Consider the following 72,089-nt stretch of genomic DNA (forward strand, 5'->3'; position numbering starts at 1 on the left):
CTTGACTATAAATCAGTTGTTTCACCGTATATTTAAAATCCGTTTAATTAAATGTACAAACTTATTTTAAGCTTGATCATCTAATATTCAAAATATTACAGTTTTTTTAATATGAAAGCATTTTTATTTTTTAGTCACATGGATTAAAAGCCGTAATTTATTAGAACCTTTAAGCTTATTTTAACATTTTCTTGTAAAAAGGCTGTATATAATTTATTACAAAACAAATTATCTGATTAAACAATAAGAATATAACAAATAATAATTTAAACTTAAAGTCGGCAAAAAGGTGAGTAGTCTGATATTTTAATACTTTAGTCTTAACATAACGTTCGGTACTTAATAACTAAGTTAGACTAGTTTGCCAGCTTTTACCAAACTCAAGCTAAAACGAACATTAACTTAAATACTTATAAAATACAGTTTAAACTATATATAACGTTTTTAGTAGGTAATGTTTTTTATTGAACTTGTAAATATGATACATCAGGTTACCAAACAATAACTAGTATAAATTTTTTATACTAAGATAAATCCGTTCTTTAAACAGAAACTAAGGTTATAATAGTTTTGTTTTTAGTGAGTTTGTCATAATAATAAGTTAAGGAAATACATAAAATTATTTTCATTCAATCCATGGAAAGGACATAGTTTTATTGTTTTAAAGTATAGTTATTGATAGTTATAGACATGCACTTTTGTGCTTTAAAATAATGTAAACAGCTCTAACCCTTTTAAAACAAAATTACGAATTGTTATATTCATTAAAAACTATAAAATATTTGAAGGTTTTATATTCTTACGTCACTAGTTTGCTTGGTTGGTAGCAATATGTAAACAAAAATATTTTTTTACGTAACAACTAATATTTACAATGTTATCAAAAAGGTTAAAAATCAACTGATAGCAAACTTTAATTTTACAATTAAAAAAGTATTCAGCTCATTACAAAATAATTATAATGTCAACAGTATTGAAATATTGTGTGGATTACTTTTCATTTAAAACCGTTTATAAATTGTTAATTAATCGTTCTCAGTACGTATTTTTTATTATAAATAACAAAAGAATAAAATTTCAAGTATTATAAAATATTTTTGACTTTTTTTTTTGCAACAATTAAGCCTTAAAAAATTTTTAAATGACAAAAATTAGAAACTTTATATTAACTTTAATGATGGTTCGGTTATGTAAAATTTTATCAAAATGTATTAATTCAACTCATTTTTTGTTATCATTTATGTTTTGTTTTGCTATTTAGCTTGTTGAATTAAGTTTAGGTCTTAAAAGCTTAAGGTTTTTGTAAGTTTAACAAGCAAAAAAAATCGGTAAACTATTGGTAGAATACTCGTAATTCCAAAAACCACTTCATTTTACTGAAGTATAGCTAACTTATAATAGTATGTATATTAAAGTTTATGTTGTTTATGATATATTTGTTGTAAAAGTTTAAAAGCGTTAAAAAATAAAAACAGTTAATCATATTTTATTAAACAGTAAAATACATGTAATACTCGAAAACAAAGAAAGGTTTTCGTTTAAACTTCATAAAAAAACAAAATTTAAAAGTATAAAATGAGAACTAATTTAGATGTATAAAAGCTTTATATTTCTTTACAAGAGCTAAACTGATCTGTACATAAAGTCAATAGACTTGGGTCACAATTGTTTTTTTACATATAAACATAAAAACTAACTAACAAAAACACGTATGTTTATACAATTTCAAATGATATTACCACAATACATAAAGCTAATTACATTTAAGCAACGAGAACCGCATAGTTTAAATAAAATAGATACTATAGCTCGAAATTTTTAACACTACTTTGCTTTTAAATATATTCTAGTGAAAAAATACCAGTATATGAAATAATTGTTTTAGGTATAAGCTAAAAATTTGACAAAAATTATATTTACTACGACACTTCTTACAATACTTTATTACCTCAATTTTAAAATATATGAATTTCACTTACTTTAAACTGCTCAGTCTTAAAAATGCTTAACTATTTCTTTTAACACAGCCAATTAAAAACCACAACTGCAAGCTAGTTGTTAGTTTATAAACACAAGTCAATTTCTGATAAAATACTGCGAAATATGCGCCAGTTATTTTACAGTCATTTCCGTGTAAAAGAAAAGTCATTGCTCATTTTGATAGAACTAGGCTGTTAAGTTTTTTAATTGTAAGCTTAATTACAATGTTTAACCGGAAAAAAGTTGCGTTCAGTAAGAGAACACTTGTGCATATTTCAGATACCACACCCCAAAAGTTTTTCCAACTTCTTTTGAAGCCATTTATTAAATTTTAAATTCAACTGGGTGAAACTAAATTACTGTTGAACATTTCAATTTTAAATGTTAATACATCACCTTATTATAAGAATATAAATAGAGTAAGAAAATAGTGGCATATCCTTATTTTTTACATACTTACTGAATTATTTTGCAAATATCTTATTAACACCAAGATATTTTCACTTAATCGGACTTATTTTATAATTTTTTAACTTATTTTTTCGGTCAGCATGTAGATCGAAAATTGACAATGCTGTAACAGTATTTATTTATGCACTAAAAATTAAATATCTCTATTTAGTTCAATGTAATTTTAACTTTATCAATCTACTATTTGATTTCAAGTGTTGTCTTTCCTTAATTACGTCACACAAAATCTGTTTATATAGGTTTTAAAATGTGAAATTTTTAGAAAAAAAGTTTCACATAGACTTTAGTTTTAGTTATATCCAACTAACTTAGAAACTGAACAGTTTTTTGTTTATCAAAAATGTTAAGAAGTAATTTTTTTTTGAAATAAAAAGAATAGTATTTCCTTAACCATTTTGAAAACACATTCAAGACTAGTTAGAGTGGCAAAAGAACATATTTAATTTTTTTATGTTTTTGTTATCGCTTATTTATAGACTTTAAAAATTTATTTAGTATTTATTTCTTTTAAACTTAATCTATACCAGTTAAAATTTACTTTAAGTATAATGTTAATTTCTTATTGTCAAATGTAAAACCACAATTCTTTTATTGTTCTTCAAAGATAATTGTTTAACATAATTTAAAACTAAATAATAAGTATTAATGTTCAGAAAACACTTAGCTCATTTTTATCTTAACTACAATTCAAGATAACGTGTTTTGTATAAATTTAAATTTAAATAAATATAGTTGCAAAAATAATTTGGAAAAAATCATTTTTTAAATGATAAAAAACTTATGACTAGTTTAGTTTTTAGTATTTAATTCAATATTATAAAAGTATAGAGAAAATTTCTAAAACTATCTAAGTTGTTTAATGTTTACAACACTATATACTTGAAATACAAATTTATAAAATATCGGTTTATTTTTAGTATCATATCTAAAATTAAGAACTTTCTAAGCACAAAACCACAGTTTTAGTTCATTACAAACGAAATTTTACTTTTATTAGCTTAGTTATAATTTGCTGTGAAATTAAAATCATTTGTTAGTTTTGCAACTGCACAAATATTTTATAAAAAAAAACTAAACATGCTCATTGTTATAAAAAGTATATTATACAAAGGTAATGTTAGATTTACAAGCTGAGTTGCAATCAGCATTAAAAATAAAGTTGTTGTGACAGGTGGCGGGTTAAACTAGATATTAAAAAATAAATAAAAATCAAGGATCCTTGATGTTGTGTTTCTAAACTGGTGACGTCAGAGGTTGGTTAAAAATAAATTAACCACACCTTTAGTAAGTTATAATTTACTAATTTAGATTTAACTTTAGCTATAACATAAAGTGTACATCGATATGGTTTAAAATATTGTTTTTTTATTAAACTAAACACAAAAAATATTGTTTCACCGATTTTATACTTAGGACTGCATATTTTTTTATAATAATTTACTTAAAAATGTAAGTTTTAATAAAGAACACAAACACATTCTTAAAGTCATATTCACAGAATTTTTTTTAACTTAAAACCATTATACGTTTAATGTATTACTATTTTCATCATCATGTCCTCAACAACAAGTTTAATTATAACTAAGTGAATAACTCCATAACTCCATAACCGAAAGATACTAAGTCCTAGGGCAGACTATTTTTAGCATTTTTGTTGTCATTTAATAAAGTATCATTGTTAAATTTTGTTGAAACATTATAAAATACTGACTATTTATGGTTCGAACAAAACTGCAAACTACAATGTTAAAGTGATTGTTAGAATATTAAACATGTTTTTATGAGTGTACAAACAACTTTACTAGTTTCAAAAAAGTTTTTTTTTTTAATTTTAGTTTTTTTTTACTTGTTTTATTTTTTTAATAAACTTAATTACGAAAAAGTTGCATTGAGTAAGAGAAAACTAAGGCATAGTTAAAACTAAAACTTTAATGAATGATAAAAAACTTATAACTATTTTAGTTTTTAGTAATTAAGTCAAAATTATCAGAGTATAAATGCAATTTGTTTTTTACTAGCTTTATGTTTATAAAGTTTTATACTTTCAATGTAACTATATAAAATAAGAGTTTGTATTACCATACTTCAAAAGTTGAACTTTTGAAGAACAAAGCACAATTTTACTTCATTGTAAAAACGATTTGTTTGTTTTAATAGTTGAATTTTAATCAGCTGCAAAATTAAGATAACTAATTGATTTGAAAACTGCACAAAAATTATTTATTGAAATGAGGTTTCTTGATGTTATGTTTAGTATGCTACACAAAGTTAATGTTGGATTCATTAGCTGAGTTATAATCAGCTTTAAAACTAGAAGAAATGGATTAGGAAAATATTTAAAAAGTTATTTAGTATTATAAAATAAAATAATGCTTAAAATTATGAATTTTTTTAGTATCGTCAGTACTAGATAAAATAAACATTTTTATACGTATTTAAAAAGTTACAGCTTACTGATTTTAAAAACATATATAGTTTTAAAACAAGATCTATTTTAAAGCTTTTTCTTAAAACTTTAAATTATTGGCTACTTATGGCTCAATAAAAACTCTTAAATTCAATCGTAAAATACATATTAGAATCATTAAACATTCTTTTATGAATGTACAAACCATTATACTTGCTTTTTTGAAAACTTCATTGACAAACTATATTTTTTTTTTGATATGATTTAAAATATTGTTTTTTTTTTCTAACTAAAACACAAAAAAAAAATTGTTTTACTGATTTTATACTTAGGACTGCATATTGTTTTACAATAATTTTACTTAAAAATGTAAGTCTTAATAAAGAACACAATCACATTCTTCAAGTCATATTCACATATTTTTTTTCAACTTAAAATCATTACACGTTTAATGTAAAACTATTTTCACACCTTTCTCTAGAAAAAAACAAAATATACTCATAAGCAATTTATTTTTAGGTTTTGAAAATTTCTTTAATAGAAAGTAAGTTTTAGTAAATACTTTGTGATTAGATAAGCTGAGTTGAAATTCTAAATTGAAACAAAAACCTGTCTTTAATATTTTTTAAAGTTAAAGACTTAATTGCTTAAATGAAGTTAAAATACATAAAAAATTGGAAGTTCATAAAACTATTCAGTATTTTTTTACTTAGATCTAAAATTTGAACAACAAACCATGTGTATAGTGTTATATTATTAAAATCTAGGTTATACTTTTCCAGCTAAGTCTCATAAAAATATTAGATTTGTTTTCTTGGATGTTTAAAAAGCAGGTAATTGAATGTGCATTAAAAAAAATTGTTCAGTTAGTTGCCTGTTTGTTTAGACCCTACTAAAAGTTTTGTTAGGTGTACAAAAAAGAATCTAATAGTTTTTTTTGATAAAATACAATTTATCTGGTTATTATCTAGAAATATTCAATTTTATGGCGTAGTTAACTAAGGCGTACAACTTGTAAGCAAATTCTAAATTTATAAAAACAAAACAACTTTAATTACAACTTAGTGACGAAGCTCACTAATTTTTATACAGCAGAGTGATGGATAACTAGACTGTACACTAGCTATATGAAAGTATTGTCAATTTACTTAAAATTAAGTTTTAGTATAGTTTAGAAATTAAAAAAGGTTGCATTCGGTAAAAGAAGAATAATGCATAGTTATTATATTAAAACTTTTACTGTTTACTATACTTACTATTCAAACTGTAAAAGTATATAGAAGTATAGTTTGTATTTTTTTTGAAGTCATTTTGTTTTTATTGATATGATGTTTGTGTTTCTTTTTATCTCAACACAATTTCGTCACACTAAACTGATTCGTCACATTGTATTGATTTTTTGGAGGTAAATTTTTTCTTCCATACAAGATGCATATCCTTTTAACATAAAGAGCCCAATGTGTTAAGTTGTACTGCTAGGTTGTTAATAAAATATTTTTTTCAAAATGCCTTTGAAACTAAGTGTACCTCCTTCTTAAAAGTCCTGCATCCCTTAGCGTATCCTCTTTATTTACTTGCTACATATAAGCCTAGCCTTAATTATTTATGAAAATAAATAACAACAATCTGTTTCATACATGTTTATTTACATAAAGAAGAACAGGAAAAAGAAATAATTTCTTCTTAACAGTAGATGACTCTGCATCCTTTAGCGTATCTTCTTCTTGGGTAGCAAGTTCTCCTTCTTCTGTATCTTCTGGTTGGGAGACATCTGTTTTTAAAGTGTAAGTGTTTGATAACTGTTCTAATTTAATTATTATAATTTAATCGATAATAAACGCATGAAACACACTTACTGTAATCTGTTGTGCAACTACTTGACATAATAAACTGGTTTTAATTTTATATTTGTAAGTTATTTGTTAATAAACTTAATACACAAGATCTGTCTTGTGTTTATTTAATACATTATCCTAATAGACTTTTTACCTGTTGTATCTGCTGTACCCTTTACCGTAGTAACTTTTTCCACCGTAGTATTGTCCTATTAGAAATAGTTGTATTTAATTTTAAACATTGTTTTATATATTGTTTTATCAACTGCAAACATTAAATAAACGTTTTCACCGTAATATTGACCTATTCTTGTTTGACTTTTGAACATTTTTTTAAGCATTTATATTATGTCACTCTATCTGATGTAACCCTTTACCATTGTATTTTATATGTTTCACAAAAAACTAAAGTAGTTAAATGATTATTAAGAAGTTTAATTTATTTTTAAATAAATTTTTATTAAATGGCCGTCTGTTTCAATTAAAGTACTGTACCGATATTTTTGCAGTTTACCAGTAAAATTTTAAGTTATGCATTAATTATTAACTATATATTGCTTAAAACTTTGAAATGAGTAATACAAGACCCTGAAAGGAAAGTCTAAGTTTTTGAAAGCTTAAAATAACACAAACAAAATATTAAAAAAAACTTTTCAAAACGAGAATAGGGTTAATGTATAATAATAACCTGAAACTCTAAGACCGTTAGCTGGGCCATATTGTTGCTTGTTGTAGTAACCTTTGTTGTAGTATTGTCCTAAAAACAAAAAGTAAAAAAACAATTAAAATAATAATTTTATATTTTTTTTTATCCATTTTATAACATTTGTTTGTAATAAAGATCCTTTTAAAAATTAATTAGTTTTATTAATAATATGAAAATATAAAATTAAGATAGTATGTTTAAGTATCTAGTTAGTTTATAAGGTTTAAAAGTTATGTGTAAATTAAAACTTTTACATTTAAATTATTTCATTTTTACTTTTAATTAATCAATTTTCTTACCTGGGATTCTAAGACCGTTAGCTGGACCATATTGTTGTTTGTTGTAGTAACCCTTGTTGTAGTATTGTCCTAAAAATAATTTTGTTGATAATATTTTCAGTGTTTTTATTTATAAACTATTTGAAAAATATTTACACTAAGTATATTTTGAAAAATTAAGCTAAATTCACACTAAGTTTTTTATAAAAACTACATTAAACAGATTAAGGTTCGATTTTTTAATGATTTTATCTTTGTTTATTTACACTTAAAAATCATGTGTAACGTTAAAACTTGGAATGCAAATATATCACAATATTTTTTTTTAGTTTAGTTTACATATACCATCTGTTTATAATTTTGTTCAATCAAACCTGGAACTCTAAGACCGTTGGCTGGGCCATATTGTTCCTTGTTGTAGTATTGTCCTGTTTAAAAAATAATTATTTTAAAAATATTGTTAGTACTTTAAAGTTAGTAATTCGAAACTAAAAAACTTATAAGCCATTTTAAGTTTTAGTCATCACCGAAACCTCGTAAAATCAACAAAAACTAATCAAGGAGTAATTAAAATTTATATACAAAAATGTTCAGTCTTGAAAAAGTTTAGATATTTTTATTCAAAACAGCTGTTTCCTGTTCACTAAATTGTGAGTAGGTACTATAAAACAAAATAAAACAATTTTTAAAGGTTTTCTGTGTTATCAGAACCTTTTACGTTTTCGTTTATACACATGTTACAGTGCATATATATAGTTTTAATTATCAAAACAAGTTACCTGGAATTCTGAGTCCGTTGGCTGGGCCGTATTGTTGCTTTTCGTAAGGGTGGTAGTCTAAAAAAATATATTTTAGATAGTTTAAAATAAAGTATTTGTAAAAACCATATTTATTTAAGCAGTGAAAGTTTTATATCAACTCAGAAATAAAACCTTGTATAGTTTATTTTCACTGATTTAGAGAATATTGTAATATATAAATTATGTAACTAAAGTATGTTAACTTTATATGTTAACTTAAACTTAACTTTGTTTTTTAAACTTTTTCTAGTAACTTCAAACAATATTGAAACAATTATAACACTACAATAACACTTTATAATAATATATTAATAGTTAGTATTTTTTTAATCTAATAAATTTAAAGCTAATCAATTGTGAAAACTTTATTAAAAATGTTTACTTAGTATTTAATTGTCGCTATTAAAGCTTTATTGCTTTGATAAACTGCAAAAAACTATAATCACTTAAAGACTAAAAACATAATTAAAAACTTATTTCGTAACGAAAACTGTTTTAAAATTTTGAATTAGTAAAATTAAAGGCTTTACTGAAGTGTTATCTAAAGTTTTATAAAACTTTGTTAGAACTAGTAGAATTTAAGACATTATTATATCGTCCAAGTTAGTTAAAAATTAAAAAGTTTTTTTACTTTATAATTTTTATTATTAAGTTTTAATACTTTATCGAATAAAGCATTTTAAAGATTAAAAAGTTGATAACTCATTATATTTTTGGGATTTTTGTTTTTTCTTTTAACTAGTACCTGGGATTCTGACACCGTTTTCTGGTCCGTATGGTTGGTAAGGGATGGCAAGAGCGCATCCAACAAGAGCAATGAGAACAATCAATTTCATTTTGATATTTCACAACTGGTAATTGATACTGAATATTTAAACTTGAAGTTGTGGGCTTATATAGGGAGATTTTGAGTTAGGAAAAAGTTGAAAATTCTCTTAACAGTTAAAAATTTTTTAGTTTCACCACAAGTAAAAAAGATTAAACGAATTAAAATTAGATTAGTGAAAAATAAACAGATTAAAAACGTTACATGTCATCATATCAACCAATCAGCCTGAAGCAAGTGTGTAAAAATTTAAAGTACTTGAAGTGTAGTGTTTACTTAGCAGCTTTATCACTAATTATCTAAAATAACAAATTATGAGCTTAAGCGTGTTTTGTTGTTTTAGTGAAGCATGTATTTTCATACGATGTGTTGTTCGCTGTTAACTATTATTTTAAATAGTAGTACTGCATTTTCGCAAATTGTGAATTATATAATAAATTTAAATAACCTATTAAAAGTTTTGTAGTTTCAAATCTTTATTTATTATCTTTTAAATTTTAACGAAAAATATATTCAAAAACTTTTCTGTTAGACTTTAATTTTTTCATAAACTAACACCATAAGTTTGATTTAAATAAAAGTTATATACGTCAGTATGAAAAGCTAATCTATTATAACAATAAAATAAGAATAAAATTTGTTAAATAAATGAAATAAAATGTTTGTGGAAATATTGACTTGTTGATTATATACTCTTTATACTGCTTAAATATGCTCTCAAACTTTTAACTTTAAATTATCTGTCGTTATGGACCTTTAATAGTTTGACCATGAATATTGAGACTAAATTGAAACCTTCAAATTGTTTTTCGATTAAGCACTGTAAAGTGTAACTGTATGTTTTTCAATATAAAAAATAGAAATATAAAGTATCAAAATATAAAGTATTTTTAAAGCTTATTTGAAGGTTTATCAAATCTTCATTTTTTATTAAATTATAATCAATTTTTTTTACAAATTAATTTCTTATATATAGTTAAGATTTTTTTGTTATATATGAAGTAGAAAAATTTTAGAGCTATTAGTTTTTACTTCTTAAAACAAATTCTTTATTGAAATAGTAGTATTTTATATTTTTTAGACGATTAAACAATTCACCTTATTACCAATGAATGATTTCCTGCTGTTTCGTTGTATGACAGCAAATGTTTAAGTAGTAAACTATCTTATTAAAATAATGGTTTAAATGAAACAAAATTTTAGCTAATAAATATACTACTACTAATATAAAAAATAGTGATAAAATAAACCTGTAAAAAATTTACGTTGATGTTTTAAATTTGAGGTCAGAAGTTACAAACGTACTTTTAATAAACGCAATACAATACTATAAAGTTTATATATTTTTCATTAAAATCGAATTATTAATGTTCTATAAGTCTAAATATAGTCTTACGACGTTAGTTTACAACATAAAACAACAGTTATTATGCGTTTAGTTTATTTGATTAAAAAACATTGAAAATAAACAGATTGATTAGATTCATCGTTGTTTTCATGCTTATTCAAATGTTATCTGAAAAATAATAAGAATTTTGAAAACCAAGTAGATTAACTAATTGTAAAAGTAATACTACTTAATAAACTTATTTACAAGTATACAACTTTCAAATTCCTATATGACTGTCTATAAAATGATATATTATTATATAGTTCAAAAGTCTCACAATTTAATAAAAAAATTATAACAGAATTATTTATTAATACTCTGAATTAACGAAGTTTTTCCAGGATATGATTTTAGATATGTATCAAAAATTTATAATTTATGCTACTTGAGAATAAAAAACGTATGCCTGTATAGTTTTCTATCTTTTTACTTATATTATATATATGTAGCTAGTTGTTACCACCTTAACAGATGAAGTGGTGGATACCGCATCCCTTGGCGTATGATCTTCTTCCGTAACATCTTGGTCTGCGTCTTCTGATGCATCTTGATCTTCTTCTTGGGAGACATCTGTATCTTCTTCTTACTGGAACGCATCTAACTGGGTGGTAGTAACCCTTTGAGTATCCCTTTTGGTAGTATTGGTCTGTACAAAAATAATTGTATTAGTTATTTGTCTGACTTTTTGAACTTGGTGTTTTTTTTCATGATCTATTACACAGAATAAATTATTTAGCTTAGAACTTTTTTTTCTTAATAAAACTTGCTTGTTTAAAAATAGAGTGATTAGATTTTCAAAGTTTCAGTATAAAAAAGCAGACTCATTTGAATTTTTGTCTTCTAGCCTTAATTATTTAAAAATAACTGTAAAATTATATTAGCTTATAATATTATATTATTTTTTATTTTACCTGGGATTCTGAGTCCGTTAGTTGGTCCGTATTTTTCCTTTGGAGTGTATGGGTGGTAGTCTGTTAATTATAAAGTTAACAAGTTTTCATTAAAACAAAAAGTGTTTATTTTTAAAATTTTCTATTTCATAGAATTATAAAGTATTTTTTTGCAAAAAAAGTTGTTTTAGTTAGTGTTTATTAGAGTTTCATACAAATTATATTTCAAAACTTAAAATATTCAGTTTTTAATATCTTTAAAACATTTATACTCTGCATACATATAATAATACATAGTATAATGTACCTGGGATTCTGAGTCCGTTAGTTGGTCCGTATTTTTCTTTTGGAGTGTATGGGTGGTAGTCTGTATTGAAAATCTATAGTTTACAGAAAAAGCAACAACTTTATTTTGTATTCTAGTTTTCTATGCATTTTGACAATATAGTGTGTAATTTTTCAAAATTGCTTTTAAAATCAATACTGTACAATTAAATAGTTTAGTATACTTTCTAAAGCATTAGTTTTTAAAAGCGTTGTATGAAAAACTTAGTTAAGGTATAAACACGGATATTTCTTAGTTGTTTTTGTTATTCTTTTTGCGTTTACTTTAGTGACCAACTGAACATTTAACCTGGGATTTTAAGTCCATTGGCTGGTCCGTATTTTTCTGCTGGAGATGGAAGGTCTGAAAACAATGAAAATTATATAAAATATTTTCTTATTCATACAAGTTATACGACGTATAGTAGCTTACGTAAGAATCTTAAAAAAAAAAGATAATAAAACTTATATTTAGCTCCTTTTTTGAAATGTATAAGAAATTGATATATAAGTACAAAAAAGCTTTAATTTTTAGCTTTAAATATCTTCATGTACAAAACTAAAAAGTTAACTTCTAAAATAATATTAAATGCTTTATAACCTTTTTTTTAGTTTCAAATCAAAAACAGCTATTTCTCAATATGCTGTGAGTAATATAATTATGGAAATTTTTAGTTTTTTTTTTATCTTACCTGGAATGATGAGACCGTTAGCTGGTCCATATTCGTTTTCTGGGCATGGATTTGGGATGGCAAGAGCACATCCAACAAGAGCAACAAGAACAATCAATTTCATTTTGATACGATTGATACTGAATATTTTGAGTTGATTTGAAGAGATTTATATACTTATTTTTACCAATAAAAATCACAAACTCCAAGCCACGAAACGAACAAAAACCTCAAATGTTTAAACAAACTGAAGCTGTTTTACAGCGACCACAGTTAGTTTTGTTGCAGCGTTTTCATTTTTAGTTTTTATTTTAGACCACAATTAACACTCGGTTAAACCAATGAAAAAGCAAGTTTAATCGTGAATAGCCAATAAACAAGTTACAGTTGCAGTAATTAAATTTAATTTTTTCTTATTTTTTATACATATTTAAAACTGTTGTTTATAATTTTTTCAATATATACTTATTAAAGATATATTATTAAAACAAAGAAAAAAGTTTTGTGACAACTTTTTTTAACAATTCTTTTTTTTAATTGTAAGTGCTTCCTTTACATTAACCTTAACGAAGGTTAGCCTAAAAAAAAAACACTGTTTTAAGAATCTTTTTAGAAAACTGAATGTTTTGTTTACTTTGCTCTTATACTAATAACCACTGTTTAATATTTCAAGTAAACTACAAAAAGCTACTACAAAAAAATTTTACATTGTTTAAAATTATACAAGTTTACATTTCAAAAAATTTTGATATAAAATCATTTAAGCTAAGGAACCAATTTGTTAAAAAAAAGTTACAAAAGATAAAGACGTATTTTTGAAATATTCTTTTTAAGCTAGAGTCTTATTACGCTAGCTCTATTAAGTAGTTTTCTGCCAACCTCAAAAACGCTATTTTTATTTACTCTTACAATTTATAAAATTACTCGGGTCTCTTAAGTTCAGAGAAATGCTTAACGATTTTACATCAGTGTTAGATGTATTATGAGTTTTCACTACTTTCTAAAGTGCTACTGACTTTAGCTCGCAGAAAACTTATGTAGCTGTTTATTACTGTGATTTATTGTTGAAAACATTTTATCTTTAAACTAAAACAAAATAATTATCTAAAAGCATATTTTGTTGTTAAAATGTTGTTATTGCGTTTTAATTTCCAATGATTAAGTAAAGGAGTATTTATGTTATGTAATTTATTTTGCCACTAAATTTTTATAAATTTATTAAAAATTTTGTGAAACTAATATAAAGAAAAAGGTAAATTTAATTCAAAGTAGTATAAAACTTTGTAAATGAAATAGTTATTAAAACATCAGAATAATTTTAGACATATTAACTTAAACATGTTTTTTATGTGTTTCACCCATACTTTGCTATTTTCAACTTAAAGTTTTTTAAACTTTTTTTCATAAACAAACAAACGCAAGTTAACAAACTTAACTAATTAAACAGTTATAAAAAAAAATGTTTAGATACGGTTTAAAATGATTTTATTTAGATTAACATTTGATATCATTAAAACTTTTCTTACCAAAAATGTTGACATACTGTGAAGAATAAGATTAAAACTTTTATTATGATGTCAAACTTAATTAAACGACAGCTTATTTAAAAGAAAGTAAAAAATAGTTTAACAAAAATACATTTTTTTTTCAATTTGGTTTTCAAAGTAAATAATATTTCACGTCAGTTGTTTCATACTATAAAATGTTTAAATTTAAAACGCAATAAATTTCAAAATAAACTGTAAAACTAGCTAAGGCACTCGTTTTAAGCCAGTTATTAGAGTTATTATGTTTTTGAACTTAAAGTTACAGACTTTATTTTTATTTCCTTTAATATTTTTACAATAATTGTGTGTTTAAAACAACAACGATTTAAAAGATTAGTAAAGTATTTTTTTAGCGATTCAAAAACATTATACAAATTAAAAATATTTTTTAAACCAATAAATAATTGATCAGTATGTAGTATATAGGTATTTAAGCTAAATAAATCAAATTTGCCAAAAAAGAAAGTGTAAAAAATGTTAAGCTCATCATTTAAGCTTACCAATAGTTGATTCAGTACCTAGCGGAAAAGATCTTTTTTCTTTAAAAAAAAATTAAGTGCTTTATTTTTTTTAGTTATCCTAAACTTTCAAACTAAAGTAGTAGTTTCTTTTTAATTAAAATGAAAAGTTTCATACATTTCAGTTTAAATTTTGTTGTAGGCATATTGAAATTATTTTATAAGTTTGTAGGTACAGCTCATTAAACATGAATTATAGTAGTGGTCCATTTATATATAATTTTCAAAAACTTTAAAACAGTAGCGTACAATAGTATAAAACAAAGGTTAAAATTTTAAAAAATTCACAATAAAGCCGTTAAAACGATTTAAAAAACTATCATATCTATTTACATGAAATTTTTTAACATTACTTTTTTTATTAAAGAACTCTTGTACTTAAAACTGAATTTTTAAATGTAACTTAACGTACTCTACTCACTTATATCAGTTATAATTGCTGATTGTAGTATGATAATACAAAGTTTAAAAGCAACTATATTCTTACACAAGCTTCCTATTTACTTAAGCTTTAAAAAATCTTAGAAATTAGTTTTATATATCATCAGTACTAATTTCTCTATAAAATTTATCTTTGAATAAAGTTTGTGTCAAGCAAGTAATTATTTATAACACAACCGAAAATTATTAGAAAATTATGTACAAAAAACGCTGTTTATTAAACATTTTCAATCATTACTAGTCAGGACAACGAAATTAAGTTAAAAAAAAGTTTGACAACAATAAATAATTTGTGGTTAATTGAACGAATTAAAAGACAATGAAAATATTTTGTCCTTTCCTGGTGCACATAGAGTATTTTTGTTATCGAGTCGCTCACCTCTCTTGGATACAATTTAATATCTTGTCTAAGAAAAATTTAAATCATAATTCTGCATACTGAGCGATTTTTTTACAAGGGTACAAAAAATAAATTGGTCTTTAACAGTGGCGTAGCGTGGTATTTTGGTCAGGGGTTGCGCAATTTTTTTTTTTCAAAAAATCCTCTAACTTAAAACTTTTGTATTTAGCTGTAAAAAGATTTTTTTATAAGTAATATAATTGAAATAAATTCATTAAGTAAAATAAGTTCGAAGTAACAGGACTTTTAAAAAATACTTATATATTACAAATTAAACAATAAAAAAAAATTAATTAGAATTACTTATACTTGCACAAATGTAAACTTACTAAATAAAAATTGTTTTTACTACTTAGAGTAAACTTTATATCTTTAAAAACGAATATAATCAATAAACAAAAATATCAGTTCTATTTAAGAAGAAAATATGAATTTCTATAATATACAATACAACAGTGATAACAACATCTCAGTGCACATAATTTAAATAAAGTTACATAGAAGTTAAAACAGACCAACTTCATAACTGTTATTACAATTTATTACAACTTTGTAAAATACTTAAAAGTATATTTTTTAAGTTTAATTCATCTGATTGTAATTTTTTATAATAAAAATCACAAACAAAGTTTTTTTTCTCATAGGCCGACACGCTTTTTCTTGTATGTTTACAGAAATAAATATCAGAAAACTAGCAGTAGTCTTAACATTTATTGTAGCATAAATAAAACTTTTAAAATTAAGCATGATGTATTTTTGTAAACTTTTTGTAGAAAAATCTGTCATAAGGTTATACTACTGCGGTGCACTAATTAGTTGCGTTCTTTTTGAGTCTTTATTCCTATGAAGTTAATAAAGTTATAAAATTTTTCCTTATGGAGTTTTTCATCAACATCGATGCGCACTTTCGCTTGCGCACCGAATCAGTATATTGGTTAATTTCCCTAACTTGTCACTAATTGGTATTCAAAGTTTCGTTTAACTTTTCGAATACTATATAATCATAGTTGAACAAAGGCAAGTTAAGCAGAAAAAATAAATAATAAAGGATAAAGATATTATATTCTTTTTTTTTACTTCTTTTTTGGGTAGCACACATGCGCCAGTGTCCCTCCCCACGCTACGCCCCTGGTCATCAACTAAGAAGGGAATTCCAAAATAACTTAGGTTTAGGTTAACAAGTATAAATAAAAATCTACATAACTGTTACTATGCAAGATATTTAACGCAACAAATCGGGAATGAGAACTGACTTAATTTTTAAAATTCTAAATATTTTCTTAGCTTAATTAAATAAAATTTAGGTCTAAATATGATAAAAACTTACGGTTTGAAGATTGACGTTTACAAGCTAAAAGATTAAGATTGTCATTTAGGTTTGAATAGGCTGTTATGCTTTATAAATAATCATTTTGTGTCAAAGGTAACGTGATAATGGTTTAACTGTTCAATAGTGTATCTCCATGGAAAGTTGTACAACTTGTTATTAAAATAAAATTTTAAGATTAGTTTTTTCACAAAGCGAACTTTAAGTTTTTCAAAAAAGTTTATAAGAAAAAAAAACATTAGTGAAAACTCAAAGTTATATATCTAACTAAATACTTTCAAATCGAATTGTAATTGACTAAATATAACCCGTTAAACTTTTCTTTTATTTTCAAGAGTTAAAAGCCAATTTTATTTTATTTCCAATGTAAAAATGATTTTTAAGAAGCAAATAAAATTCAAATATTATGGAACTTGATTAAATTGTTAAACAAAAGTTAAGATAGCAGTAAAAAGAGAAGAAATAAAGATATAAAATACTTAATTATTGTTCATAAAAAAGTTTACACTGTCAAGTTTTTTCACTAAAACAAATTTAAGGTTTTCGAAGCTTTTTTTAAAGCTTCTTGTATAACTTATCTGTTAAATGTATTGTAATTTTTAAAAAGTATACTCGGTACTTGTTTTAAAACTAAAGTACTTTTATCATTAGTGTTATACAATAGGATTCTTGTTAATGCGGTAATAGTTAAAATATTACATATTTAAGAGAAGATTAAGCTATTTAGATACTTACTATAAAAGCATTTATAATTACATTTTATAATCGCTTTATACTAGCACACTAATTTCTAATAACAACCCTTGAAAGTATTGTTGCACTAATAAATCTAACTGTTATGTTGTTTCAACTGCTGCATGTTTGGTACAAGCTTCCGGCTTTAAACAAACAGTTCTTTTAAATCCTCCAGTAATATTCTTTCGAGTGTAACTTATCAAAACAATTCAAGCTGATTAGCGATTCTGAATAACAACAGACAGATTGAAAAATTAAAAATCAATTAGCAAGTTTGCTTAGCATTAGCAACAAGTGCTGTTCTTATATCCGGAGCAAACAAATGTTTTTAATCTGATCCTACTTGTTGTTCGATGTAATTATACTTGTTGTTTGACAAATTAATTGATGTGATCTCTATATAAGGAGATTTTTCGTGCACCGATTTACATCTATTGCTTGTTTTATCCGGACAAACAATACAAGATGAAATACATAGCCGTCTTTTTGGCATGCTTAGTTGTAAGTTTTTTTTTTTGTTTTTATGATTTTTGTTTTTTTTTTCAATATAGTTAAAGGTATAAGCAGTAAATTTATTTTTTGTTTTGTTATTGTTTTTTTTTTAATTTTAGCTCAAAAATTCTCTTAACTTCAAATAACATTAAGGTAAATAAGATTTATTTTATTTCATAATAATAAACTAAATTCCTGCATACTTGTATTGAGCCCTTAGTATAGCCAAAAAACAAATTCATTTTTATAAGTAATATGAGTTTAAGTATTAAAAGTTTTTCAAAAACAAATACAAAATGTTAGTTTGAGCTTGTAAATATAACTTATGTCAACTACTAAAAGTTTAGAAGCTACTGAGCTAGATATTTAAGTAGTTCTAAAAATGTTAAAGTTGTTTTAAAATACAAATTATTTTTTTAAAGCAGTTTAAATAAGTACTTTATCTACAAGCACTGTCGTAGAAAGCTTAAATAAATGCTAATATTTACCATGCAGTAAGCTTCTTTGATTTTGCCTATACTTCTAACTTTTATTTTTAACAATGAGTTGTATTTTTCTTTAGGTCAACGGCATTAAATATTTAGTTTTCAAACAGTTTCAAGTAAATCTTTTATAAAACTAGCAAATTACTTAGTCAATTTAAAAATCTTGCTGCCAAAATCACAAATGTTAGCTTTTCATCATACGAGTACTTTTAATATAAATGTTAAAATAAACAATAACATAATAAATGATTATAAACAAACAATTTATCAGCTCAACAGGCTGCAAAAGCCGCTACATTTAATCTCATATGAGTAGTTTTAACATAAACAAACTAAATCAACTCAACAGGCGGCCTAAGCTGCTACATTTAGTTGCCCCTCATACGGGTACTTTTAATATACATGTTACACAATAGTAATATAAACTATATATTGGTTCTACAGGCTGCCCAAGCCGCTACTTTTAATTACTTATCACACGACAACTTTTTAATATAAACAATATATCAACCGTACAGGCTGCCCAAGCCGCTACTTTTAGTTATCCATCATACGATTACTTTTTAATACAAACAATATATTGGTCATACAGGCTGCCCAAGCCGCTACATTTAGTTGCCCATCATACGAGTACTTTTAAATGTTAAATAAACAATACATTGGTTCTACAGGCTGCCCAAGCTGCTACTTTTAGTTGCCCATCGTACGAGTACTTTTTAATATAAACTATACATCAACTGTACAGGCTGCCCAAGCCGCTACTTTTAGTTGCCTACCATATGAATACTTTTTAATATATGTCACACAATAGTAATACAAACTATACATTGTTCATACAGGCTGCCCAAGCCGCTACTTTTAGTTGCCCCTCATACGAGTACTTTTTAATATAAACACTACATTGGTTCTACAGGCTGCCCAAGCCGCTACATTTAGTTGCCCATCGTACGAGTACTTTTAATATAAACAATATATCAACTGTACAGGCTGCCCAAGCCGCTACTTTTAGTTGCCCATCATACGAGTACTTTTTAATTAAAACACTACATTGGTTCTACAGGCTGCCCAAGCTGCTACTTTTAGTTGCCCATCATACGAGTACTTTTTAATATAAACACTACATTGGTTCTACAGGCTGCCCAAGCCGCTACTTTTAGTTGCCCATCGTACGAGTACTTTAAAATATAAACACTACATTGGTTCTACAGGCTGCCCAAGCCGCTACTTTTAGTTGCCCATCATACGAGTACAATTAATATATATATGTTACACAATAATAATTTAAACACTACATTGGTTCTACAGGCTGCCCAAGCCGCTACATTTAGTTGCCCCTCATACGAGTACTGGTGCGCCCACTCGTTTCACGTCCTCCCCGAGAGATCGTACTACTGCGTCACCGTTCCCTTCGACAAGTGCTGGTTGACCCCAGACTACTACAAGCACGAGATCATCAGCTACCCAAAGAAGCTCGTCGGTGGTTTCGAAGAAGGTTTGAAACTAATGATTTTTTTTTATAAATTTTGTTTCTTTATTTGAGCTTTGTAATTAGATGTAGGGTTTCGAAGAAGGTTCGTTGTAAATACATAACTGTTACGTTATTCAGTAAAAAAATATTTTGCTGAAGATTGTTGGTTGCTTGCTACTTAAATTTGGGGTTTAGGGGTAAATTGTTTTTGATTAAAGCTGTTAGTTAAACAGTACATTAAATAAAACTATAGATAATTTATTCAAAGTTAGCTGTTAACTTGTTTAACTTTTCTTTGATTTTTAGTTTCTTTGTAACAGTTTTAAATGCCTTCTTTAACTATGGTTATGACTTTATTACTGTGTTTCAAAAAGAGATAGCATAATTTTGTAAAACATTAAGTAGCACTCAAATTATGTCTTATAAAATTTTACAGAACTAAAGTTTTGCTTGAACTCATGATAATAACTGTAAATAAGTTGTAAAAACAACTGTAGCCCTTCTCAAAAAACATTTAAAAATTTATTACTACTACAACAGAAAAAGATGTCGAAGTTCTCGTCAAAGACCTCGAAAATAAATTGAAGGAAGCCAGAGAAAAGATCAAGGAGGAGCTGATGAAGGGACAAAAGGCTTACGGTGAAAACCTCTCACAAGTTCACCAATTCTACGTAAGTTTTACATATGTTTAACTAAACATATATATATATATATTAACAAACATCCGCATACGAAAACCTCAAAAAACTTTATAAATTCTACGTAAGTTTTTATAACTTTACGGTGAAAACCTCGAACAAGTTAACAAGTTCTGTGTTAGTTCATATATATATATATATTTACTGTACGGCGAAAACCTTGAACAAGTTCACCAGTATATGTTAGTTTATATTATGTAAAATAACAACTCCACAACGTTTATGTAAGTTTTAAATATGCATATGAACAACAAACCAAGTTCTGAGTTAGCTTTACATACATACATACATAAACCGTATTAACAACTTTAAATTTAAGAGTTTGTTTAATATGTATAAGTATTGTTCTACCATAGTTTTAAAAATATAAAAATACAACAAGTGTAATAAATAATGTTATTTAATACCTTCTAGGTCGCCCGCTTCAAGCAATACTACTCATACGTCGTCTCAGACGAAACCATCGTCGCCAAGAAGGTCGCCGAATACGAGGAGGAACTGAAACAGATGCACGAGAGAGCCATGGCCGACTACGAGAAGGCCGTCGACGCTCAAATCTTGAAGATCCAATACTTCCACGAGCAAATCATCTCACAGTAAGTTTGAAAATATGTTTGCTAAATAAATATTTTGTATTGAAGATCCAATATTTCCTCATACAAATCATCTCACAGTTAGTATAATAAATCTTTAAGTTTCAATTTAGTTTATATAAAAGTTATTTTTACACAAGTTTAAACACTTAATCTTGAAAATCCAATACTTCCACGAAAAAATCATCTCACAGTAAGTGTAGAAATTAATTTTATTAAAATTTGAATTAACAGAAAATTTTACTTATTTTTCTTAAAAGTATAGTAATTTCACAAACATATTGTCTCACAGTTAGTATTGGAAATGTATTAAATTTTATAAGTTTGCTAATTAAAAATTTAGTCCTGAAAATCCAATACTTCCACGAACAATTTATCTCAATGTTAGTTTGGGAGATAATTATGTTTTAATTTAATTAATCTTTTAAAAGACACTTTATGTTCAAACTAGTATAAAAAAAAATAATGTTCACCAGTTGTTATCCTATATAGAACAAATTCATCTACAGTTTGTTATTTAGTATATTCAAACCAAAAATTATTTTTTTCAACTCAAAGTAGAACATCAGCTACCTAACTAAAGAAAATCGTAAAATAAATTATTATGTTGTAAAGCTAATAGCTTTTATAAGGGTACAACTTGCAAGCACTACAGTCGTACCCCTATAAAAACTATTAGCTAAATAACGTTTATCTTCAGCTATGTAAATATAATAATATACAAAACTATAAGAAGTATTCTACAATTGTTACCCTACAGTACATCTGCTCTCTAGATCAAGTCAAACACTTTATATAATAACAACATTTACTTCCCTTCAGATTCAAACAAAACTTTATTAGGTTTTTATTAGAATCTTCTTTAATCAAAAACTCTCCACACATTCAATTAAATCTTTAAAAATACTTAAAGTTAGTCTACAAACAAGTATCTAGCATATTTATTCAATTTATTTTTTTATTTTGCCTTCAGATTCAGACAAACCGTTACCACCCGTGACAGCCGCGTAAAAGTCTAAACTAAATTTATCCTAGCAAACTTTTAATAACCATTATTTTAATACTCTTCTCAACTAACACTGTACAAACACCATACAGACACAAACATGTAGAAACACTTATTTTCATTTTACAACCAAGCTTCTTTTATTAATACTTTGATTTTTTATTTACAGATTTGACAAGCGTAGTATATAATAACTACAAATATTAACACTAATGCTCCCTACAGATTCAGACAAACCGTCACCACCCGTGACAGCCGCGTCAAGGCATACTGCACCGAATTGGAGTCAAAGGCCACCCAGTACGTCAACTCATACAAATTGAGGTTGGACCAAATCGTCCTCAAGAAGGTCGCTTTCGTCAAGAAGGTCTTCACTCTCCTCTACAGTTGGTTTTTGTAGCATTTAATTAACCGCAAGGTGTCGCAAATCCACAAGATTGCACTATATTGGTCTTTTGTAGCATTTTTTGTAGCTTTCATAAAACTTGTCTTTAAACGATAAACGTGAGACAGTTTATTACTTTATTTTCATTTTAACTTTTTCTCTTCAGTTTAGTTAGATTTTAAGAAAATGTTTAAATGATTTCAATTTATATTTTTATGTTAAAAATTAATTACTTCTTACCTTATTTGTTTAAAATTTTTAAACTTTCGTACAGCCAATCAATGATTTATTTTGACGTCAAGCTATCTAAAAAAAATTAAAAGCAATTTTTACAAGGCTATTTTCAATCAAATCTAGCATATTTAAAACATCAAAACAAAATAATACTTTTAACCAAAACTGATGAATGGAAAGCGTTAAAAAATTATAACAATAAATATATTAATAATATATGAAAATATTCTTAACAAAACCTTTATAGGCGATGTTCATTCGATGGCTTTTCATTCGATGATTCAAAGTATATTAAAATAATTTATTAAAACAATAAGATTAAACTTTTTAGGCAACATAATAAATTAAAATAAATAAACAAATGAAATAATTAACCAGGTGACAAGGTCAAGCACGAATCATTCGACGACTCAATGGCCGAGTACGAGAAGCTTTTGAAGGAAGAAGTCGCCAAACTCGTCGCTGAGTTCAAGGTTCTCGTCGAGCAAGTCACCCACAAGTACAAGGAAGCCTGGAGATGCTCCTTCATCGTCACATTCACCGACGGCTGTTACGTCATCGCAAAATCAATGATCCGTGTCAAGTTTGTTGCATTTTTTTAAGTGTTTGTTAATGTGAACTGCTACTCTAGAGTTGGTTGACTGTATACAGAAATGCACAACGTGATTAATGTTCTTGTAAATAAAGTTAAATTTTACGTCATCGCACAATTAATGATCAATTTGAATTTTGTTGAATATATGAATAATTGTAAATAGCTTTATGTTTATAACTTAAAATATGGTTTTAATTGCATAATTATTTAGCTTAAAACGTGCGTGAAAGTTTACCAAGTTAATAGTCATTTTAATGACACATAATTAAAACTACATACACATATAAACAAATAAACAATTTAAAGTTCTCGACTTTATTCTATTTGAATAAGATTTGTTTACAACAACTGAGCATCTCCTATATGCAAACATAGTAGTGAAACATTGTTTTGTTAAGTTAAATTTAATATAATTTAAATAATGTTATTTTTCTCCAGCGCCCAATTCCCAGCCGCCCCACACACCGCCTGCACTTTCTGCGGGGTCACCGGATACTACGCCGACTGGGCCGGATGCGCCTACAGGGACCTCAAGTCAAAGAAGGACCAAAAGGGTAACAAAAATCATAGTTTATATATATATAGATATATATTAAATAATAAATTGTTAATATAAAGTTGCGCCTACAGAGACCTCAAGTCAAAGAAGGACCAAAAGGGTTAACTAAGATTAAATAAAATAATAATGATAAATAATAACAATATAATAATTAATAAACTTAAATATAAAGTTGCGCCTACAGAGACCTCAAGTTAAAGAAGTACCAAAAGGGCAACAAAAACATAGTTCATATATAGATATATACATGATACTTAGTAGTTACAGAAAATATATTACAAATTTTATAATTTATGAGAAAAATTTTTATTAACACTTACATATACTTAAAACATATTACTTGAAACAATCTAAAACAATTTGTATATTTTTAAAACAATATTTTATAAGCATGAATTTGCGCCTACATAGACCTTAAATCAAAGAAGTACCAAAATTTTTAAATAAGATTACTTGTATATATATTGTTTTCTTCAATCGAATTGTAAGTAAAGATTTGCCCACAGAGATATAAAGTCATATAAAGATTAAAAAGTGTAAAATTAAAATAACGAAATATAGGATTATAGTTTTAAATAAAGTAAAACTATAAGTTTTTTTCTTTTAATTTTGAAAACTGAACTTTTAAATGTTTTTTTTTAAATAACTTACACATTTCTTACACACTAACATTTCTACTTAGCTAGTTTTTAAACTTTTTTTTCAAACCTATCTGAAACTAATGGTCCGGATAACTTTTTACAGACAATTTTGCATCATAATTTATTCATTCCACCTGACAAACGAATAGTTGTTTTAGCATGATATGAGTCCTAACACATATAAAAACACCTGAAGCTGCAAAAACAAATTATTTAATTTTTTTTCAACAAAACTCGCAGAAGACGAAGAAGACTGCAAGTTCGACGAGGAGAAGCACTTGGAAGAGATCAAGAGACTCTACGTCGTCTACGTTCAAGGTTTGGGAACCTACAAGCTCAAGTGGGAGCAACAGGTCAAGGACTGGGTCATCTCATCAAAGACCGGTTTGGAACAAATCCTCATCAAGAAGATGCCAGCCACTTACGATGGGTAAGATAATATCTGTATTTATCTTTTTTTTTCATACACTAAACAATGTTTGTAAGTATGATATATGTTAAATCCTCATCAAGAAGATGTCAGCTACTTAAGATGGGTATGAAAATTGTTTAAAAGATAAAGTATTTTTTCCACATATAACACTTGTTGTATGGTATATTTTATAGAACAAGATAATTTGAAAAACCCTAATTGTTTGTCGCCCAGTGCTCTATACAGTTTTTATTTGACGGATATAAAAAAGTATTTGTTTAGAACGAAATACAATAAAGTTACAGTCAAGTAAATTTAAATTTCGAGTTACACTAAAACTAAATTAATATTTAACTTTAGTTGTCCACCAAGCCAAGCTGACATCACTGCCCTCCACGAACGTCTCCGCAAGCAAGCTGAAACTTGGTTGAAGTCGCAAGAACACATCCAAATGTCACAAGTCACCAGTAAGTCACTTCTTATCTATATATCAAGTAGATGTATAAAAAACTTGTAAACAGTCTACTTAAAATATTTATGTTTTTCATTATTTTTGTTTATATAACAATATTTATTCTTTTTATTATTTTCCAGGCGTCTGCCACCAATACGAAGCCAGAATCAAGTCATGGGAGAGACAAGCCATCAACTTGGTCAAGAAGGTAGATAAAATATATTGAAGTGTTTATGTCTAAAACTCGTTTTTTTAATTAATTGTACAATTCCTAAAAGGCCATTGACATGGTCGAGAAGGTAAATAAAATAAATTGACATATGCATGTCTAAAACTTGCTTTTTTTAATTAATTCTACATTTCCTAAAAAGCTATTGACTTGGTAAAGAAGGTAAACAAGGTAGCTTATCAGCAAACACTTGAGTAAAAGTATTGTGTAATTGTGCAAGTTTTTTAAAAATTAAAACATTTTACTCAAATTATTCAAACCGCAAAGTCTTATAGCTTCACTCACCACGCAAAGACACATTACAAATTTTTTAAGTGCCAGCACTCGGAAGTTTTAGGTCTTATCAATAATTTATTGTTCTAGGTCGCTGAAAACATGAAATGCTGTACCGACGGTAAGGACAAGAAAATCGTCATCTACAAAAAGTGCTTGGCCGACAAGAAGGCCGAACAAAAAGAGTGCCTCAAGAAGATGCTTGAAACCGTGAGTAAATTTATTTTAAATTTTATTTTTATTTTTATACACTGAAATTATTTTATTTTTTTTTATACTTCGCTTTTTTTAGGCTTTAAAAATAGAATTTTTTAGTGTAAAACAGCAACTTTTAAGTTGCTACAATAAAATTACAAATATGCTTATATTTTCATTAAAACTTTAAAATAGTTTTCAGATCTCTGCCAAGCAGTTTTTTTTTTTTTTGTTTTCATTAAAAAATAAACTTCAAGCCTCAATTAAATATATAGTGCTTTTATTATTACTAATAATATTTTATTTTATTATTCAGACCTCAGCCAAGCACATGGTCCAATTCAACGCTTTCTTCGTCTCAGTCTTCGGTGCCAGTCCATCCAACCCAAAGATCGTCGCTTTGAAGACCCACTACAAGGAATGCATTGACAAGAAGGTTAGAATTTGTTACGATACACATATATATATATATAGATATGTGTGTGTATGATAACGATATTTAGCTAATAAATAGTGTAAGTCATACATTGCAATTATCAGAAGCTGTTTCAGTTCCGTGTAAACTTAAACAAGATGAACGTTTTGTAGTTTTTGCAACGAAACTATCTAACAAGCGCATAAAATTAAATACAAACTTGTACTGAACAGAGTATTAACACAGTTTTCTCACAAATTTCAATGGTATTTAAACTGTGATGAAGCAATTTAAACTAAATTGTAAGTATTAGCAGGTGGCTTGTACCTTGTTTCCCTTTTTACGGCGGACAAACAATAATCTTTATGTGATTTAATATTTCAAATTTAGCCCTTTTTATCACTATGATAACATACTACCCTCGAGATCTAGTATACTAACTATTATCTTTTTTCATTCCTCTCAGGTCGAAAAAGTAACGACTTAAAAGTTTTCAAAGGTCGAAGAAGTCTTAAAATTAATAATATATTTATAAAATTTGTTTTATGTATAATTTTTAAATGTAACCTTAATATTTTAATTGTAACCTTAATATTTAACAATCTTCCTTTTAGGCCGAAAAGTTTTGAAGAAGTAACACTTTAAAAATATTTTTATTTTTTACATTTATAACAGTATGTTTATATTTATATTATTTTAAAGGTCGAAAAAGTTATGGAGAAGTTCGAGGAATGGTGGAACTTGTGGGAACCAAAACTCATCGAGCACTACTGCTGTGGATTCAAGTGCAAAGTCAAGTTCGTCACCCCAGAGCTCCACCTCAACTACGAGTGGAGATTCTGCCCAGCCGATCTCAGATCATGCGTGTTCTACTGCTAGATATTTAATTGTGGTAGTTTTATTTCGCATTAATAAAAGATAAAACTGAAAAATTCAATTGTATTTATGTATAAATTTTAAATGCTTATTTACTAGCTAGAAGTTAAAGTTTAGAAAATTACTAAAGGTTCTGCCCAGCCGTATAAACAAAAGATAAAGATATCAGTGTTCTTGTATATAAATTTTAAGTAATAAGTATTTGATAGTTACAAGCTGAAAGTTCGAAATTTAATTAATGTCTAAAGATTATGTCTAACCGATCTCAGACCTTGCGTCTTCTACTGCTTGATATTACATAAAAACATTAATTTTGGTAACTTTTATCTCGCATTAATAAAAGGTAAAACTCAAAAAGTCAACTGTTATATACTATGCGTAGTTATTATATAGAAAAATTAAAATATAGCTGCTAACTAAAAATTCAGTGTTATATCAAGCTTAAGTAAAAATTTGTGGCATAAAAATATTAGATGCTTATTTAACAGTACTACTTAAGACAAAAACTAACTAAAGATAATGTCCAGCAGATCTCAGATCTTGCGTGATCTACTGCTAAATATTTGAATAAAATAAAAAATTTGTTAAAATTTGGAATTTTTATTTGCATGAATAAAAGGTAGAACTCAAAACGTCCTGTCATCTTATCCTACTGCTAGGTATCATATAAATTAAAATATTTAGATAATAATAAGGTGGAATTTTGATGTTTTATTTGCATAAATAAAAGACAACACTAAAAGTTTCAACTTTGTTGTATATAAATGTTAGATTATTCTTTAATAAGTAGTAGCTAAACATTTTAAATTAATTCTTATCTAAATATTCTACCATGCCGATCTCAAATCTTGCGTATTCTATTGCTAGATTATTTTATAAAACAATAATAAAACTTTGGTTGATTTTGGTAATTTTATTTTGCATAAATAAAATATAACAATCAAAGTGTTTTTGTGTGAAGGATTAAAAAATCTTAGATCATATGTATTTTACTGCTAAATTCTAACTGGATAAAAATAATTTTTTTAAGATGTAAATTTTAAGTGTTTGTTTTTAATCGTTTAAATATAAGACAAAACTTCAAGTACTTTTATTTTCAAAACTTCAAGTATTTTCAAGTGTGAATTATAGGTACTTATTTAATAACTAGTAGTTAAAACAAAATAAAAACAACTAAAGATTCTGTCCAGCTTATCTTAGGTCTTGCGTCTTCTACTGCTAAATTTTATGTAGAAATAATTTAAAAGTCTATGGTAAAATTTAGTACTTTTGTCGTACTCGTAAAAGGTAAAATTTGAAGCTTCATGTCTTCTTACGTATAATTATTAGAAGTTAACAGCAAGTAACCATATAAAAGTTAGTTATAGATTAAAGCCAGCATTCCGAACCGATCTAAGATCATGTGTATTTTACTGCTAGATTTTGTATAAATTAATAAAAAATAATTTAACTTAATATCTTATCTTTAAACAAAAGGTATTACTCAAAAAGTTATGTCTTTTGCTGCTATGTTTTATAAGGAATGAAAAAAAATTTACTTTCTTCAGGGCATAAAAAGTTTCAGTGTTTTTTCTACTAAAAAAGTATAGTATTTAAAACTTTAAGTGTTCTTTTACACAAATTTTGTATGCATATTTACAAAGTAGTAGCTAATAACATATAGTTTAATTATCTACTAAATTATTTCCAGCCAGTTTTAAATTACGTGCCTTCTTTGGTAAATTTAATGTAAATAGTATAAATTAATTTCAGTATTTTCTCCTAAAAATAAAAGGTAATACTCAAAACGTCTTTCATTCTACTGCTAAATATTATATGGATAAATATACTTATAAGTTTCTAAACTAAATTTGGCTTTTTCTTTTGCATAAATAAAATGTAAAGTAAGAAACGTCAAGTTCTATGGTGTATGAATCTAAATCAGGGTTTCCAAAATTTTTTTTGCAAATGGCCCCTTTAAAGAAATTAAAAAAGCCTTGGCCCCCTTCAACAAGATTACTCAAAGTCTACAATAAAAACACCTAAGACCTTTTTTTTGCTCTTCATCTGCAGCTTGAGAATATCTAGTGTAAGGTTCAAATTATGACCTCATGGCCCCTGAGTATCTGTCACTTGGCCCACTTTGGGAAACCCTGATCTAAACAGATAACAAGAAAATATAAATAATTTAATTATTGACCAAAAAACTCTCTTTAGCCGATTTTACATTGGCGCATTTCACTGTTAGGTTTAAATTAGTTAGAATGTCTTCAATTAAAGCTTTTAGGATCTTGTTTTGCAAAAGTAAAAAGTTGAACCGAATAAGTTTGTAAATCTATTAAAGTTCCTCAATAATAACTATTATGTAACCGTCATTTTTATATTGTTGTTTATTCTAAATGTGTTATCCGATTTTGATAGTGATTCTATATCCGATCTTCAAACAAGCGTGTATTACTGCAAACTTGTATAAAAAGAAGTTTGATATTTACAAAGAAAATTGTTATTTTTTTGTCTGAAGTAAAAAGTAAAACTCAAAACTGAAACTGTTTTTATTTATAAATATCGGAAAAACTTGATTTTTTTTTTGGGTTTATTAAACAATAAACTAAGGTTAATTAGTTAAATAGTCATAAAAGCCAAGTTCAGATTAAACTTAGTCTACTGCTAGACCTACAAATATTAAATATAGTAGTTGTTATATTTTATTACAATTTTAATTTCTTTAAGATATACTGTTAAACTATCTAACTTTTTTTTTGCTAAAGTTCTAATACAATATGTTCATGTAGTACAAAGTTGGAAATTTCGCACCTTTAAAAAGCACTTATTAGTAATGCGTTGAAAAATTAAATGGAAAATTAAGAAGTAACAGGCCAATAGTTTTTAAATTAAACTAATATTTTTAAAATGTTCCAATTATTATTTAAAACTCTGTCAGGGGTCGAAACTTAATTTGGGTTGTAGCTTTACTGACGTTATAATTTTACTAATTTAATCTAATTACAACAAATTAAAATGAATTGATTATTAATGCTTTGGGCTTTAAAATTAAAGTTTGAACTTTATTATAACGATATATTTTTGATCAGTCTATTTAAAACTTTTCTGTCTATTTCGCAAAAATAAAAACTTAAAAATTTTTCCGAAACTGTTTTAATTTTATTTTTAGTATAATATGACATTACTAAAACTATACTTTTTTTTGTCATCATATAAAAACTAAAAGATTTTTTTAGCTAAGACTTATTCTACTGCTAGGTTTCTAAAAATACTTTTTTATTTTTTATTAATTTGATTATTTTATGCATAAAAAAATAAACTAACTTAATTTGACTCTTTCATAGTATCTTAGGTACATTTACTTTTAGTTCATCGTATCAAAAAAATGATTTTATTACGCTTACTTGGATTTTAAATAAAAATTTTAAAAACTAGATTATTTATAAAACTCTTGTATAAATAGAACACATATCATCAGAATATCCTTAAGAGTAAGTTAATAAGAATTTTAATCTTCTTAACTTCAAAGAAAAATTTTGAAATTAATCGAAGATTACTTCGTTCTATTTATATTTTATACCATAATTTTATAGTTTACTTTGTTAAGATATATTGTATCTATCAATTAAATTACTGGATGATACTAAATATCCTAATGTATCTTTTTAGAAATCGTTCAAAAAGTTGGTGCTAAATTCACCTTTATTATTTTCAGTCATTGTTAGTATAGACTATTGGTAAGGTAAATAAATGCAAATTTCTTTTTTAAGTGTTAGCTTAATATAAATGTAAGTTTTTTGAATTTTACTTTGTTGCACAAATTAACACATAAATGTGTTTTTTTTTTGTTTTTGTTGTTGTTCTAAATTTCAAGTTTTTTGTGTATTTTTATTATCGTTATTAAGAAGCTAGTTGAAAGTTGAAGAAGTTTTTTTATTTAAAAACCAAAACAAGATTTTATATTTAAAATTAAACTAAGTGCATTTTAACTATACTTTAAGTAAAAAAGTAATAAAATTTAAAGAGATATAACGTCATTACTTAGTTTTATTGTATTACAATATTGTGCGCTATATTTTGAAATTTTGTAAAATTGTTTATAGAAAAATGTGCAAACTAAATATATTATTTACAACCGGGTTTCGGTGACGAAAAATTGTGACCTCTTTAAGTAAAACAAGTACTAGAATTAAAATAAAAGTTAAGTATTTTATTTAAATTGACAAGGTCACAATTTTTTGTCACCGAAACCCTGTTGTGAATAAAACATTTAATTCGCACACCTTTATTTAAATAAGCTCTTTAGATTTGAGTAAATTGAGCAATCTTTTTATTATTTAAGACAAATAACTATATAAAACTATTTATAAAAAAATCTAATGAAAGTTTGTACACGTTAGTTTTGTTATACAAGTTTGCTTCGTTATTTTTATACAGTTTCAATTTACATAAAAACGAATAAAAAACTAAATAGCAACTGTGAACTTTTGAAGTAAGTGATTTTTTTAGTCTAACTTTGAAACAAAAATTCATAACCTTTTAAGAAAACAGAACGTTTGAAAACTTTTTTAACCAGAGCATTTAAGCACAATTGTTAAAACAAAAAGTAGTTTGGAAGTTTATTAGTTAAAGCAAGATATTAGAATATAACTCAGAGTTTTAATATTTGACAAACACTATTTATTTGACTTTGGAAAGTTAAAGTTTGCTAATGGTTTTATTTGTTTAATTTTGATAACAAAATGTGTTTTGGTTGTGATTTGAATTAGATTAGTTAAACTAAAGATTAATAGCTTTTACAAAAACATTAAATTATTACCTTTACTCCACTAAAAAACTCAAACTTTATTCTATTTCTTTTTTATATAGTTTCCCTGTTAATTAAGAAATAACTTTAGCTTTTATAACTACTACATATAATTTGTATCAAGTGTTTATTCTAAATGCCCTGAAAATTAACAAACTTATTTAGAATACTTTTTAAGAATTCGCAGTAGCTCTCTCTAAATAGGTTTGTATCAGAAAATAAGTAAGATTAATAATTCAAAATAAAAATCATTAATTAAAACATTTTTTTTCTAGTTTTTCAGCATAACGTTAAAATTTTGTTCTAACAACTCAAATGTTAGTATGTCTAAAATTTTTGAGGCAATTTTGTTGTTACTTTGACCAGTTGTAGTAACATTGATACATCTAATGGAATTTATGCATTATTCAAAAATTCACAAAAGTTGTATAAGTACTAAGTTGACTAACTTTAATAACTATTATTGTTCAGGAAAGAAAACTTATTAAAAAAAATTAATTTAAACTGTTTGAATTTATACTAATAATCTTTAATAAACATTTGTACGATATATTTTAGAATATAAAAATGTTGAATAATTGCATAAAATCAATCTTTTTTAAAGCTTAAAATCTTTAAAAATTGATTTTTTATTATGTAATAACAAATGTTTATTTATTTTTCACTAAAACTGTATAAGTCTCATTATACTTGTGTAATATGAAATTACGCAATAAAGTATTTATATTAAGTAACATGAGATCCAAGCGATTACATTCAAGTTATTTTTATAACTTTACTCTAAATATATAATATTAAAATATAGAACTCTAAATATAAAAATTGAACATTTACATGTACAACAATTTAAAATATATATTTGCTATTGTATTAAGAAGGTTTACAAAAGTTGTTTTAAGTAACTTTTTCTTACTAAAAGTGTGATTTTCTTTAATAGATAATTTTTATATAAAAATTTACAATAAAATATCTGTGTACTAGTAACTAAATAGATTATCTAACATTTATAACATTTGCAGTGTAAAACTTTAACTGGCAGATATATAAATGTTTATTTTACTGCTAAGTGGTTATGAAAGTTTGGTTATTTTATACAAACAACAAACGAAAAATCGCGCTTAAATATATTTGAGGTTTGAATTAAGTGCTTAAGTTGAGCAGTGTCGCAATTTTATTGGCTTATTTTCAAAAAATCGGTTTCAAAACCAAACATGGACCAATTTTGTGGTTCGTAGACCAAAAATAGATTTACCTGTGGTAACGACTTTGTGATTTTTAATGTTAAAAATAAGTATATAAACCCTCACAAATCAACTCAAAGTATTCAGTATCAATTATTCAGTTGTGAAATATCAAAATGAAATTGATTGTTCTCATTGCTCTTGTTGGATGTGCTCTTGCCATCCCAAACCCATGCCCAGAAAACGAATATGGACCAGCTAACGGTCTCATCATTCCAGGTAATATACAAAGTTAACAAATTTCTTACTGAAAGCATAAGGTATAAAATACTATTTATGATTAAATATTGAAAAAAATTGTATGCACAGCGTTGTAGAACTATTCAAAAGTTTAAACTTTTAGTAAAGTACATTAAACAAGTTTAAAACTGTGTAAAGCTAAAAAGTTAAAGTCATTTTTAACACTTTTCGAATAAATTTCAAATGTTTAAATTTGTATAACAAGTTTTTTTCAGTTTTATTTCTTTTATATGATTCCAACGTTAACTATTTAATTGTTTATTATATATTTATATATATACACATGATACTTTATACAATTTTTTTATTATTTTACAGATCTTCCATCACCAGCAGAAAAATACGGGCCAGCCAACGGACTTAAAATCCCAGGTAAATTATTTGATGATAAAAAAATTGACTAAACTTCTTTGTATGACACACTTTTATACTACTATCTTTTAGTGTTGTAAGAACAAAATGTTGATTTAACTTTGAATTTAAATTATTATTTGTTATTAATGTATCTAATAATTAAATTTCTGTAAATTGATTTTTGTAACATAAAACTAACGATTTATTATTTTATATTTAACAGATTACCACCCATACACTCCAAAGGAAAAGTACGGACCAACTAATGGACTCAGAATCCCAGGTAAGAAGTTAAAATATTATTGTATACACTTGTTAACTCAGTAAAAAAACATAAAACAATATAAAAACTTAAAAATTTAAACGTCTAAAATGGCATTTTGTTTAGAAATCGACTTAAAATAACTAAAACTATTTTTATCGCTTTAAATTACTTTATAATTTCATCAAATAAAGAAACTTTAATACAATCAATTTTTTTTTTATCTAAAAACTCATTAAACTTATTGATTTAACAGACTACCACCCATACACTCCAAAAGAAAAGTACGGACCAACTAACGGACTCAGAATCCCAGGTGAAATTAAAAAAGAATAATAATATTATGTAAAAAAATACTAATAACTAAATATTCTTATAAGTTTATTTAACTTAAGTTTAACTTATTGAAGATTAAAATATTTTAAGTGACGTAAGAAAAATAAAAACAACTCAAGCTAAATAAATCAGAAATAATACAAAATACAAAAAAAAATACAAAAACTTTAAGGCTTAAAAATTTAACAAATTATCAGTTTAAAAATATTTATATATTGATTAGCTTGTATTCTACATGTTCTTATCTTCATTATAACAATACTGTATATACAAAATGTATCAATATATTCAACCAACTATTTTCTACTTAAAATTAAAACTATTAAAATGTAGCAATGTATTAAACAAACTATTATTCCACAGACCAATACTACCAAAAGGGATACTCAAAAGGTTACTACCATCCAGTTAGATGCGTTCCAGTGAGAAGAAGATACAGATGTCTCCCAAGAAGAAGATCAAGATGCATCAGAAGACGCAGACCAAGATGTTACGGAAGAAGATCATACGCCAAGGGATGCGGTATCCACCACTTCATCTGTTAAGCAGGTATGTGAAAAAATTATCTATACATTTTTGATATTTCGTTCATAATTTTTTATGCTTTTTTAATATTAAACAGTTTCATAAACCGTCAAATGCTATCATTAACGAGCTATAAGTAACAGTAGATTTTAATTAAATGCTGCGAAACAAAAAAAAACAACAATCTAAAAGATTTTAACTTTTTTTTTGACTATATATAATTGTTTTGTGCTTATAACTATGAAACAAGTTTAAACTTATATGTAAAACTAAGCACACTTTTTTTTCGATGTTGTTGTAATTAAGTCTTTTTATCTGTTTTAAATATGACTGAGTAATTTTTTTAACACTGTTATTTTTCAGATAACATTTGAAAAAGCAAGATTACCATGATGACGTTTGTTGTTCTGTAAATTTCATTGCTTTTTAATCAAATAAACTACATGCATAAAAAGCGTTGTATTTCTTTTAACAGAAATTCGTATAAATGTATAAAAACTCAATATTTATAATTGAGTTCGATAAAGTATTATAAACTTAATATTAATTATATAACTAAATTTAAAAAACTCTTATAATTTTAGAACTTTATATTAAAACAGTTAAAGTTGCCAAGTGTAAAAAATCACTTGTGAAATTATTAAATGACTACTGTTAGAAAATTATGCTTTTTAAGTATATATGAAGTAAACTTTCAAAAATAGCTGCTTCAAAATCTTAAGAAGTGTGGCTGTCTAGTATAAAAATTTTTCTTTAAATTTTTTAGTTTTCAATATAACCGAGTCCAACTAATTTTTGATTAAATAAAACTTAGATTTCAAATATTAGAAATTGCACACGTATACAATAATATAAGTTATTTCGTTCTAAAGATATGTGCTAAACATCGAAACTAAGTAAACGATTCGAAAATTAGTTTTTTTTTTTATATTACATATAATTTTTTTATATATAATAAATTTTAAACGAGGTTTAAATAAATCGTTTGAAAACATTAGTTTTGAAATATCGTCTATTATAAAAACCATTTACAACTACTTTTAAACTTTTTGTTTTATAAAAGTTATAACAACAAAACATCCAATTTATATAAGTTAAGAATTATAAGAAATTTATAGTTTTTATAAACTATAAAGTTATTAACTGTAAAAACTATAATAATTATATGTAATTTGACACAGAATAGTCATAGTTTGTCTATAGAAAAAAGGTTTAAGTTTAAATATAATACTTTAAAACAGAAACACTTACTAAACTCTATAAATTTTTTAAACTTACAATCAAATTTTTAAGTTGCTGGAAAGCTTTTTTTTATGGCTTTAGCTAATCTTTACATTCACAGTAAAACCTTACAAACTGATTAGCTTCAAATTTAAAAACTTCAGAAGCATATTAAGGCTGAAACGAAGCTCTCATGTTGTTGTATTAGTGATTTTATACAAAATAATAATTAAAAAGACAACTACGGTTTTAGTTTATCAGATTCTAAGTTTAACTGAGAAATTATTGTTTATTTCTTCAAATTAATAAAAACCATTTTAATTAATCAAATTTACAATGGATAATTTAACTTTGTTATAAAAACATATATTTAGTAAAATATAGTTTTAGTAGTGTTCAAAACAATCAAAAACGATCAACATATCAAATATAAATGCTTAAATAAAGCAACAAAGCACTCTTGCGCCTGTAATTTGTTATTTTAGATAACTACTTTTAAATAAACAAAAGTTTACAAGTACTTTAAATTGATGTACGTTTGTTGGAAAATCTAACACTGTTTTCCAATCATTTTCATACTTTAAAATAGTAAATTTGTCAGTAGCTAGTTTACAAACAGATTTTAAAATGCAGCCGTTTTAAGATGAACTTTAGTTTTAGAAATACATAATTTACACGGTTTGGGACGGTTTGGTTAACTTACTGTTTTGTATTACCACACATATACTCTAGTTTAAATTACATTTAAAATGTACCAAACTTTGTTTCTTTAGCTTTTTAACTTATTCAAAAAGATGGCTAAAGTCACATGCAAATGTGATTAAATCTAAAAATTTTTAAATTTTTAAAATTAAAATATCGTAGATCTAGGCATTAAAAAGAACAAAATAAGTGAAGGTTTTCTTTACATCAAAATCTCTTATAATTTATATATTCTTTGTATCTTTACAAACAATTTTAAAATTAAAATTCTGTTACAGCTGATTACGACGTAATTGTGCTATAAAACAAAAGTAATGTCTAATGATTACATATTTTTACTTATACAATCATCATTTAAAAACTTTATAAAAAAGTACAAGAAAATATATCATCGTAAGTAAAGTTTCCGATGGAATAATTTAATTACAACTAAAATTGATCTTTTTTTATTTTTTTTTCAGAGGTGGCACTGTAAAAGGCAACCAATCAAACTACCCCGTATTTACAACACTTTTGAGTTTGAAGTTAATTTTAAATTATTTACAAAAATATTCCTATCACAAAGCTCTCATAATCAATACTAAAAAAGTTTATGAAACTCAATATGCAGAAAATTTTCGAAAAATTTAAATAAACACGCTTTTATAAAAGTTTTAACAGCTGTGTGTTCGAACAGGCGCTGTAGTGTTGCATCTTAGAATTATGAAATAGAACAACTGTTCACAAAAAAGACGAGAAGAAAATAGTATCTAAGGGTGATTTGTTTTAAACTATGATAATTTACAATTAACTAAATCATAGATGGTGAATGACTAAACCAGTTTTTTAATAAACCAAGTTTGTCTATTTGGACACAATAAAAGCTTTATTCATGAATTGATTGATAATTAAAATTTGTTTGTATAAATCTGAATGATAAGAAAAATAATTCAACTACAGTATATTTTTTCCAAAAGTTTAAACGAAGTTTTACACAATTTTATTCACTCATATTTTTAGGTTTAAGCTAACGAGAATCATTTTAGAAGAAGTATAGCAATAACTAATGGTCCAAAAAAAATTAATTTTGTTTAGCTAAGAACTTAATTTACATAAAAAATAATTCAAAAGTTCTACACTTTTTCCTGTTTTCATGATCAAAATACTTTTTTTTTTTCAATAATAACCAATAGTCATTAAACAGAAACCTAATCATGTTTTTAAGGTGTTGTGTAATTAGTTTAAATAAAGTTTTTATTGACAATGCAAGTGTAAACTTTTTTGTATTGTTTTGTTAAACAGCTTTATTCTTCAAAGTTAGTAGAAAAGTATTTTGTTAGTGCCTATCTGATATCTAACTTACCTGGTAGCAGAAATTCCTAAATACTACGATTAGATAACAAACTGAACACTGATTAATTTTTTTCTTTTTTATTACTTTATTAGTAATTATAAATCGAAATGGCAAGTCTGAATGAAAGTTTGAAAAATAAAAAACTTAAAGCTTTCTTGAAAGTAATCTTGAAAAAACATACAAACTTGTACAGGAGATATTTTTATAAAAGTTCAATTAGTTTTAGTGATGTCAATAACTCAATTATAATTTGCTTTACAAACTACTTAAACCATTTTTAAGGCCTGATTCTGTATGTCAACTAACAAAATGGCTGTTTGCAAAAATTTTTATTTTTAAAACAATTTCTTTGTGGTCTAGTTTTTTATTTGTCATTTCAGCTCAACAATTTTAGTTAGTGGACAGAAAAGAAGACTACTTGTGTTTTAGACTAAAAAATTATTTATATTTTTATTTAAGATAAAATAAAACTTTATACAATAATCAGCATTTGATTTACAGTAAACTTTTGTTACTGCTCTCTTTTGTTATCCTAATCCAATTAAAATGAACATCTCAGACATAGCCCTATATAATAAAAATAAACCTGATGGTTTAGTTGAGAATTAATAATATAATATAAATTTTTATATAGAATTTAAAGGTTTTTCGACAACTCAGGTAAAACAAAGTTGTATAAGTTTTAGTAAATACAGGTTACTCTTAAGTTTCTTAATCATCATAAAAAGAAATTTGAAGGTTATAGTACATTGTTTTAACTTATTAAATTGAGTAACAAAAGTATATGGAAAATTTAGAAGGATATTCATCTTGGAAACCATATTTTTATTAAAACTGTTATTCCAAAAATTCGTAGTCTCTAAATCAGGGTTTCCTAAAGTGGGCCATGACGGATACTCAGGGGGCAATGAGCAGCAAAGAGGCCAAATGGGGGCCATGAGGTCATAATGAGGTCATAGTTTTAAACTTACACTAAACATTCTGAATTTACTGGTAAAGAGCAAAAAAAGCTTTTTAAATTATTCAATTATTTAATTAAAAATGTTTTTATTATGGTTTTTAAGTAATTTTGGTACAAGGGTACCCTGCTCTAAATAGTTCTGGTTTTGTAAAGAAAAAATTAACATAATTTTTTTTCAAACCCATTTTTATAGACTTTTGTTTTTTCTAAAAACTTTTATACAACATACTTTTGTTAGTATTATTCAAAATGTATTTTTTACTTAATAAGTAATATTTCGTAAGAAAAGCAATTTAAATAGTTTAATAAAAAATATTTTTTTAATTTAAAAGATATAAGATTTTTGTTAGCAAGGAAGTTTTAAACAAAAACATTTTAAAAAGTAGGTACAAAATTTAATAGATTTAAAATAGTTAAATTATTTGTAACAACTTTTTATATTTGTGTTTTATACTGTAACTAGATTTTATATAACTTATTTTAAAAAGACTATAAACATAAATTTATTTTAGCAACTACAATTGTTTACCTTAAAATTTATTTTTTTTTTTTTGCTTTTCTTATATTGTTTTAACTTTGAAAATTTTTAGTGTTACTGTCATTCAATTAGGCCTAGATATGATAATACAAAATAAAACTATTTTAAGTATTATAATTAGAATAAATTTATTGTTTTTAGTAGTTTAAATTGATACAGGCTACAAGGTATTATATATTAATCACATTTAAAATAATAGTTAAAATGTATGACACAGAAAACTTTGTAACAAAATGAAACTTAAAAAACTATTGGCAGGTAATATTTTATTTGACAGTCCGTCTGCTGCAGTATTTAGTTCAGCAACAGTTGCACTGAAACTGCAACTTTCAAAAGTGTTTGAATGTCGAGTCAGTCATCCGGAACGCATTCTGATGAACTGAGTTGTAAATCAAACCTTGCAAACTAATTATATATTTAATATCAGATAAAAACCCTAAAGCGTAAAAGAAAATACTTTAACTTTTAAAAACAAAATTTTACTTAAAGTAATTATTCTTATTATAACTATTTTAACAATTTTTTTTTTTTTGAATAATTATAATTTCAAAGCAATGAGTAAACTTAGTTTGAAAAGAAAAAAAGGCTTCCATGTCAATGATGATCAATATAGAACTATTGCAAAAAAGAAGAAACATGGAAATATCAATGAAAACGTACAGAATTGTGATGCAAACTTTCTAGACAATAGAGAAAATAACTTTGTCATATTGACTAAAAAGACAGCTATCAATGACGAAAGTGTTTTGCAGTTGTATAATGATGTTGCTTTCACAGGTTTTTTTGATTTTATAACCATTTAAAATATTGAAAAAAATACATTTTAAAAACTACTTGAATTAATTAGCAGAATGTTTAAACAGTTAATTGAAGTTTTCCTAAACAGTTTTAAGTAGTTTAATTAGGTAAATATAAAAACTAATTTAGTTCTTGTTAAGGCGAAAGAGTGTAAGCTTTGTGACCAATTGTTGAATAAATTTATACTAAGTTGTTTAATCAATGGTTTTGCAAGCACTGCTAAAACGGGAATAAGTTTAGTATAATAAAATTTTTGATAGTTATCAATATCCTTTTAACATTATAATTCGAAATTTATTCGGTATTTAAAAGGATTGTATAAAATATCTGTAAAATTAGTTAAATAAATTAAACATATAAAGATATAAATCAGTTTTATTTTCTTCAAGTCGTTTAGGTTCATAAAAATTAATCGAGCATAAAATTTTACATTAAAACATAACGTTAATCGAGTGTTCAATTTTCAAAAAAATTCTTACAACCCTGCCTGCACATATATATCTACATTCAATGACTTTAAAAAATAACTAAACAAACTACGCATTATTTTGTTTCAATTATTTGAAGTATAATTGTTAAAAAAGGTATATATTCTTTTAACTAATTACTTTATAATTTTAATGCTTTAAGTTAAAAACACTAATTAAAAAATAAATTGTTAATACATAAAAAACTCTTAATAACAATTTATTTTTAAGTCAAAATCTATTGACTTTTTAATTATTCAAAAGATCCTTGTATATAAACAAAATATTTTGTAAGCTGTATACTACAAAAACAATACAATGTTTTACTTTACAGCAAAAAGACAGCTGGACCAAAACAACTTTATTGCCTTCATGAAAGTGAATAATGTTTTGTTGAATGAAGAACAACAAAATACGAACAACCTGCACAACATTGAGAACGAATTCGATGTTCAAAATGTGGCTACGTTTTACCAAGTGGCAAGTTATTTTAGCTTTAACAAACTCGCCAAACTAGCATTGTGTCACATTCAACGTTGTTTCGTGATGGTGAGCGAAAGTATTAATTTTCTAGAGTTGGATTACAATATCATAAGAAATATCATTTCAAGTTCCGAAGTTAACATCGATTCCGAATTGGAGATGTTTCATGCGGTTAAAAACTGGGTAATATATGATAATAAAAAGAGAAGCAAATCTTTTAAGAGTCTTTTCATGAAGGTCCGTTTGAATTTGTTATCCGATCATGCTTTAAACAGTATTTTTAACAAAAACCTTATATTTACAAACAACAACGACTGCACAGCCATATTGAAAAGTGTTATACATAACAGAAGAGCTTCGTGCAAAAATAACTCCAGCATAACTCATAAAAGTAGGTATTGTAGTAACGGCATGTTTAGTGTGTTGGTTAATGGAGGATGTACTGTTAGTTTCGAAGAATCAGTTGATAATGCTAAACAAGTTAAATTCAAGTGCAGAAACTCTACTTTGGTAGACTATTTTGACACGTTGAAGATTGCTCGTAAAAATTCAAAAACGGTTTTTTGCAGAGGAGCAATTTATGTTTTTGGAGGACCGACAAACAACGTTCAGAATCTGAAGTGTGTTGAGAAATACTCTGTAAAAACTAAAAGTTGGGAGCGCGTCGCTACCATGTTTGATTTTCAAGAAGGCTGCTGTGCCTGTGCGTTCATGGGTTCAGTGTATTTAGTTGGAGGTCGAACGTTGAGGAAAGGAAGATTGCAATATACAGATTTTTGCAGGAAGTTTGACGCAAGCGACAACAAATGGAAAAGAGTTGCCAGAATGAACGGTGCAAGAGCAGAGGCAGATTGCACAACTTTCGAAGGTAGAGTCGTAGTCACAGGTGGAGTGAATATTCCAAACTTATACGGTTTGAAAACAGTTGAATCTTACGATCACGTGTCTAATTCATGGTCCCCAATGCCTGACATGATTGAAAGAAGATGCTTTCACAGTTCGGTTTCTGTGAGAAACAAACTGTTTGTCTTGGGAAGTGCTGTGACTAAAGTATCGTGTGAAGTATTTGATTCTAACTTCAATAAGTTCGTTTCCCTCAAACCGAAACCAAACTCGATTGCGTTTAATTTAAACAACGTTTCTTGCGGTTTTTCAGTTGGAAGCAAGCTTGTTATGATCGCACATGAATCTAGAACAGCTTTGTGTTACGATGTCGAAACTGGAGGATGGTCAGAAGAAAACTTTGCGGCAACAAGCGGAAAACGAGCATTCACTTGTATACCCATACCTGAACTGAAGTTTTAACTGTATTCTTCATACCTGAACTGAAGTTTTAACTGTTTTTTCCATACCTGAACTGAATTTTTAGCTGTTTTCTTCATACCTGAACTAAAGTTTTAACTGTCCTCTCCATACCTGAACAGAAGTTTTAGCTGTTTTCTCCATACCTGAACTGAAGTTTTAACTGTCCTCTCCATTCCTGAACTGAAGTTTTAGCTGTTTTTTCCATACCTGAACTGAAGTTTTAGCTGTCCTCTCCATACCTGAACTGAAGTTTTAACTGTTTTCTCCATACCTGAACTGAAGTTTTAGCTGCTTTCTCCATACCTGAACTGAAGTTTTAACTGTCTTATCCAAACCTGAACTGAAGTATTAGCTGTTTTCTCCATACCTGAACTGAAGTTTTAACTGTCTTCGCCATACCTGAACTGAAGTTTTAGCTGTTATCTCCATACCTGAACTGAAGTTTTAGCTGTCCTCTCCATACCTGAACTAAAGTTTTAGCTGTCCTCTCCATACCTGAACTGAAGTTTTAGCTGTCCTCTCCATACCTGAATTGAAGTTTTAGCTGTTTTCTCCATACCTGAACTGAAGTTTTAGCTGTTTTTTCCATACCTGAACTGAAGTTTTAGCTGTCTTCGCCATACCTGAACTGAAGTTTTAGCTGTTTTCTCCATACCTGAACTGAAGTTTTAGCTGTTTTTTCCATACCTGAACTGAAGTTTTAGCTGTCTTCTCCATACCTGAACTGAAGTTTTAACTGTCTTCTCCATACCTGAACTGAATTTTTAACTGTTTTCTCCATACCTGAACTGAAGTTTTAAATGTTTTCTTCATACCTGAACTGAAGTTTTAACTGTTTTCTCCATACCTGAACTGAAGTTTTAGCTGTTTTTTCCATACCTGAACTGAAGTTTTAGCTGTCTTCTCCATACCTGAACTGAAGTTTTACTGTCTTCTCCATACCTGAACTGAAGTTTTAACTGTTTTCTCCATACCTGAACTGAAGTTTTAGCTGTTTTCTCCATACCTGAACTGAAGTTTTAACTGTTTTCTCCATACCTGAACTGAAGTTTTAATTGTTTTCTCCATACCATAACTGAAGTTTTAACTGTCCTCTCCATACCTGAACTGAAGTTCTAACTGTATTCTTCATACCTGAACTGGAGTTTTAACTGTCTTCTCTATACCTGAACTGAAGTTTTAACTGTCCTCTCCATACCTGAACTGAAGTTTTAGCTGTCCTCTCCATACCTGAACTGAATATTTTTCTCCATACCTGAACTGAAGTTTTAGCTGTCCTCCCCATACCTGAACTGAAGTTTTAGCTGTCTTCTCCATACCTGAACTGAAGTTTTAGCTGTCCTCTCCATACCTGAACTGAAGTTTTAATTGTCCTCTCCATACCTGAACTGGAGTTTTAGTTGTTTTCTACATACCTGAACTGAAGTTTTAACTGTCCTCTCCATACCTGAACTGAAGTTTTAGCTGTTTTCTCCATACCTGAACTGAATTTTAAACCGTATTCTTCATACCTGAACTGAAGTTTTAGCTGTCCTCTCCATACCTGAACTGAAGTTTTAACTGTCCTCTCCATACCTGAACTGAAGTTTTAGCTGTCTTCGCCATACCTGAACTGAAGTTTTATCTGTCTTCTCGTTACCTGAACTGAAGTTTTAGCTGTATTCTTCATACCTGAACTGAAGTTTTAGCTGTCCTCTCCATACCTGAACTGAAGTTTTAGCTGTCCTCTCCATACCTGAACTGAAGTTTTAGCTGTTTTCTCCACACCTGAACTGAATTTTTAACTGTCTTCGCCATACCTGAACTGAAGTTTTAGCTGTCCTCTCCATACCTGAACTGAAGTTTTAGCTGTTTTCTCCACACCTGAACTGAAATTTTAACTGTCTTCGCCATACCTGAACTGAATTTTTAGCTGTCCTCTCCATACCTGAACTGAATTTTTAACTGTATTCTTCATACCTGAACTGAAGTTTTAACTGTTTTCTCCATACCTGAACTGAAGTTTTAGCTGTTTTCTCCATACCTGAACTGAAGTTTTAACTGTTTTCTCCATACCTGAACTGAAGTTTTAACTGTTTTCTCCATACCTGAACTGAAGTTTTAGCTGTTTTCTCCGTACCTGAACTGAAGTTTTAACTGTCCTCCCAATAACTGAACTGAAGTTTTAACTGTTTTCTCCATACCTGAACTGAAGTTTTAACTGTCCTCTCCATACTTGAACTGAAGTTTTAACTGTCCTCTCCATACCTGAACTGAAGTTTTAACTGTCTCCTCTACACCTGAACTGAATTTAACTGTTTTCTCCATACCTGAACTGAAGTTTTAGCTGTCTTCTCTATACCTGAACTGAAGTTTTAGCTGTCCTCTTCATACCTGAACTGAAGTTTTAGCTGTCTACACTAAGCTATTGTTCCATGACATTTCTTTTTTCTCAATTCAGTAGCTTATGTAGAAAAATATAACGTACTTTTGTCATACTTTGCACTGTACAACATACTATATCTCAAAGTTCAAGTTTTATTTTTGTTATGATTAAATTTAAAAAATTATAACTAATACTTTACGTAACATTAGAGCAGTTCAATTTTATTTTTACTGATCCAAAATTTATTAATTTTTCCTACTAATAAGTTTTTGCTTTTTCATGTTCTAGAAGTAAAAATAAATAAATTAATTAACTCTTCTTTAAACCCGTACTAGACTAACGTTACAACTTGTAAGGCTTACGTTTACAATAATAAAATAATATGTAGATTTTATATTTATGAGGTAGTTTAAATATGTATGTAAAAGAAATTTTAGTTCTGAATTGAATCGAACTTTGTTTTGCGACCGAAAAAAAATATCCATTTTATTATTTTTTTTACCTTCTAAATACAAACCAAAAAACATGAATGCTTTTTTCAAACTCTTGTTGTACTTCGAATAATTGATAGTTTTGAAAGTTTAGTTTTAAGCATTTTAAATTATTCTCACGAGAGAGTTGGAAAGAAAATTCAATACTAGTAAACAGTAATTTTCAAAGTTATTTAACATTTATTATTTTAACTCCCGCTTTTTATAAATTTTTCGATTTAAATCTATTATTTTGATACCAAGGCACGCAAGTTGACCTATTTAGTAAATACTTGTTATTTGAGAATTAAAGACAAATACACAAGTAAATAAGAAAGACATCTAAAAATTAATTCACATGAAAATTAGATCATCAATTGTTCTAAAGCTCCAACATACATGTTAATGAAATGTTTAGAAAATAACAAATCAGATAAATAGCTGCTGTTTGAAGTTTACTATTGTGAGAAAAGAAAAAATAATAACAAAATTCAGTTTTATTTGAACATACAACGGTTTATTGTTAACTAATGCAATAACAAAAAAAAAATAGTGACTGTTACAAATAGTTATGTATATAATATAAAAACAGCAATAGATAAACATAAATAGCCTGGAATCTGGATCCACCGTAAAATAAGTGTAATTATAAGATAATTGTTTAATAACTAAGTTGCCGGACTTGTATATTATACACTAAATTTAAGATTTATTTTTTAAACTATCAATTTTTTTATTTTAAAATTTTGATCTTGATTACTAAAATAAGATGCCTACGACATCGGTATTTGTAATTAGTGTAAGTTTTAGTTTCTATGTGTGCTTTGGCTATCAACAGCAAACTCACAATTTCAAGCAAAATGTTTGTAGTTCGAGCCTTGACTAAACTAATTTTTAGTAAACTTTTTTAAAACTTAAGTACGTTTTATGCACCTTGTTTAACTTAAAACCACCTTTTAAGTTTTATTAATTTTCTATGTCGGCAATGAATTTCTAAAATAAAAATTAATTTTTAACCAAACTCTATGATGAGACTGAACTTCAATTTTATCATATAAAAAAAAATATTTTAGTTAATTCCATGTTGCCTCTAGGTGTAAAATTTTAAAAAATCCAAACATTTTTTTTAAAACAAATTTTAAAAGTTGAGGTTCAGATTTTAAAGTAAAATTTGCTTGTTTGAGAAACTTATTAAAAACTGATCTAAATAAAAATTCGTTGCAACCGAGACGTTTAGATTCTTAAAATGCAAAATTTACTCACTTAAATTAGTCAGCGACAGCGTTGTGCTAAAAAGCAAAATAAATTAGCAAGGTTGCTCATAACTTTGTTTATGCCTAAAAATTTCCATTTTTAAAGCTATATAAGTTTAAAGTAATATACGTATTTTTATTAAAAGTTGGTTGTTAGTTTAAACTTTTAACATGTCGCAAGTCACAACTTTGCAATCCAACAATGAGAAAACCTAAAAACAATTAAATTTTAAGCTAACGTTGTTAATGAGCAATTAAAATATTTTTCCAGTTAAACTAATTTTCTTGTTGGAAATAAAAAAAGCAAACAAAACTTTTTCTTCAACGAAAATCTATGACTTTATATATATGCACAATATGTTAATATTTAACAGTTATAATACTAGCTTGCACAAGAAAAACATTATATAGTTTAAAATTTTAAGTTTTATATCATTAATAATAACCCTTTCTTCAACTAAACAGTTATTAATAATTACATAATGTAATTTTACTGTTGTTTTTGATTTAAAACTATAAGTTAATTTGTTTTTATTTTTTTCTTTTCCATAAAAACCTTGTTCGACTCAAAATTATTTGCAATTAAGGCGTCTAATCCTTATGGGTTTGTAAAAGTTTTAGTTTTATTCAATGCCATTATAATACCATGAAAACAGGGCATGCCAGTTGTTTGTTTTGATAGTTCAATTGTAATGCAATGAATACAAATAGGATTAATTAATAATAGGATTTGGCAAACTCTGAATATGTAAAACATATTATATTTTCTAATTTATTGAACAACATAAAACAAAAGCTCAAAATGTTTGGTCCTAGGACCTGGTGCACAAAGAATATTTTGGTTATCGAGTTGCACACCATGGATACCTTTTAATATCTTTTCCAGGACAATAAAATTATTTTTAAATTATAAAAAAAACAATCTAAGTCTTCCCTTTACAACTTTAAACATTTTTATTTTTCATTAGTCAAGCAAGTTACATCATGAGTTCTACCTACCCCTTTAATATTTACATTGAAATAAACAAAAAAAAACTATTTAAGTGAAAAATATAATCCTTTGGAGACAATTTTAGTTTACTTTACTCATATATTTGACTAATTTTCTTAAAAGGTATTTGGTATGCACATATCTGTACTTAAAAAAACAAATGAAGTTACAAATTAGCATTTTGTATAGCAAAAGACCAATTTTTGTTATTGTAAAATAAAAACAGGATAAAAAAGAGCTTAAATTGAATTTTAACTATGGATTAATTAATACAGTATATCATTAAGTAAAAATCAACTTAAATTTTTGCTATAATTATTAATTGAGGGATTGAGTTTTACTTTGTGGTATCATTAATTTATGCCCACTATGATACTACACATAATTGATAGATGTAGATGTGCTTAGATAGCTAATCAGGGTTGCCAAAAACCTGGAATCCTGGACAAACCTAGAATTTGGTAATTTAGGCTAAAAAGTGTAGGAAAAAACCAGGAATTTTGAACAGAAATCACTAGAAATCCTGGAAAAATCTGAAATTTTAAACAAAATTTACATGTTATGTAGTAAAATTTAATTTCACACAATAATCTACCAAAGTGATAAAATTTTATTGTCATCATCAAAAAAATTTTGAAAAAAACATTTAAAGTAGCTTTCAGTATCTTTCAATGATGTTATACTTCTTAGCACAGTTTTTATACTTAAACTTAGCTTTAAACTAAACATAGACACAAAGATGTAACTTTAAAAAACCTGGAAAAAATTAAAAAAAAAATGCAACCCTAACTAATAAGTTATGGGCTGTATAAAACTTTGAAAATTTCACAACTTGTTAAGGGCATAGGGGGGAGGTAAACACCCTTTTTTGGTTTTTGATCTTATTTTATATAGTTTTTACTAAGCTACAAGATCCTGTTTACAGACTTTAAAAAATCAAAATAATTTTTGAGATACAGCCGGTCAAAGTCAGGGGCAACAATAGGTTCCTTATGGGAGGCTTAAACTAAAACGGCAAAAATAGACTATTTCACTAAAAATCTATCTTCTCCTACATTTTTTTCGATAACTACCTCAAATTTTCAGGAAATGTTCTTTGATATTTTTAGAAAATTCTGTTGGAAGGAATTTAAAAAAATATTAAAAATGAAAATTTTATATAAAAAATAAACAAAAAAATAACTTAACTCTATAATATTCTAAACTAAAATTTGTTTTATTATCAAAAAACTACCCTAGTGATACTTATATTATTTTGAAAATAAATACAAGATGTGTGGTCTGATACTGTAGGAGTCCTAATGTAGAGCTTTGGAAATTCTTTGAGTTGAATGTTGCGAGATCAAATCTAAAAGGACAACACATTTACAAAAATAAAGATTAAAACCTGAATATTGTAAACCACAATGTATGAGAAATTCATAGAATTCAGAACCCATGCAGTTATCTGCTTATGGTGTTACATGAAAATACATCAGTCTAAATTTGAAGTGTAAAAACAAATGTAACTGCTTGAAAAGTAAACTTGAAATCATAAAATTTATATCAATATTTAGAAAACAAGCTACTAAAAACCAATAAGCCAAACATTTGCTAGTAAATTCCGTTTTAAAATATTATCATGTTAGATACTTGTATTTAGAAGGTCAAAATTAACCTAAAAAATAATTTACCCAAATCAACTGTAATATTTAATTTTATTTATTAGACTTGATTTATTTTCAACATTAAAAGGCTTTGGAAGTAATTAGTTTTTATATACTATTTAAAAATGATTGTCTTGAACTTTTATGAGACATCTTGAAAAGTAAAATTTTAAATTAAGTGTTTCAAATTAAAGTTTATCCATTTTAACATAAAAGCACATGCTACAAAATTATGTGAAGAATTAAATAAATTTGCTCTAAAGTAGATTATAATGTGTGTACTGTAAGATTTTAAGATGGTAAAATAATAAACTAGAGTTTTTATAATGATTGCTTAAAAATTGTATTTTCCCTTTTAACTCATTTCAATAAATAGTAAAATAAATTGTTTTCATAACAACTATTGGATAAATATATTGCATAAAATTGTTCTAAAATATAATCAAATTGTTCTGTGTTAAATGTTATCTACATGTGATTAATTTTGATACAAAGTTATTTTTTGTTAACTATGTTAATCTATGTTGACTATTTTTATTTATTTTTTCTAATTAGCTGTTTTAGTTTATAAAAGTTTAAAAAAAGATTAAGTTATTTAAATGGCACTAAAATTAGTTTTATTAAGATTCTTTTATGCTTTTTTCTAAACCACTAGAAATATATGTTTTTTTGGTAGGCTGAATGTTTTTGCACTGTTGCTATTAGCATGTATGTACTTAAATAGTTTAAACTACTAAAATTTTAATTTAAAATACAAGGTTTCAATTTAAGTGATATTTGCTATAAATCTGGAACTATTTAAGTTTGTATTTTATTAGACTTACTATACATAAACAGTGTTGTGATTAAGTAGTGTTTAATACCAATTTTAATATTAATGAAATGTTTAGAATTGTTTATGTAAAGAGTCTTATTTTTAAAAATGATATATTGCAAGCGTACTTTTTCTCTTTAAAGTTTTAACAAAACTGATTCTTTAAAGAGTCTGAAGTAGTTAAATTTTTAAATGTGAGTCTTATATCAAGGTATTATAAAAGTTTTCTAAAAATATAAAACTTATACTATGCTTAGTAAGTTGAAAAGCTTAAAGAAAAAGTTATCAAAAATATTTAAACTGATTTTTTCAATGATAATTATTTTTAAGCACTTAACTTGTTTTTATTACTAGAAACGTTTTAGATAAAGTTGTTGTTTTTTCAGTTTATATTTTTAGTTTGAGATTAAAATTGATAGCTTAGTTATTGTGTAACCAAAAAATTAACTTTTCAAATGCAAAAACTTTGTTTTACTATTTTATTTTGTCTTACTTCAATTAGGATTGGTACCATTGATTTCCATCAAAACTAGACTAGTAGTTCCAAAGATTGTAGCGCCATCTAATTATGTTGAACTTCACTGGTCTGAATATGGTCAAACTTTGTCCAAATCAATGATACCAATTCAAGCTGAAGGTGATCCAATAATCAATTATGCATGAACAAATTCTCATACAAAAAGTAGTTTCCCAAAAGAAATACCACATTTTTATTTTGCTACTGATCTAGATGAATTTGAAATATTTAAACTTAATTTATTACTTATTGTATTAAATACTTTTCACAAATTAATTGTTATAGATCGGTAGAAGCAAGTTATAAGCGGACTGCATGCAAAGCAAAACAATAAAAAATGTAATCAATGATTTAAAATTAAACAAAAGGCTTTTTGTTCATACTTTTTAGTAAGTACAATCCAATCATTACATATTGATAAAAGCTAGTATATAAAGTAAACTGCATAAAGCACAACAATTTAAAATGAAATAATTAATTTAAAATTAAGTAAAAAGTGTTTTGTTTATACTTTTTTGAAAGTTACAGTCCAATTATTAAGAATTTTAAAATTTAAATGAAAAATACTGTTTGTTTTGAAGAGTTAATAATCATATTTCATTTACAACAGATTGATAATTTTTTTGTAAAACTAACTCCATAAAAAACTAACAAAATTTTTTAAAATGTAAAAAATTACTTGAAATTAATTAATAAATTATTTGTACTGACTAGTTAATAATTATATTCCATTTTTACAGGTTGATATTTTTTAGTAAAGTTAAGTGCATGCAAAACAAACAAAATGGAAAACGACAAAATTGAAGACCCTGAAGTCCAACGTGAGCTGGACAGATTGAACAATGCGAGCGAGAAAATAAATGAACTTGAGAATATGCTGAGGTAAGTAGTAGTATATAGTTTTAGTAATCAAAAATTTAAGAACTGTGGTTCTCTAAACGTACACAGTATTTGAAAGCAAGCTCGTTATATATAAGACTTTTCACATGTAAGATAAATGAAATAGAGAATATGCTAAGGTGGTAAAATAATATGTATGAGATTTTATTTTTATAATGTGCGTAAATGTACTTGTTATACACTGCAATTTTAATGATTAGTAAAATTATTTTAAATTTTGAATATTTTTTCTTGTTTCATTTTCAAAAGATGATTTTTTTGTTATTTTTTCAAAGTTATATCTACTTCTTGATAAGAAAGGGCAAAATAATACTATGATATTCTATATATCATATATATTGTAGAAGTCTAAACTTAATTACCTAGTGTTCAAACTTTATATTTAAGTAATTTATTTTATTTAAAAAACATTTATTACTAGTGTGTAAAACTAAATTACTACTTTAAGCTAGTCATTAAATTTTTTAAGCAATTTTTATCAGTAAATATTTAATGGTGACTAGATTTACATCCTTACCTATGTTTTGAGGTTATAATATTCATTCTAATAAACTTTTCTAATAAACTTTCTTAGTAAGAAAAGAGGACAGTACAGGCAAACACTTACCGAATCAACACAAAAATTGAATGTACTGACCAAGAAATTTGGGGGGAGTATTGAAAAGGCTAGGCCTTATTTTGAAGCTGTAAAGAGAGCAAAAGAAGCCCATGGTAACATACAGGTTGGTATTTTGCATTTATAGTTTTTTTAGTTTAAAAATTACACACAGGTTAGTTGTTATGTGTTTTTTTTCATAGCATGTAAATCATTTCTTTTTATTAACAAGTTAAAAAAGTAAAAATTCATACAGTTATATGTACTACAAATCTTTATTGCTTTATACATTTAATTTATCTTATTTTTTAAACTAAGTTTTTATTGCTTTGTGTATTGTTTAGTTAGTTTCTTGAGTAGTGGAGTAAAACTCTGTAGACTAAATGTAAATTAAAATACTTACTTAATTAAAAAGAAAAAAAAATAAATGTGATTTTTTAATACTTTTTTATTTGTTTATAATATATACATTTTTTAAATTTTTTATGTATGTGCTACCAGGCTGCAGCTTTGAAAGATAAGTCAGTATGCACAAAGTTTAAGTTAAATACATCTGTTAATAATTAATAAACATTTATCAGGCAGCAACACTGAATTTTGAAAGAGCGGCAAGCATGCACGAGGCAGCTAAAGAAATGGTCATTGTTGCAGAACAAGGAATGAGTAAAGATAAATCATCAATAGGTTATTTGTATTTATATTTAACCTTTAGTTATGTAACATACAAGAGGTTTTTGCATTAATAAGAATTAAATGGCCAAATTTTTTATAGTTTTACATACTATTTTTCTTTCTTATAATTTTTATATTAGATTTAAAATATAAGAAATGATTGTTGTTACGATACAAGAAATTTTTAAAGATAAAACATCAGTGGCTATTAAATACATAGGTATTTAAAAATATATGTTAATAAGAGTTTTTTTTAAATTTTAACATTTTCGAATGTAAATGTTTTTTGTCATTTGTATATATATTTTATGTTAAAGATAAAAATGGTTAAGAATAGTTTTTAAGCTGGATATTTTTTGTTTTATTGCGATTAATAATATTAATTTTTGATACAGAAATTTACATTGTATTATCAGTTTGAAACTCAATGTTTATGTTTTTAGCAATGTTAGTATAATATTTGAAATAAAAATCATATTTATTATTTACAAATTTAAATGTAGTTTATTATGCAGTTAAATTTTCGTTTTTCTAAAGTGATTACATCAAATTTAAGTTTAAACCATATTTAATAATTTTTTTAGTTTAATAGGTTCTTATCATTAGTTATGTTATTAATATCTATAGTTACAGGGTTACCACTTTACCTGGAAACCTGGAAAAACCTAGAATTTTTATCAAAAACCTGGAAAAATCTGGAATTTTTAATATTTTTAACATTTTCAGTTGTAAAATTTTGATTTGACACAAAAAATCTTTCATATAATTAAGATTTTTTGTCATTATCAAAAATTTTTTTTATTAAAAAACACATTTAAAGTAACTTTACAGTATCTTTTCAATATTTTTATACTATTTAGTACAGTTTCTTAAATAAAATTTAACTTAAAACTAAAAATAGACCCAAAATTGTGTATTTTTAAAAATCCTGGAAGAAATTTGGAAAACCTGGAAAAAATTTGTAAAAACGAATGGCAACCCTGATAGTTATGCAATATTTTCAATACAAATCACTAAGAATAAAGCAAACATTATATGAAACCTGAAAAAAACAACAGTTTTAAAAATAATGAAAGTCAAACATAAAGCACAACATGATTCATTATAAATTGATAAATAGCTCTAATCATATACTAAATCTGTTTACAATAATTTCTATTACAACTAATTTTAATTCAAGCAAATATAAAATCTTTAAAACTTAAAAATAATTATTGTGATTAACATGCAGTCATTTCCCTACAGAAAACACAGCATGGCAGGAAATGTTGAATCACGCCACCATCAAAGTCAACCATGCGGAACGGGAGCGCATGTGCAGCGAGGCGGAACACCAAAAGTGCGCGGAAAACTTCAAAATTGCCGAACTGGAACGGGTCAGGCTCGAGAAAAAACTGAAGGGGGCCATCGGCAAGTCGAAAGGATACTTTCAAATGAAGGAACAACTTTCAAAGTGTGTTTGTTCTAATATTTTTTGTTTCATTTAGAATAGTTTTGTAATCTCCTTTCAAATTTTTGTTGTTGATCTCTTTCGAGCGAAACCTGGCAATACAATAAATTATGAAATCATAGATCTCTTACAACGTTCCCTTTTTGTTTTAAATAGATAACTCAAAATTCTTTGGTCACTTTGATGATCTTTTTGGGTGAAACCAATTTGTTACACCTTGGAGCTTTTAAATTGTTCAAACCAATATATCCAACTGTATATTAATATGCTCCAACAATTATTATACAATATTATTTTCTGTTTAATAAGAACTGTTCTGTAACTTATGATCTTTTTGGGTAACCTGTTCAAGCTGTTAATTAATTAATATAACTATACTAATATATTACAACAATATTTTAGACGTTTAAAAAGTTCAAAACTCAACCGAACAGGCAACTCGAAGAACTGAGCAAGAGCGTGCAGGAAACTGAATCCAACCTGCACAAGTCCAAGGATCAGTACTCACTAGCACTTAAAAACCTCGAGCGGATCAGCAACGACATACACCGGGAGCGGGGCACGCTGGAGAAGGATCTCGGGGACAGGGAGCAGGGCGTGGGGGCCGAGAGCACGCCCCAGCTGTCGCCAAGCATGGAGAGGGGCCGCGTTGCCATGGAGAAGGGAACCCAGATCGGTGGGGACAAAGAAATCAGCAGTGAAGCTCCAAAGACACAACCCACAACAAAGACACCAGAAAACGAGTCTCAGGAGACTTTCTCTCCTTCAAAGGACCTCCCGGGAACTTTCTCCCCATCCCACCACCACATGGAAGGTAGGGTGACGGGAAAGGGGATGCAGCCCGGGTCTTCGGACACGATCAGCTCCTTGAGATCGAACGGATCGGGAAGGAGTTCATCCTCGTTGCAGGAAGTGACGAGGAGCCTGCAGAAGAACTGCAGCTTGTCGAGGAACAGCAACAGTAACAGTAGTGTGAAGAGGAACGAGATTTTGCTGAACGTGGCGGCTCTGCAGGACCTCAAGCCCAAACAATTGACTTAATAAACATTGAACTGTAGTTTTATTATTTACTTGTATAAGAGTAGCAGATGGTAGGCTCTTTTTTATTTTACAAAGTGTGTTTAACACCTGATCAATTGACTTAAATTTGTGTATTGTAAAAAAATTGAACTTTAGTTTTATTGATTATATTATGTACTTGTGTAAGAGTAGCAGAAAGTAGGTTTTATCATTTTTCGAAAATTGGTTCCAGACTTTGGCCCAAGCTATTAGATGTTTATACAATTTCCTTTTTTTTTTGAATTAGTTTTGTTGAATAAAAAGTTGATAGTAAAAGTCTTCACCTACACCAGGCAAATTTGAAATTTCTTAAGTATAGATAGTGTTTCAAGCTTTGTTAATTAACTTTTTTTTCAGTACTTCAAGTTAAAAAGAAAACTATTAGTGTTTAATCACGTAATAGTTATCTAATATCTTGGGTCAAACCTGTTGACAAATATCGTTTAATAAAAATAAATTTAAATTTTACAAGTTCATAAGCACCTCTAAAACTGAGATTCATCATTCTTTCTATGACGTTTTAGTTCGGTATTAATACATTATATACATAAGAAGACAATCATAAATAAAAACTTTTTGTTACACTCACTTAAATTCTTTCACATCTTTACTATAAATATTTGTCAAAGTCATAAATAATTTTTCTAGCCAATGATATATAATATTACAGTTTTTTTTAAATATTTTTTTGAAAGCCTTTCAAGAGCTTATATTAAAGAAAAGTGTGTTGTACAATCATTAGAAATTAATGAATAAATACTTTTATTTTGTATATTTTTTAAAAATTGTACTTAAGTTTGCCAAAATTTGTTCTTAACCTTGTATAGAAAAAGAACAATCATAAATAAGTTTTTTGTTGGATTAAAGTTTTTTTTACAAAATACTAAAATATTAATATGTAAATGACCATGACAATAGTTTATTTTATAGTTTTTACGACTAAATTTACACTAAAGTATTGTCGATTAGTTGTACAAATTTGTAGTTTTAAACTTAACTCTCCTAAATAGAACTATTGAAAATGTATATATAAATAAGTATTTATCTATATTTGTTACTGTACTTGTTTCGTCTCGAAATTTTTACCTGAAACTTGTTTTAATTCTTACATTGAACTATTTTGTTTTTAATTTAAGAATAGCTGTTTCTGTAAAAATAAATAACAAAAACTTTTAGATGTTTTTTGTACAAATAACGTTATAGAAAGCAAATAGTTATCTTTGTTATAGATAAAAAGTTTTTAAAGTAATATAAGAAATAATAACTGTCTAATTCAATGAAAAATTGTATAAGTGTAAACATGATCAGAAATTTTTTTGTTAATATTTTGAGTAGTATGTATTTTTTATGAAAGAATTTGCATAAGAGATATATTACTTTTTGAGATAATAAGTTGCTTAATTAGTAGTAATTTTTTCTTTACTGACAATATTTTGTCCATTAAAATATACTTGTATATAGAAAGAAAAAACACTAATTTGATTATATTTTGATTTTAATAATATTTGTACAAATAAAAATAGTTTTGAAAAAGTGTTTTCGTAATTACATAGGCATTTTGAACAACGTTAAATAAAAATAGCAGTTCCATAAAAGTATGTTTAAACTGTTTTATTATATTAAGATTATTATTGTCTTTTTTGTAACATTAAAAAAATAATTTTGCTTAGAAATTAGTTCTTACTATAATAAACTTTTTTTTTCTAAAATTCTTTTTGACTTAAAACTAAACTACCTGTAGTTTTTGTTGAAAACTATGTGATAAGTTCACTGTGTATAACTTGTTTAGTATTTGTACAAATTTAAAATTTTATTTTTTTAATTACAAAGCTTGGTGAATTGCTTTTCTTTATTACGTTGATGTTGTAAATAACAAAAACATTTTCATTTTTTTCAGATTTTTATAATTAAAAATGATTTAAAGATATAAAATTTGAGTTAATTTTTTTATGGAATAACTTTCAGAAAATTGGACTTAAAAGATGGGTTGAATAAAAAATGGAAATATAGGCTGTTTTCATGGTAGGTATGTTATTACATAATTTACATAAATTAGAAATTTTGCTTGAAAACTCGCATATATAAAAAAATGTACACAACAAAAAAATCAAATAATAATAATGTTTACCAGATCAAAAATAGTTTAAATAAATGAGTTTTGCAAATAACTTTGTAAAATGTTTTTTTGTTAGATTAAAAATAACATATTTATGCTAAAATTTGTCAATTTTGTTTTCTAATCAGTTGTTGGTAATAACACAATAAAAATGTTTATAAATTGCAACTTACTATGATTTACACTTTGCAAAAGTTGTTTTTCTAGATTTAACCTATAACAAAAATATTAAAATTGTTAAACTTTTAATAATTGTGCTATATCATAACTGTGTTCACAAAAAAAAAGTTTTAAACATTATACTAATTATTATTTTATGAAGCTTATCTTAATTGTTTATTAACTAAGAATTTAAATAAAAATTACCAATAGATTAATGTAAATTATTTTTAATCAGCTTATTTTTTGCACAGCATGTGCCTTTGTGAGTTTAAAAAATCAATAAAGTTAATTTAAAATTAATCAATATAAAATTGCGATTTGAACTTTTGTGACCTTCACTATATTAAAGTTTTCTAAAAAAGTTCAAACAGGTTTTATATGTTATTGCTTGGTAAACTTTATAAACTTTGTAAACAAACACAAGATTTTCAACAAGTCTTTATAGTTTGAATTTTATTTGTTTTTCAATGTGCTCTTTTATGCACAATAAAAGTTCGATTTATTGTTAAGATTTTCATGAATATAAACTAAATTTTGCTGATTTTATAGTGCTTGGAAACGCATTATATAGCAAACTTTTTGAAATGTTTAATATTTTAAGTTTTTACTTCTAAACGAAGTATGTATAACAGTTTTGTTATTTGTAAATTTGTTTATTCAGCATAATTATCACATTGTTAAGTTTTGTTGCTCCCAAATAATGTTTCTATTAAATTATTGCTTTACCATCTAGAATATTTATTTTTGAACCTAAAAAGTTGTTTCAACACCACTTTTAATTCAAATTCAAATAATAAATATTGTTGATGAGTTAGTTTAAAGAAGTATAAAAATTAGAATTTAAGTATACTTAGATACTACATTTCATTAAATCTGAATTTATTAAATTTTATTAATTTAAAGTAACGTACATCAATGATTACATTTTACTCAGAATAAAAAATTGCAAGAATATTTAATTTTCATGCAATTTCGCATAAGTTTTATAAACTTAAGAAGCATACCAGTTTTATTTATCTGATATTTACAAAGTTTATATTATTTCTACACAAATCACGTTCAACTACGTAATAATAAAAAGTGTAAAGTTTCCCCTTGTGTATTAGAAAATGTTTCTCTCAGTAGTAGTAAAATGACATTGATTTAATTATCATATCGTTCTCATACAAAGTCTGTTGTTTTAATGTTATATGCGTCAGTCTTTTTTATCACACTTTTTTCAATTTCACAATTGATTTAGTTGTTTGAAGAATTTTGCAGTAATATTTTTTGTATTGCCAAAAAGTATTTAACAGTAAATAAAAAATTAGACCTAGTATTAAATAGTAGTCAAGAAAAATTTTGTTTTAAATAAGCTGAAATATTTTTGCAATAATTTATGTATCATATAGAAGTCATCGATTTTCATTAATAAGAAAAAATTTGTAACATATACATAAAGTTTGCAACTAGACACAACTACAATAGTTTTCAAATTGTAGAAACTTGCTTAATTAATGTGTTTATTTATTATTTTAGCTAGAATTCAGATTTTAAGTCTCTATTATTATTAGTAATTGTTAACAAGAACGATTATGACTATATTAATAATTAATTAATCTAGTTAAGTATAAAATTTGCTTTTTTATATACATTCTGAAATTACTTATTCTTTAACTTAAAAATAATTCAAAAGGTACAATATCATATTAGCATCAATTACTGTACAGCAATTATCTTAGACTCTATTTGAAATTAAACTGTTACAAAACATTTGTATTTTTGGTAAATTTTAAAATAGCGCTTAGTTTTACCATACCAGTTACATTTATCTGATATTTAGAAAATTTCTAGTATTTCTACACCAATCACGTATGTCTACGTCACAATAACAAATGCACAAATTTTAAATTTCCCCTTGTGTATTGGGAAATGCGTTTCTCAATAGTAGCAAAATAACATTGATTTAATTATCATATCATTCTCATACAAAATCTGTTGTTTTAATGTTAAATGCGTCAGTCTTTTTTATCATATGTTTTTCGAATTTAGAGATTAATTTAAAATGTTTTTGGATTTTTTAATTATTTTGCAGTTATATTTTCTGTATTAAAAAAAAATTGCAATAAATAAAATATTAGTAAAATACTAAATAACAACCGACAAATTTTAATGATAATATTTGAAAAATGTTTTTGCAATAGTTTTTGTATTATTTCGAAGTTGTTGATTTTTATATTTACACTTATTAAAACAAGTGTGTAACTTTGCATAATGTTTGCATCTAAGTACAATTATGATACTTCTTAAATTGCAGACACTAGCTTAATTAAAGTTTATATTTAGTGTCATAAATATATATTCAGATTTTAAGTCTTTATTATTATGAGTCATTGTTAACAAGAACTGTTATGACTAATAATTTAGTTGGAATATTGTAAGTAAGAAAACAAAAATGTGTAAATTTTTTTAGTACTTAAAGATTAATTTGATTGAAAGTCAATGATTTTTATATTTGACTGATAAATTAAAATACATTTATAATGTTAGCAGTATCCAAATTATAGTTAAATTAGTTTTATAAAAATGTTATTGTTTTATAAGTTGTGTAACTTATTTTTTATACCAACTCTATTGATTTTATGCATTATTTTTGGCAAAAACAAACTGCTTTTTATAGTTTGTACCAAATATTATAACAATATATGATGGTAATAAACATTATGAATAACAAGTTATATAAGTTTAAATTTATAAATAAGTTTGTGGTTTTATAATACTATGCTTTTCTTGTTGTTGTTGTTGTTGTTATAAAACAGTAAACTAGTTTAACCTTTTTTGGGTGACACTTCTGTTTTTTAAGTTTTAAAAATTTTTAAGACTTTAATTATCTTAACTTTAGTGAATGTATTTAGTAAAACTTAGTTCTTTAAGTTATAAATGTCTAAGTTTATATAAATTTTTAAATAGATTGTCAAAATGTATGTTGTTTTACACAAAAGCGTAAACTTAAATACATTTATTTTTTTATATAATGATTTTGTATCACATTGAAATTCTTTTTTTAGTGTTCATAAGTAAGTTTTATTTTTATTAACTATTTAGATTTTAGTTATATACATTATTTGTAAATCTCTAAGTCTAAATATACTAAAATAAAATTATTGTAGTTTTTTAAACTTTTATTTTAATCAATAAACAAAACTTAAAGGGAATTTCTGTTGTAAGTTAAATGAAATTATACAAACTGCCAAAAGTACATAAATTTTTAATGTTTTTTCATTAACTCTTGTAGTAACTAAATAGATAATAAACAATTGTTTTTTAAAAGCTTCTAAGTATATACCAAAGCTATTCTCATTACTATTCAAACATTCAAATGCAAGATTAAATATATTGAACATTTAAATGTTTTCAATTATTACGTTTCTGACATTTTTTAATATTTAAAAGCATTACTATTTTTTGGTAAAATTGAAATTTTAAATACCAAACTTATATATTTGACATTTTAAAATGTTTTAGTGTTTAGTAGTAAATAAAAAAGAGAATGTGGTTGTATTTAAATAAACTATACAAATAAATGATTTTTAGACTTTTGAAAATAGTTTTTTTATTAGATTTTTGTTTTATTGAACAAAGTTACTACAAAAAATTGTTTATTAAATAAGATTATATCATTAATCAAAAGTTTATGTAGTAATTTACAATAAAATTACTGCTTTAAGATTTACATTTTAAACCAAGTACTAGATGTTTTGTAGTGCTATCTAAGATTTTTATCATTAATCAGTTTATGAATTTAACAAGAAATAGTATAAACATTAGTGCTATTTAATGTGTATAATTTTTTTTTAACTTTACGTTTTACAAAACTAATACTCAATAGCTGTTATCTAAATTAATTTAATTTAAGTTTACCTTATAGGTACTTAGTATTATTATCATAAGTTTAACTTTTTAAAACAATGTTTGTTTTTAATTTTTATTTTCATTACGTTGTACGTTTTATTATGTTTATTACTTGTTTGTTTGTGGGTTATTTTGGAAAAATAATTTATATTTTTTGACTTGTTTTGCATTTATTTTAGTTTTTGAAACATTGAACTTATATTGCCGTAAATAAATAGTTAAATAAAAACATATTTTATTTGTTTTCGTATTTATTTCGAAAATCGTTGAATATTTACAATACAAACAATCGTAAAATTTTAATGAGATATTGATATTACCAAAATAACTATTTCAAGTTTGTGAATTAAAAATTGTTGTTTTTTTCTTAATTTTTCTGTTAAATTTTTTATTGAGCACAAAAAAGTATAAAAAGCTTTAATAAAGAAGAGTTTTCAAATAATACAATACAGTTTGAAAGCTGTGCTTACTTTTTAATAAATTTTAGAATCTTGATTGTTTTGTAAACTATAAAACTCTTAAACTTTCTTGAACCTAGTAAAATCAATAACTCGTAAAAATCATAAGATCACACGTATAGATTTTTACAACTTTTATTGAAACTTGGTTTCGTAACACTTTGATTGAAACCTTAAGTAAAATGACATTGTTGATAATTGAATGTAAAAACTAAAATCTTATGTAAAATGTTATTATTCATATTTGAATGTGAAAACTAAAACCTTATGTAAAATGTCATTATTAATAATTGAATGTAAAAATCGAAATTTTATTAAAAATGTCATTGTTGATATTTGAATAGATGTAAGAATTAAAACTTTATTTAATATGTCATTATTGATATTTGAATGTGAAAACTGAAACCTTATGTAAAATGTCTTTATTGATATTTTTAAGATGTAAAAAATTAAATCTTATGTAAAATGTCTTTATTGATACTTTCAAGATGTAAAATTTGTTATTTTAAGTTGTGTAACGCATTGAAGAAACTGTAATAAAAGATTTCTTAAAACAACTTTTACATTTTTGTTTTTACGTAACTAATGTTTGAATAAGTTTTGTTTTTATTGTATTCAAAATTAGTCTTAAATTAGCCTAATTAAGCATATTATTAATTACTAAAAAGATAAAGTTTTTCTTATAAGTATTTTAATAGAAATAGTTGATTTTACAAACTTTAATGTTTTGTATATTTTTAAGAACATTAAAGCAATATATCAAGTAAAAAGTCTACAGTTTTTACTTTATTTATTTTTTCTGTTTATATCTTTTGTAATATCAAAACATTTATTATGTAATTATATTAGTGTAAACTTTTATATTCATAGTTACAAGTACATTTGACTAACTCAAGTAGTTGGCACAAATTTTAAAACTTGCATGGAGAGAATTAAAAAAGATTACTTCTTAAGCTAAACATGTTTTTTTAATTTATAGCTAAGTTTAATTAATTTTTTTAATTCTTTGATATACATTAATTTGTTGTACATAAGTAAAGTGAGTTTTATATGTACTAAAATTTTGGCTGAAAACTAAAACTGAATAAAAAACAGTTTTTTTATACAGCTAAATATAATTAAATTGCAATAGTTTCTTTATTTTTAAATTTATAGTTTTCATACTAAAAGTCTAAAATTTTATGAGAAAATATCAATATATTTATCCATAAAACTTAAGTAAAAAATATCACACATAGATTTACAAAAAATCACACCAGCATTAATGTATACTTCATATCATCTTTTTGTTTATGTATTATTGCATAAGTACGTTAATTGATGATAGATTATTTCTAAATTTTGAAACTGTACAAAACCAAATTATGTCTAGCTAAGTATAATTAATATTGTGATTGTTAACTTTTTAAATACTTACAGGATTGCCAAAATTTCTGGAATTTGACAGTTTAGGCAAAAAAACCTGAAATTTAAGAAATAAAAAAAACTTGGTGTTTTAAACAAAAATCACTTAAAAACCTAGAATTCTAAACTACTTTTACATTTATTAACTAAATTTTGATTAGATACAAAAAATCTATCAAGAATATAGAAAAAAAATTGCATAACTTTTTTCATAAAAAACACATTAAAAGTAGCTTTACAGTATCTTTTCATTGCTAACATTCTATTTAAAACAGTTTAACTTTAGTTTAATTTTATACGAAAAATGGACCAAAACACTTGTATTTTAAAACTTTGTAAGAAATTCCGAAAGTCTAAAAAAAATTACAAAATACTTTTGGCAACCACATACTTTTAAACAATTCTATTTTGACCCCTACCAAAACACATATATATCTACAATATTAAAATTTACTATATATATATATAAATCCTAATAAATTTTAATAACAACTGTAAATAATTTAAAAAAATATATAGTTTCATCATTTTTTAACACTGAATTTATAAATTAATGATAATACTTAAAATAGTCGAGATGTTTAAAGTATTATTTTATTTATTAAGTTAAAAAGTTAAATATAGTAAAAGTGTTCTTTAAACTTTAAAAAAATGCGAAATATAAGTTAAGTTGTCATTTTTGCATTTAAATAGAAATATTCGCAGCAATTGCATTAAAACACTTTTCTCTTTAGTTTTTGCAACTGTTTTTGCAAGTGCACTTCAAAAACTTTCTTCGCTTTGAAAACAATGTGTTTTTCCAATGTTTTTTTACATTATAATTGTAAACGTGAAATAAATGATTTGATGTGTTCAGAAAATTTCTAGTATTCCCACAAACACACGTTTGTAATGTCAAGTTCACATATTGAAAATTCCCCCTGCGTATCAAGTAATTTTCTCAATGTAACCACGAAATTGGTTTGAATATTTTCTCCTTTTAAAAACATTTCTACGTCTATAAATAATATGCTTTTGTTGTTTTTGTCAACTTAAATGCCTAAAGTTATTTGAATATTAGAATTTTTAAAACAAGTTATGAATTTTATTTAGTTCCATTAACTATTTTAGTTTTTTTTTTTTAAGTACCAAGTATTTTTTAATTAACTTTCAACTTTTCACTAGCAAAACACAAAATACTTTTAAGCACATTAAGTAAAATTTAAATTAATGCATAATAATGGTAACTTTGTATTAAAAAAAAAATTAGTTTCAGTAACCTTTACATAAGTAATTGGGTTTCATTTACCAAAAATATTGAAGTTATTTTCTTTATAGAATTATAACTTATTTAGATACAAAATATAATACTCAAACAGAAACAAGTTATGTATCAATTCATTTTTAATCTTAACCTTCATAACTAAGGTTTGCAGAAAGGTTTATTGCTATAAAGTTTTGTTACGTACTCAATCAATAAAAATAAGAAACTAACTATGATTGGGAGCTATAAATTAATCTACAACTATTAAGTATGTATTAAATTTGAATAAATAACCAAAATAGTACTAGTAGTTTAAGCTTCTTTTAACATTTGTATTTTTTAAATTTTTTAGACCCCTGTTATAATAGGTTTGTTATGTTTCTATAGCTACAAGTGCTATTAAGTGACAAAGTCAAGAGTTGGCACTATTTTTAAATTTAATAAAATTACATAGCTTGTAATTAGTTGTATAATGGTTTTAACTATAGCTATCTTTATTTAAGTCAGGAAAAATTTTTAAAGTTCAATACAAACAAAATTAAAAGAATTTAATTAAGTTCAGTATGCAACTATTAAAATAAACGTTGTCTAATTATTAATATTTAAACACTATAATTTTTTGATAAAATTTTCTGCATAGCTTATATACGTTCAAAAGACTTTATTTACGTGAGCCTAGTTTATAATTTACTTGTTTTTTATACAGATAAATAGTTTTTGTTAGATGATAAACAGTCCTTTCACGTTATATGTCAAAATTCGGAATTATCGGCCACATTTTATTTGTAACTTAATATTTATTGGTTTGTTTGACTTTTTAAATATTGTTGAAAAAAAAAAACAATACTTTACATAAATAGAAAGTTCCTTGTTAATTAAATGTTTTCTATATAGTTTTTTTTTTATATATTTATTATAATTCGAATAAATTATTGCTGTATTACAAATAAGTTTTTCAAAAATTTAGTTTAAGTGGAATATCTTCATTAAAATTCCTTTAAAGTTAATGCATAAAGTTGTATTGTTAGTTTTTAAAATATTTATCATAATTTAATTTTGTTTTAAATTTACGCAACAAAATGATATAAAGAAAATTTAAATTACTTTTTATTAAATTATGTTTTAAGATAATTTTTTTTAGGTACAAAAAGTTATAAAGTGACTGTGTTAAACTTAATATAACTTATAGGTCTTTTAAAACGTAGAAATTTTGTTTAATTATAGTACGATTAGAATTAATTTATCTAAAAAGCTATATTACAGTTGACAAAAATCTAAAAGTTCATATTTGAAGCTTTGATATTACTATAAAATTTCCAGACTTTTTCAATTTATTAAATCAATAAAAATAAATAAAAAATAACAAAATATTTCATTAAAGGTTGGCAATTTGGCGCAGAAGTTTTCAATCACTGAATCATCCCAAATATAAAAAGTTAGTTTTCTTATTAATTTTCAATAAATTTTATAAAAGCCTTCTTTTAAATGAAAAAATAATAATTTAAGTTTAGTTTTTAGACTCAAGAATTACTTTCTAAAAGATAAATAAGGATTGTTATTTTAAATTTTACTAAAACTATAAAATCTTTACCATTATTAAGTTGAAAAAAACTTATGAACTACTTAATCTTATCTTTAATATTTGTAGTATTTCCATGGTCACAAGTATTACTACGTCATAATGTTAAGTGTTTGGCACAAAATTGAATAAATATGCTTCAAGTTCAATGCTAATTAACTAGAGTTGACTTTTAAGTATGGTTTGATTAATTAGCTATTATTTACTAAAAATTACCTGAACACATATGTTTTACAAAGTAAATTTTTACTTATTGTAAAGTTCATTAAAACTGTTCAAACTCGGATAGTTTTTTTTGGTTGAAAACTTGATACTGATTGAGAGTCACTTTGATTGTTCCAAATGGAACACATATTGTAATTATGTTATTAATATTTTCACAGTTACAAGTTAATGACGTCATGATATTAAATGTTTTCCACCAAATTAAATGAAACCTTGAAATTAAATACTAGTTAACTTTGACTTTTGGGTATGATTTATTTGTTTTCAGTTTTTGATAACTGTAAATTAATATTTTTTTATTAATATTACTACTGAGTTGTTTTATAAAGTTAAAATAGTAACAATAAAAAATCCATAATTTTTTAAAAAGTGTTTTTCTAGTACATATAAAACTCTATTTATTAAAGAATATAAACAACTTTTCCTTTTCTAAAGATTCTGCTATTTAAAAAATGCTATAACATCATTATAAAATTATTGGTTTTAATATTTTACAAAAAAGTTTTAATAATAAGTTGTTTAGAACATTACAAAAAATAGTTTAGTTTTCTATTAAGCCTACGACTTTTTAACAACAGATATTTAAAAAATAACTTTAAATTTTAGTCTCAAATTTAATTACAAAATTAAAATTTAAGATTGCATGACAAGCTTATTTGATTTATTTTCATTAATAGTAACCAGTTTTCCTTACCAATTATTTTTATAAAACTTGAACTTTAGCTAGTTGATATATCATGCCTCGAAGCTTAAAAACAAGTTTTATAAAAGTTAAAATTTTATATGATAATATAATTAGTAGTTAATACTTATAAAAACATTATTGTTATATTAATATTATTTTAATTTCGTTATATACGACTTGTTATTCTATCAACTTATTGCCATAACTTAACTATCTGTTTATATTGTGTTATAAGTTGATTTAAAAAAAGACTTTTAATACTTAAGGTCCTCTTTTATTTACAAACATAAAGTGTAGCATAATAATTTGAAAATATTATCTATTATCTATAAAATCGTGACTATTTTAAACTATAGTATATTTCTGTTCCTATTGTTTATTAATTTGTCTTCATATTTATCTTAACAATTTGTTTTTTGTAATTAAAACAATTTAAACACATAATTAGATGAAATTAATTTATGATTTTTAATGAGTTTAAAGTTTTAAAATTTTATTCTTTTTAATACGGTTTTGTTTGTTTATTAGTTTTTAGAGCCTAATTAAAACTTAAAAATTTAACTAAATTCAAAAAAAGACACCAAAATAAGATAATTTTCAAGTATTAATAGTTGTTTACTATTATTTTCTTTATACATTAAAAGTTTTGTTATTATTAGTTTTACTAAATATAAATTTCCCGAAAAAAAGATTTAAGAATATGGATAAATTTGTGAGTATCATGTTATAACAATTATTATTAATAGTTACTTGAATTATATTTCTATATTTACTACATATATAAATAAGTAGATTTAATATTCTATTAAAAAAAAATGTTTTTTCTAGTTTTTAATACTTAATTAAATTTCTTTTTGAATATATATAGTAAAAGTTACTGCTAATAATATTTAAATCAAAACAACTTTTTATTAAACACATTAGTAAATTATTTTGTATTATTGTTTTAATTAAACAATTTTTTTACAGTTTTGCAAAGTGTATTAAAAGTATATGTTAAGGTTATTTAAAGTAAATTTCTTTTACATCTGTTTGATATAACCAAACCACTATAACCAATATCTTTACTACCCTTTAAGTTTAATTATTGTTTTTGTAGATACATGGGTTTTTTGTAATACTATTTAAAAAAAAAAATTCTAGTTTTTAATACTTAATTAATTTTTTATTTGAATATATATAGTAAAAGTTACTGCTAATAATATTTAAATCAAAATAACTTTTTATTAAACACATTAGTAAATTATTTTTTATTATTGTTTTGGTTAAACAAATTTTTTTTTACAGTTTTACAAAATATATCGAAAATACATGTTAAGATTGTAAGTAAATTTCTTTTACATCTGTTTAATATATCCTAACCACTAATTATCAATATCTTTGCTACCCTTTAAGTTTAATTATTGTTTTTGTAGATACATAGGTTTAATTTTTTTTACTTTTTTTTACAGCAAGGCTTTTGAACTTATTTTATTATGGTTTATAATTTAGTTTAAGGTAAAATTCTAAATAACCATTTCTTAGCGCATTTAAATTCTTACTATGCGTTATATTTTATTAAAAGTATTTTAAAATAAATTTATTAGAAAAACAATTTATACCAGTATCTGTTTGAATTTATATTGTTAAGTTTAAAATTTTATTTTCAGTTTTTTGTTACAGTTTTACGTAAACAAAATTCCCCAATTTCAAGTTTTTTATAATACTTAAATGTCATCTGAAAATTTTGTATATTTAATACATATCATATTGTTTAATACAGTTAACTTCTAAATATTTTATTGTAATATTATTAATTTTACAACTCTAATAATATGTTATATATATATATAGAGTAAAAATGATTTAAACTGTTAAATATGAAAAATAAAATGTATTGATCTTATAAATCATAGAAGGATACTGTTATGCGAACTAGATCACGTACCAAATAATTTTTATTGCATAAAAATATCCAACTAAAAGTTGTGTCAATAAAAGTTAATGAAACATTTTTGTTTGTTGATATAATAAAATAGACTGATTGATCGCTTTGTATGTACGATTTTCAGTAATATTTTAACAACTTTCAAAAAAAAATCTTTACTTTTCACTATGTTTTGTAATACAAGTCAAATTTAATAATACTTTAAAAATTTAGATTTAGTAATTTACAAGTTAAAATTAATTAATTAATAAATAAAAAAACAACTATAAAAAACCATTTAGTATTTTCAAACACCAAAAATTTCATTTTAGATTTACTATTTGATTTTTCCTTTTGAGTTTTGAAGTAATTATTAACTATAATGTTTTTAATGATTTATCTAAATAGTTAATTGTTTTTTAAAACTATTACTTAACAAGTATAAAGTTAGTTTTTACTAGTTGAAGTACGACGTTTTTTTAATCTAATCAAAATTGTAACTTACAAAATAATTATTGAATAGTTCTATTTCTATTTAATGCATGAAGTTTTGTAAAAGGTTTATATAGAATGCAATGTATATTAAGTTAAATTTTTTGAAAAATCAAATATACTTTTTTGCAGTTTCTTAGATGTGACACTAGGAAAACATTCGACCAACCTGTTTAAGAAAGTGTAATTATGCTTGAATAGATTAAAAGTAAGTTTTCTATTTTTAAAACTATTTTACTAATGTATCCCTATTTAAAAGGGTATTTGAAACTTTTACGTACATTACTGTTTTTAAATGAACCAATAATATAAAAAAATTTAATGTTCCAAAACTTTTTCTTTGTCAGGTAGTTTAATTTAATTTATAAAATTAAAGTAACAAATGTTAGTTAACCTATTTGCATATAATTTCTAATATTCTTAATTTATGATTTATCGTTTACTTTAAGTAAGTTTTAGCTAGCTTTTATTGTCTTAATTTTATTAGCACTTCTTTATATTCTAAATTATTTTAGTAAAAAATGTTACTTGTTTTTATAGAGTTATCAAATTACTCAGTATTTTATTTTTTAAATTAAATCCTTAAACATTTTTAGCTTCATTTTTCAACATTTAACTTTAATTTCTATAAGCTTACTTTAAAATAAAGTTTCTTTTTTCAAACGTTTATGTTATGAAACTTTTCCAAATTTAAATTATTATTCTCTTTTAAATATTAAAGTTTCATATCTCGTTCACCACATTTATCAATGAAATAAAATAACTTAAATTAGAGTTTTAGTTTTATAACTTAAGCATTTAGAAAATTTATATTATTTTCATTGTTACAAGCATTGTTACGTCATAAGGGTTAGTTATTGGCACAGAATTAAAATATTTGTTAAAATTTAATAAATTTAACTTACACGTAAAGCCAATGCGTAAACGTGTTTTCTAAAAGTAAAAAAATAATTTTGTGGTAATGTTTTAATAAGCTGTACAGTTAACTTACTTATGATATATTTTTTTTAACCATATTAAATTTTGTAAAGGTTTTCTGATTTATTACAGTTTTTGATATATCTTAAATTTTATTCTTAGCAGTATAAATTATTTTTCAAACATTTTTTTTCATCTTTTTAATAATTAACTATATTTTCTGAAACTCTTTTACTTAAAGTACGTTTTTTTTAATAAAATGAAGTTAGTTAATTTTGAAATAAGACAACTAGCTGTTATCATTTTAAACATTAAAATTATTATTTCTTTAGAATCAATTGTCTAAATTAATTTATGAATTTCTAATTCAAATAAACTCAATTTAGACTTCGTGAGAACGAAATGTCTACAAAATTAATTATTTTTCTAATCTATTTTAAGTATAAATTAATTTAATAATGATCACGACTAGTTTTGAGAAAAATAGTTTAATAAACTAGCAATAGTTTTCACATTAATTTTAAATTAATATGTAGTTAGAAATAGCTTAGGTATTTTTTTATTAAAACAACAGATGTTTTTATATTTCTTCCCACACATAAGTAATTTAATTATGGTTTTTGTATTTATTATGTTTTAAAGTTTTGTAGTATTTATTAAATTATTAGATGACTACTTATTTCTAAAACTATATCTGTTATTGATTTTTTTAATTAGTTAAATATTTAAAGCTTTATTTACAAATACTTAAAAATACAAAAGCTGTTATGTATATTTTGTGAGTTTACTATAACGGTTTTACTCTTTGTCCCAAATATTAATATAAAAAAGTATACAAAAAGTTAGTGTGTCAAAATTCAACTAAGTTTTTGTAAAATTTAATCATAACAGAGTTTTAGATTTGTTGTATCGAAAATATGTTTTAAATAATATTTTAATTATTGTCCAATAAAAATTATCAAATAATTTAAATATGTTCGATAACTAAACCTACGTAACTTATTTAATGAAATATTTCTTAAATAAATTTTAGCTAGCTGTTCTTACATTTAAATTTACAAAATGTTTAGTATAGTTTTTACTTTATTAAATTAATTATTTGTTAATTTCGTGAGAATATATAAACTATTTGTCTACTTTTTGAAATGAATGCATTTTAAGTATAAC

At 25.0% G+C, this 72,089-nt stretch overlaps 5 protein-coding genes and 1 long non-coding RNA gene across 9 annotated transcripts in view; 5 read left to right on the forward strand and 1 right to left on the reverse strand.

Annotated features, from left to right (window-relative positions):
• Nucleotides 1-6,483: 6,483 nt before the first annotated feature.
• LOC145844647 (uncharacterized) lies at nucleotides 6,484-12,761 on the reverse strand. Of its 2 annotated transcripts, none has more exons than XM_082952050.1 (9): nucleotides 12,600-12,761; nucleotides 12,218-12,271; nucleotides 11,891-11,950; nucleotides 8,457-8,513; nucleotides 8,052-8,105; nucleotides 7,750-7,767; nucleotides 7,382-7,432; nucleotides 6,848-6,902; nucleotides 6,484-6,629 (listed from the first exon to the last, which is right to left on the reverse strand). In XM_082952050.1, exons 1-9 carry the CDS (start codon nucleotides 12,700-12,702, stop codon nucleotides 6,542-6,544), a joined length of 540 nt encoding a protein of 179 aa, XP_082808176.1. In that variant the 5' UTR covers nucleotides 12,703-12,761; the 3' UTR covers nucleotides 6,484-6,541. The 2 variants fall into 2 exon arrangements, with proteins under 2 accessions (XP_082808176.1, XP_082808175.1); XM_082952049.1 differs by having other exon boundaries at nucleotides 7,382-7,450; nucleotides 7,699-7,767.
• Nucleotides 12,762-17,898: 5,137 nt separating this feature from the next.
• On the forward strand, nucleotides 17,899-27,612 carry LOC145844366 (uncharacterized). Its single transcript, XM_082951761.1, has 13 exons — nucleotides 17,899-18,047; nucleotides 19,829-20,015; nucleotides 20,532-20,662; nucleotides 21,104-21,285; nucleotides 22,514-22,674; nucleotides 23,286-23,490; nucleotides 23,941-24,056; nucleotides 24,943-25,132; nucleotides 25,475-25,581; nucleotides 25,709-25,776; nucleotides 26,161-26,280; nucleotides 26,582-26,701; nucleotides 27,383-27,612. The coding sequence occupies exons 1-13, from the start codon at nucleotides 18,012-18,014 to the stop codon at nucleotides 27,557-27,559; spliced, it is 1,800 nt and encodes a 599-aa protein (XP_082807887.1). The 5' UTR covers nucleotides 17,899-18,011; the 3' UTR covers nucleotides 27,560-27,612.
• A 6,048-nt stretch (nucleotides 27,613-33,660) lies between these two features.
• LOC145843915 (uncharacterized) lies at nucleotides 33,661-35,757 on the forward strand. 2 transcript variants are annotated; one of them, XM_082951189.1, is made up of 6 exons: nucleotides 33,661-33,805; nucleotides 34,145-34,198; nucleotides 34,404-34,463; nucleotides 34,699-34,758; nucleotides 35,142-35,327; nucleotides 35,667-35,757. In XM_082951189.1, the coding sequence occupies exons 1-5, from the start codon at nucleotides 33,703-33,705 to the stop codon at nucleotides 35,321-35,323; spliced, it is 459 nt and encodes a 152-aa protein (XP_082807315.1). In that variant the 5' UTR covers nucleotides 33,661-33,702; the 3' UTR covers nucleotides 35,324-35,327; nucleotides 35,667-35,757. The 2 variants fall into 2 exon arrangements, with proteins under 2 accessions (XP_082807315.1, XP_082807316.1); XM_082951190.1 differs by lacking the exon at nucleotides 34,404-34,463.
• A 4,855-nt stretch (nucleotides 35,758-40,612) lies between these two features.
• LOC145845235 (kelch-like protein 25) lies at nucleotides 40,613-43,111 on the forward strand. The gene is made up of 2 exons (XM_082952657.1): nucleotides 40,613-40,835; nucleotides 41,658-43,111. The coding sequence occupies exons 1-2, from the start codon at nucleotides 40,613-40,615 to the stop codon at nucleotides 43,109-43,111; spliced, it is 1,677 nt and encodes a 558-aa protein (XP_082808783.1).
• An 8,806-nt stretch (nucleotides 43,112-51,917) lies between these two features.
• Nucleotides 51,918-56,717, forward strand: LOC145843909 (SH3 domain-binding protein 5-like). The gene is made up of 5 exons (XM_082951183.1): nucleotides 51,918-52,049; nucleotides 52,642-52,789; nucleotides 53,244-53,346; nucleotides 54,580-54,787; nucleotides 55,219-56,717. The coding sequence occupies exons 1-5, from the start codon at nucleotides 51,952-51,954 to the stop codon at nucleotides 55,823-55,825; spliced, it is 1,164 nt and encodes a 387-aa protein (XP_082807309.1). The 5' UTR covers nucleotides 51,918-51,951; the 3' UTR covers nucleotides 55,826-56,717.
• Nucleotides 56,718-57,738: 1,021 nt separating this feature from the next.
• The window catches only part of LOC145844420 (uncharacterized), a 19,585-nt gene continuing 5,234 nt past the window's right edge, over nucleotides 57,739-72,089 (forward strand). For both annotated transcript variants that reach the window (XR_014370281.1, XR_014370280.1), the window contains exons 1-4: nucleotides 57,739-57,869; nucleotides 65,824-65,920; nucleotides 66,499-66,552; nucleotides 70,137-70,212. This is a non-coding gene — a long non-coding RNA (uncharacterized LOC145844420). The remainder of the gene's footprint in view (nucleotides 57,870-65,823; nucleotides 65,921-66,498; nucleotides 66,553-70,136; nucleotides 70,213-72,089) is intronic.

Source organism: Thalia democratica, chromosome 9, assembly GCF_965202585.1.
Source record: "Thalia democratica chromosome 9, ktThaDemo2.hap1.1, whole genome shotgun sequence".
NCBI lineage: Eukaryota > Metazoa > Chordata > Thaliacea > Salpida > Salpidae > Thalia > Thalia democratica.

What these genes read in the sequence shown, in the direction of transcription:
- LOC145843915 (XM_082951189.1), top strand. Translation starts at nt 33,703, where the DNA reads ATGAAATTGATTGTTCTCATTGCTCTTGTTGGATGTGCTCTTGCCATC. An exon ending in TAATGGACTCAGAATCCCAG is followed by an intron (nt 34,464 to 34,698) that starts GTAAGAAGTTAA and finishes TTGATTTAACAG; the next exon opens with ACTACCACCCATACACTCCA. An exon ending in TAACGGACTCAGAATCCCAG is followed by an intron (nt 34,759 to 35,141) that starts GTGAAATTAAAA and finishes ATTATTCCACAG; the next exon opens with ACCAATACTACCAAAAGGGA.
- LOC145844366 (XM_082951761.1), top strand. Translation starts at nt 18,012, where the DNA reads ATGAAATACATAGCCGTCTTTTTGGCATGCTTAGTT. An exon ending in ATGCCAGCCACTTACGATGG is followed by an intron (nt 25,133 to 25,474) that starts GTAAGATAATAT and finishes ATTTAACTTTAG; the next exon opens with TTGTCCACCAAGCCAAGCTG. An exon ending in CCATCAACTTGGTCAAGAAG is followed by an intron (nt 25,777 to 26,160) that starts GTAGATAAAATA and finishes TTATTGTTCTAG; the next exon opens with GTCGCTGAAAACATGAAATG.
- LOC145843909 (XM_082951183.1), top strand. Translation starts at nt 51,952, where the DNA reads ATGGAAAACGACAAAATTGAAGACCCTGAAGTCCAACGTGAGCTGGAC. An exon ending in TAAAGATAAATCATCAATAG is followed by an intron (nt 53,347 to 54,579) that starts GTTATTTGTATT and finishes ATTTCCCTACAG; the next exon opens with AAAACACAGCATGGCAGGAA. An exon ending in ATGAAGGAACAACTTTCAAA is followed by an intron (nt 54,788 to 55,218) that starts GTGTGTTTGTTC and finishes TCAACCGAACAG; the next exon opens with GCAACTCGAAGAACTGAGCA.
- LOC145844647 (XM_082952049.1), bottom strand. Translation starts at nt 12,702, where the DNA reads ATGAAATTGATTGTTCTTGTTGCTCTTGTTGGATGTGCTCTTGCCATC. An exon ending in TAACGGTCTTAGAGTTTCAG is followed by an intron (nt 6,903 to 7,381) that starts GTTATTATTATA and finishes TATTTCTAATAG; the next exon opens with GACAATACTACGGTGGAAAA. An exon ending in GGGTACAGCAGATACAACAG is followed by an intron (nt 6,630 to 6,847) that starts GTAAAAAGTCTA and finishes CTTTAAAAACAG; the next exon opens with ATGTCTCCCAACCAGAAGAT.
- LOC145845235 (XM_082952657.1), top strand. Translation starts at nt 40,613, where the DNA reads ATGAGTAAACTTAGTTTGAAAAGAAAAAAAGGCTTCCATGTCAATGAT. An exon ending in TAATGATGTTGCTTTCACAG is followed by an intron (nt 40,836 to 41,657) that starts GTTTTTTTGATT and finishes TTTACTTTACAG; the next exon opens with CAAAAAGACAGCTGGACCAA.